Here is a 70,984-nt window from a genome sequence, read left to right as displayed (position 1 = left end):
AAATGGAGCAGCTAAGTGTAAAAAGAAACTTAAAGCATGTAAAGTCAAAACGTTTTCCTCAACACTACGAGTGTATAATAATAATTTAAAAAAGATAAAAAACCATTAGGTTGCTGCATGGAATTGCCATCCATAGAACAATATCCCTGTGAAAGGGCCGAAATCAGGAACAACAGGCAGATTTAGAAAATGAGTCAGGGCCAGGGAAATAGTACAACAGAAATGTGATTCTTTTGAACTTGGTCACCCCGGGTTCAATTCCCAGCATCCCATAGTTTCCTCTGAACACTGCCAGGAGTGATTTCTGAGTTTTGAGTCAGGAGTAACCCCTGAAAGGAGCACCAATGCCTATGCCCACACACATGCTCCAATATTGTTCACACTTAAAAGACTTTCCCCTTTTGCACCAATCCCCTGATTGCCATTCTGAGCTATTTGTCTTCAGTAGGAGTCACCAGTTCTCTCATGTAATTGTGAGATAATGAGCAGTTGAGGCTACAAAGTTCAATGCCGGCCCGGAGAGATAGCACAGTAGTGCTTGCCTTGCAAGCAGCCAATCCAGAACCAAAGGTGGTTGGTTCGAATCCCGGTGTCCCATATGGTCCCCCGTGCCTGCCAGGAGCTATTTCTGAGCAGACAGCCAGGAGTAACCCCTGAGCGTTGCCGGGTGTGACCCAAAAACCAAAAAAAAATAAAAATAAAAATAAAAAAGTTCAATGCCATGTGCATAGACATCCTAAGCCAGAAAGTCTATACATTGTGTATAGTGCAGAAGGCTTTTTTTGACTTACAAGTAGGTAGGCCAAATTCCATCCTTAGCACTCTGCAGAGTTTCCTGAGCATAGCCAGGAGTGATTTTTTCATCACAGAGGCAGTACTAGGGGTCAGAGAGATAGCATGGATGTAAGGCATTTGCCTTGCATACAGAAGGATGGTGGTTCGAATCCTGGCATCCCATGTGGTCCCCCGTACCTGCCAGGAGCGATTTCTGAGCATAAAGCTAGGAGCAACCCCTGAGTGCTGCTGGGTGTGATCCAAAAATCAAATAAATAAATAAATAAATAAATAACAGAGGCAGGATTACAGCCTGTAGTCCTTGAAACACAAATGCGTGAACTCAAAACATCACACAAATTGAAAAATGTGTGTCCAGTGATTTCTGAGCACTTGGTATATGTTTGGAGGGATGGTCTAGGAAGCTGGGTGGGTTTACCATGTTGATTAAATAAAAGTCTATTCAATTGTGTGGCCTGAGAGATAGCACAGTGGTAAGGCATTTGCCTTGCATGCGACCAACCCTGAAGGACCCGGTTCGATTCCTGGCATCCTATAAGGTCCTCCAAACTTGCCAGGAGCGATTTCTGAGCACAGAGCTCAGTAACCCCTGAGCATCGCTGGGTGTGGCCCCCAAACCAATCAATTAATAATTAATAAACTTTTCTTTAAAGTCTACTTGTTATCTCTTTAGCCTTCCACTCTCCTTCTCTGTGCTATCTCTCCAGGCCCGTAATTTTTCTTTCTTTTTTTTTTTTAAGGCCACACCCATTTGATGCTAAGCGCTCAGAAATTGCCCCTGGCTTGGGGGGACCAGATGGGATGCCAGGGATCGAACCGCGGTCCTGATCCTTGGCTAGCGCTTGTAAGGCAGACACCTTACCTCTAGCGCCACCTCGCTGGCCCTGTAATTTTTCTTTTTTTTTTTTTTTTTTTTTTTTTTTGTGGTTTTTGGGTCACACCCGGCAGTGCTCAGGGGTTACTCCTGGCTCCATGCTCAGAAATTGCTCCTGGCAGGCACAGGGGACCATATGGGACGCTGGGATTCGAACCGATGACCTCTAGCATGAAAGGCAAACACTTTACCTCCATGCTATCTCTCCAGCCCCTGTAATTTTTCTTTTTAACAAAGAAAAATTTTAAGTAGAAAATATTTGCTGGGCCCGGAGAGATAGCATAGTGGCATTTGCCTTGCAAGCAGCCGATCCAGGACCTAAGGTGGTTGGTTCAAATCCCGGTGTCCCATATGGTCCCCCGTGCCTGCCAGGAGCTATTTCTGAACAGACAGCCAGGAGTAACCCCTGAGTAATGCCGGGTGTGGCCCCAAAACAAAAAAATAATAAAAAAAAAAAAGGAAAGAAAATATTTGCTCCTTAGATAGAAATAGAAAGTGAAAAGTTCTGATAACCCCACAACTGTCCCGTATTAGCAGCAAGCACCTACAAAGAATTCAGTCACGACAGTGCCCAAAACAATTGGAGTTTTTCACTTTTGGGGATGAGGCCCACACCCGGCACCACTCAGGAATTATTCCTCGTTCTGCACTCAGAAATCGCTCCTGGCAGGCTCAGGGGATCATAAGGGATACTGGGGATCAGGGATCAAACCCTATCCCGGGTCGCTGCATGCAAGGCAAATGCTCTCTACCGCTGTTATTGTTCCACCCAAATTTTTTACTTTAAAAAAATTTTTTTTTATTTTTGGGCCACACCCGTGATGCTTAGGGGTTACTCCTGGCTATGCGCTATAAATCACTTCTGGCTTGGGGGACCATATGAGATGCCAGGGGATCGAACCGCGGTCTGTCCTAGGTGAGCGAGGGCAAGGCAGACATCTTACCACTTGCGCCACCGCTCTGGCCCCTTTGGAGCTTTTAAATATGAATGTCAAGAAGAGAAATGCATGCAGGGGCTAGTGAGGTGGCGCTAGAGGTAAGGTGTCTGCCTTGCAAGCGCTAGCCAAGGAAGGACCATGGTTCGATCCCCCAGTGTCCCAAGCCAGGGGCAATTTCTGAGCACTAGGCAGGAGTAACCCCTGAGCATCAAATGGGTGTGGCCCAAAAAACCAAAATAAATAAATAAAAAGAAGAGAAATGCAGTTGACAACCACCTTGGCTTTTACAGAAGGCCATCATCTGACTGAACTTCACTGACTGCTGAAGATAACTACATATAACTTAAAAAAGGGGGGGGGGAAGCTGATGTAATGGCAATTGGACTTGGACACACCCCTTGGAAACCGCGCTGTAATGACAGTTGGAATAGAACACGCCCTGTCGTGCCAGATATTTAAAAAACTTGGACACTTGGGGGAGGAGCCCAGAGTAGTGACCAGAGCAGCTGGCTGGTCCATGGGGGTGGGATGGGGAGGAGATAAAGCATCTGCGAGAAGCTGCCTGCTTTGTATCTTAAACCTGGATTTCCAGACCTCTTCAGGCCCCCTGGCAGGTGAATTTCTTTTTTTTGGGGGGTAGGGGGTCACAGCCGATGACGCTCAGGGGTTACTCCTGGCTATGAACTCAGAAACCGTTCCTGGCTTGGGGGACCATATGGGACACCAGGGGATCGAACTGCAGTCTATCCTAGGTTAGTGAGTGCAAGGCAAATGCCCTACCGCTTGCGCCACAGTTCTGACCCCTGGCAAGTGAATTTTTATCTCTCTCAGAAAACCCTAGGGCAGCTGCAGACTTCAGGCCAGAATAAAGACACTTGGTTTCTCCTCTTTCCCTCCCAGGTCTCCTGGGAAGCTACAAATTGGCATTCCTGGGTGGGTATGAGGTTTCTCCGGGCAGCTGGGTCTCACAGACCCCTGAGAACCCTGCAGCACCTGGTCCTTGCAGCCTTGGGCCCTTGCAGCCATGCAGCCTTTGCAGCTTTGTGACTCATGGAGCCAAGCTAGCCAAGCAGCAAGCAGGCAGCCTGCAATATTTCGCAGGTCACATGCAAGGCAATGCCCTACCCACTGTTCTATCACTCCTGCCCCCACTCCTGAATATTTTTTATTTTGGGTCACACCTGGTATTGTTCAGTAGTGGCTCTGCACTCAGGAATCACTCTTGTGGTGCATGGGGAACCCTATGGGATGCTGAAGATCAAAACCAGGTTGACCACATGTAAGGCAAATGCCCTACTCCCTAGAAGCTAGCTCTGATCCCACCAGTAAGAATTTTCTCATGTAAAGCCTGAGGATTGAATTAGTCTTCCCACATTCCTTACAGATAAGGCCTCTCTGCAGTATGAACCCTTGTATAGAGAGATTTGAAGAGCCACTGAAGGCCTCCACACACACCTGCTATGTATAAGTGTGTGTATTTCCAGTCTGTTTTTGTTTTTTTTTTTTTTTTTTTTTTTTTGGTGCCAAAACCCGGGAATGAACCACACCAGTCTGCATTTTCTTATGCAGAGAAAACATTCAGAAATTTTTTATTTTTTGCTTTTTTAGGAGGGCACCCAGTGGTGCTCAGGGGTTACTCCTGGCTCTGTGCTCGAAATCTGCTCCTGGCAGGCTCAGGGGGACCATATGGAATGCCAGGGATCAAACCTGTGTCAATCTTGGGTCAGCTGCATGCAAGGCAAAAGCCCCAGCTGCTGTGCTATTGCTCCAGCCCACAACATTCAAACTAAACAAAGGCCTGCCCATATTGAGGACATATGTAAAGATTCTCATTTTAATTTTATTGTTTCTTAGGCTACACACTGGGGAGCTCAAAATTTACTCTTGTTCTGCACTCAGGAATTCCTCCTGGCTTGAAGGACCCTCTAGGATGACAAGGATTGAACCTAGGGCAGTGTAAGGTAAACACTATCTTTGCTATATTACCACTGAGCCCTTCAGATATAATTTTCATATATATGGAAAAGTTTGAGTAAGTGAAGATGTCCCCACTCACCATAGTTATGTCAGGGGTCTCTCCAGAGTAAATTTTGCTGATTACTAAGGCATGAGGGGGAAGCTAAGTCCTTCCCTTCTTCCTTAAATACATAAAGTTTCTATGGATATGATTATTCCAATACCTAGTAAGGCTTAAAGAATGACTGCAGCTCTTCCCACATTCCTTACATATATAGGGTTTCTCTCCAGAATAAATTCTTTTTTTTTTTTTGGTTTTTGGGTCACACCCGGCAGTGCTCAGGGGTTACTCCTGGCTGTCTGCTCAGAAATAGCTCCTGGCAGGCACTGGGGACCATATGGGACACCGGGATTCGAACCAACCACCTTTGGTCCTGGATCGGCTGCTTGCAAGGCAAACGCCGCTGTGCTATCTCTCCGGGCCCCTCCAGAATAAATTCTGCTGAATTGAATAAGGTAGGAGAACATAAAGGCCTTCCCAATAATTGCATGCCTAAGGTCTCTCTTCAGTATGAATGTTCTGGTCAGTAAGGTTTGAGTATCAACTAACGACCCCACATTTCTTACCTATCTAGGGTTTCTATCCAGCATTTATAATCCAGTGGCTACTAAACTGTGAAGACATAGTGAAAGCAATTCCACTCTTCTCACCTACCTATGATTTCTCTCCAGTATGAATTTTCTTGTGTTTTAAATAAGGTTTGATAAGAAAATGAAAGCCTTTGATTAAAACAATGAAGAAAATATGACATAAGATTGTGCATTTTCTTTCTTTCTTTCTTTTTTTTAGGACACACCAGATGCAAGAGTTTCACCTGGGTCTGTGCTCAGAAATTACTCCTGCCAGGCTCAGGGAACCATATGAATACCTGCGATAGAACAGCGTGTAAGGCAAAAGACCTTCCCACTGTATTATATCATTCTGGCCCCAATTATGCATTTTTTTATGCAGAGAAAATATTCATAGGGGCCGGGCGGTGGCGCTAAAGGAAGGTGCCTGCCTTGCCTGCGCTAACCTTGGACGGACCACGGTTCGATCCCCCGGTGTCCCATATGGTCCCCCAAGCCAGGAGCAACTTCTGAGCACATAGCCAGGAGTAACCCCTGAGCGTTACTGGGTGTGGCCCAAAAACCAAAAAAAAAAAAAAAAAAAAAAAAAAAAAAAAAAAAAAATATTCATAAATAAACAAGGCCTTCCCACCTTCCTTACATGACAGGATTCTCTCCAGTTTAAAATTTCTTTTACTTCTTTTTGGGAGGCACACACTATGTAGTGCTCAAAGGTTACACCTGGCTCTGCACTTTGTAGTCCCTGCTGGAGGGCTTGAGCAACCCTACAGGATTTGAGGGATAGAACCAGGACCAGTGGTGTGCAAGAACAAGGACAACCATACTGTATGGTTTCTCAGAGGCTCCAGATATAATTTTCATATCCATGAACAAGTTTGAACAGGAGTGAAGGCCTTCTCACACTCCTTACACACGTGACCTGTCTCTCCAGAATGAATTCTCTTCCTTACACACTTAACCTGTCTCTCCAGAATGAATTCTCTTATGTTTATAAAGGCTTGAAGGGAAAGGGAAAGTCTTCCCACACTCCTGACATGAATAAGGCTTCTCTCCAGTATGAATATTCATATGTACAATAAGGGTTGAGTATTGAGTGAAGGCCTTTCCACACTGCTCACACGAATAAGGCTTCTCTCCGGTATGAATATTCATGTGCCCAAAAAGATGGGAGGATCGAGAGAAGGCCTTCCCACATTCCTGACACGAATACGGCTTCTCTCCCGTGTGAATATTCATGTGCGAAGTAAGATGCGAGGATTGAGCGAAGGTCTTCCCACACTCCTGACATGAATAAGGCTTCTCGCCTATGTGGTTTTTCTTGTGCACAAAAAGGTTTGCGTAATTAGCAAAGGCCTTGCCACACTCCTGACATGAGTAAGGTTTCTCCCCTGTATGAATAGTCATGTGCCGACTAAGGTGTGAGGATTGAGCGAAGGCCTTCCCACACTCCTGACATGTATAAGGCTTCTTGCCAGTATGCACTCGCATGTGTCCAGTTAGGTATGAATAGCGCGCGAAGGCCTTCCCACACTCCTTACATGAATAAGGCTTCTCTCCTGTGTGAATACTCGTGTGCTCCATAAGGTGTGAGGATCGAAGGAAAGCCTTCCCACATTCCTGACATTTATACAGCTTCTCCCCAATATGAATTTTTTTGTGCACCAGAAGGCTTGAGGATTGACTGAAGGCCTTCCCACACTCCTGACATTTATAAGGCCTCTCTCCAGTATGAACTTTCTTGTGCATCGAAAGGCCTGAAGATTGAGCAAAAGCCTTCCCACAATCTTGACATGTATAAGGCTTCATTCCTGTATGAATGATGATGTGCTTTCTCAGGTTTGAGGAATGAGCGAAGGCTGTCCCACACTCTTGACATGAGTAAGGCTTCTCTCCTGTATGAACATTGATGTGAGCGGCCAACTTTGAGGCCTGCGTGAAGGCCTTACCACACTCCCTACATACGTGACGTTTCTTTTCTGTCTGCACTTTCTTCGGGTCACTCGGGCGTGCCAGCTGACCCACAGCATGTCCATCTTGCTGACCTTCAGAGGGATCCTGAGCAATGGGGGTACCTGAGGGCACATCACGGTGCCGAGCACACGGGAAGGGCCCCCTACATTGCTTACACTTGGATGGCTCCACTCCACGGGGAATGTGCTCATGAGTTTGTTGCCTTGAGGGCCTCAGAATAAATACTGCTGATTGCTTGGCCTTAGGTGGCCCCTCTGCTGTGGTCCTTGTCCAGGGACTGGGTGGAGCAGACTCAGAAGCACTGTGCCCATTGGTCTGGGGTTCCGCAGCAAGGATGTTCTCTTCACTCTGGTGTCTTCCAGAATAGACGCCCTCCGATCCCTCAATCCCATCAGGATGTGGGCAAAATGGTTTCCTCAAGCCTCTGTCCCACAGCACAGTATCTCCCTTGTCCCACCTGAGCTGGTTGCTTCCCTGTGGAACAGCAGAGGGTTAGTCCAATTCCTTCCAATGACTTCTCTCTCCCTTGACAATCTCCTGGTTCAAAACCAGGCCCCCAAGTGTGATTTCAACCACAAAAACCCAATTCTCAACATATAAGATATATTTCTGATAAAAGGTAGACATCTAGTAAAGAAATGTGCTTAGTAAGGTAATAGTCTGAGCAGAGGGGCTGAAAAGGTGATTTCTGGACCCTAAATGACAAACTACCAGGGCCTCAATGGATGGCTTTCACAAGAGGGGTTCCGTGTTCACTCTGGCATTTGCCACGCCCCCCCAATCATTCTGACATTTTCGTAGTTTTAGCACAGACCCATCGATAGGGAAAACTGTAGCCAAAAGAACGACAATTATCTGTTGCTTTCTATTTTCTTCCCTGTGTTTACTGGCTCTAATATTACCTGGACAGTCAGGGCTGATCCATGATTCTCTGAGCCCTGCAACCCCAGGATTTTTGTTTGTTTGTTTTTGTTTTGGGGCTACACTCGGTGTGCTCAGGGGTTATTCCTGACTCCATGCTCAAAATCACTCCTGGCTTGGGGGACCATATGGGATGCCGGAGGATAGAACCGAGGTCCATCCTAGGTTAGCCACGTGCAAGGCAAATGCCCTACTGCTGTGCCACTGCTCCAGCCCCCAACTATTTTTAGGATTTTTTTAAATGTATATCATGTTTTCTTTTCTTTTTGAATTTTGGGGTCACAACCAGCAATGCTCAGGGACTACTCCTAGCTCTGCACTTAAGTATCAGTCCTGGCCCAATTCAGGAAACCTATAGGATGCTAGGGATCCACTTGGAGTGCAAGGCAAGCACAGTGTTGCTGAACTAGCTATATAGCCTTGTTCCCCCCACCCCTTTTCTTTTTCTACTTTTTGGGCCATACCTGGTGGTGCTCAGGGTTTACTCCTGGCACTAAACTCAGGGATTATTCCTGAACTATGGTTCAACATTTGCTGCATGCAAGGTGAATATCTTACCTGCTATGCTATTGCTCTAGCTCATTATTTATTTATATATTTATTTTGGTTTTGGGGGCCACACCTAGTGATGCTCAGGGATTACTCCTGGCATGCTCAGGGACCATATGGGATGCCAGGAATGGAACCTGGGTCCATTCTGAGTTGGTTGCTTGCAAGACAAACACCTTGCTGCTGTGCTATAACTCCGGTCCTCTGTGTGTGTGTGTGTGTGTGTGTGTGTGTTGTGTGTTGTGTGTGTCTGTATATGTGTTTTGGGTCACACCTGCCAGCACTCAGGTATTACTCCTGGCTCTGCATTCAGAAATGTGGGGGGGGGGGGGTGGAGGACGGAGAGATAGCATGGAGGTAGGGCATTTGCCTTGCATGCAGAAGGACGGTGGTTCAAATCCCAGCATCCCATATGGTCCCCCAAGCCTGCCAGGAGCAATTTCTGAGCTAGAGCCAGGATTAACCCCTGAGCGCTGTCAGGTGTGACCCAAAAAACAAAAAAATAAAATAAAATAAAATAAAAAAGAAACGTGGTGTATGTGTGTGTTTTGGGTCACACATGGCATAACTCAGGTGTGACTCCTGGCTCTGCATTCAGAACTTGTTCCTGTCAGGCTCAGACCATATGAGATGCCGAGGATAGAACCAGAATCCATCCTGGGTTGGCAGCATGCAACACAAATGCCCTACCACTGTGCTATTGCTCTGGTCCCCCTTTTATTTTTACTTGTACAACAAGAAAATTTTATGGATCTGGAGAGGCCTAAGTTATGAGAATGTCTCTATTTCATCAATTCAGTGAACAGACACAGAAGTGTAAATTTATCCCTGTGCAGAACCGGAAGCAGCAATTCGAAATAACCATAAAACACATCCTCGTTTGGGGCTTGGTCAGAGCTCAGTATGGGGCCCGCGAGTGCATGGGTGAAGGCCAGGTGGAAACCCACATTAGGAATAGTCCTCCTAGACATCAATGAGTTCACTCTTTTCTTTTTCTAATATATTCTGGGGGTCCCCACCAGGCAGTGCTCATGTTTACTCTGGCTGTGTGCTCCTTGGTCAAACTTGCTAGGGCTCAGGGACCACAGGCAATGGCAAGAAAGAAACTCAGGTTTTCACTTCCCTGCATAGTGGGAAGAAATCTTCCCTGGAATAGGAATCCAGATGACAAATGAGCAAATTTAAACACTCGACCTAACATTTTTTTGTTGTTGGGTCACACCAAGCAGCACTCAGGGGTTACTACCAGCTCTGTGCTTAGAAATCATTTCTGGCAGCCCCGAGGTACCATATGGGGTGCCAGGGACCGAACCTGGGTCATCCCGGGTTGGCCACATGCAAGGCAAAGGCCTTATCACTGTGCTATCACTCTGGCACCTCAACTTAACATTTAATAAATCAAAAATCACAGTATTTCTCTCCACCAACTCCTTTTCCCCACAAATCACATAATTACTTTGGTCTGAAAAATACTTTGAATATCTTTATATTAGAGAACTAATTTCAGCATTCAGGTTCTTTCCACCCTGGGCTCTGCATCCTCCCAACAGAGCAGAGATGGGAAGACAAGGCTAAAAAGCCAGACCTCACTTGAAAATCCTATGTGCTTGCGGCACTGAGCTATCCTGCCACCACATAAAAATAGTGATTTGGAATTTGCAAATCTTACCAGCTCACTCCTATTTGAAGATCTCGTTCCAAAAGTAAGTTGAGGAAAGGCCAAATCTCGAACTGGTGGTATGCATTCTAAAATCAAAACAAACATGCAATGTAAGAATCTGTTGTGAGGGATCAGAGAAATAACATAGTGGTAGGGCTTTTGCCTTGCACACAACTGACCTGGGTTCAATCCCTGGCAAACCATATGGTCCCCTGAACCTGCCAGGAGCAATTTCTGATCCAGGAATAATCTCTGAGCACTGATGGGTATGCCTTCCCCTCAAAAAATAAAAGAATCTGTTGTGAGGCCAGAACAATAGCACAACAGGGAAGGCATTTGCCTTTCCATTTTTTTTCTGGTTTTTGGGCCACACCAGGTGGTGCCAGGGGTTAATTCTGGCTCTGCGCACAGAAATCACTCCAGGACAGCTCAAGAGACTATATGGGATGCTGAGAATCGAACCCAGGTTGGCCGCATTTAAGGCCAGTGCTCTACCCACTGTACTATTGCTTAAACCTAGATATTTGCCTTTCATGTGGTTGACCTGATTTCTTTTTCTTTTTTCTTTTTCTTTTTTTTTCTTTTTTTGATTTTTGGGTCATACCCAGCAGCGCCCAGAGATTACTCCTGTCTTTATGCTCAGAAATTGCTCCTGGCAGGCTCGGGACCATATGGGATGCTAGAATTCAAACCACCATCCTTCTGCATGCAAGACAAGAACCCTACCCCCATGTTATCTCTCTGGGCCCAGTCAACCTTATTTCAATACCTGGCATCCCATATGGTCCCTAACCTGACAGGAGAAAACCCTGAAGTATGGCCAGGTGCAAGAGCAAACAAACAAACAAACAAACAAAAGGTGGCCTCAAAAAAATGAGAGAAAAAAAATCACTTGAGGGGAATCTCAAAAATCTCAATAATGATCCAATGGCAAAGGCAACTGAGGAGACAAACAGAGCAGAGGAGCATGCAGCTACCTCTGAGAAAGGTACCGACTGGGGCTGTGCAGCACAGAAAATGGTGGGGGGTGGGGGTAAGGGCTCAGAATCTCAGGATCAGTCCTAAACACCCACAGACAGGGAACCAGAAAGAGCAAAGCCAAGACAGCAAAGCTACAGCTCATGGGGCTGGAGAGATAGCATGGAGTAAGGCGTTTGCCTTTCATGCAGAAGGTGGTTCAAAACCTGGCATCCCGTATGGTCCCCTGTGCCTGCCAGGGGCGATTTCTGAGCGTAGAGCTAGGAGTAACCCCTGAGCGCTGCCGGGTGTGACTCAAAAAAACAAAACAAAACAAAACAAAAATGCTACAGATCATTCTGGCACTCAGCATCAAGGGCACTGAACAGGACTGGGAGAGGCCCCACACCCCTGATATGAGCTCCAGATCTTGTGCCCAGCACCCACATTTCTCACCTGTTCCTGATACTGCATATCCACTACACGTCTGAGCCCAGGAAGGCGTTCTTACCACACTCACCTGCAAACACACCTCTCAGGGCTCCTCCTTCCAACCAGGAGATCAGCGCAGGCTTCACCCTGCAATGCCCTGCCCCAGAGGGAAGATTCATGATTAGAGATAGGGAAGGGGATAGCACGCATGCATGGGTTTGGATCCCTAATGAAAGTGGCCAAATCATGGAAGAGATGAAGGATAGTATTTCTGCTCTCCATATACACCTATATAACATTAGTTACTGACCAGGTTTCAATGAAAGGGTGCAACAGAAGGTGTCGGATAATATATGGGGTGAGCAATCGTATATTTCTGAGCTCACACAGGGCCAACAGGCATTGATCATGGCACCCTCGGTAGTTCCCTGAGCTGATCCAGAGGTGAGCACTGAGTGCAGAGCCAGGAGTAACTGTAAACACTGCCAAGGATGGCAAGACCCAAAAGTATCTTAAATTGCTGGGGCTGGAGCAATAATAGAGTGGATAGGTCATCTGCCTTGCATACAACTGATCCCTAGATTCCCATATGGTTCTTCAAGCCTGCTAGAAGTAATTCTTCAGCGTAGTACCAGGAGAAAGGCCCTGAGGATCACAGGATATGGTTCCCCAAATAAACCTAAAATTTGGGGGCTGGATTAACAGCATAGCCAGGGCTATACCTGGCACAGGGCAGACTAGGTTCCATTCTTGGTGTCCCAGAAGGTTCCCCAAGGATGCCGGAGTAATTTATGAGCACATAGCCAGGAATAACCTTGAGTGCCTCTAGGAATGACCCCAAAATAAATAACAACAACAACAACAACAAATCTAAGGGCTGGAGTGATAGTACAGTGGGGAGGGTACTTCTTTTGCACCCATGGATTGATACCCAACAGCACCAGAACCTGCCAAGGTAACTCCTGAGTGCAGAGGCAGATGTCAGCCCTAGTTCTGCTGGGTATAGTCCCAAAAGAAACAGAAACAGGAGTGAGAGTAACATCACAGTGGTAGGGCATTTGCCTTTCACGTGGCCAACCCAGGAAGGACCCAGGTTCAATTCTTGGCATCCCATATGGTCCTCAGAGCCTGCCAGGAGCAATTTATGAGTGCCTCTGGGTATGGCCCAAAAACAAAAAAGAAAAAACAGAAAAGAAAAAACACAGTTAAAGTATGCCCCAGGACACAGCACAGTGAATGGAAAATGTGTTTTGCATGCTGGAGCCTCAGTTTCAATCCCCCAAACTACAATATCCCCCTAGAAGATGGAGAAAATCCTCCAAGAAATTGGAAAGTGCTGATGCCGTGTGACCCTTAACAGATCATTAACAAAACTTAGGTCACACTTGTTCACATTCACATTGGACTTATTGGGTTTGGGACAAGAGTACAGAGGAGAGAACCTCACCTTGTACAGGGCTGATTCAGGTTTAATCACCAGCACCCTAAGTGATCTGCAAATAATGCCAGGAATAGTCTCTAAGCACAATCAACTAGTAACTTCTGAGCACTCCCATGTGTGGCCAAGAGCTTCCCCAAACCTACAAAAATTAAATGACTTGTATTTAGGAAAATTTGGGGATGCACCCACAGTGGTCAGGGTGACTCCTATCTCTGTGCTCAGGGATGATTTCTGGAGCTTAGAGAATCAATGTGGAGCCGGGATCAAACCTGGTTCATACTGGCCAAGGCAAACACTCAACACACTGTACTATCTCTCAAGACTGAATGATATTTAAAACTGTTTTGTTTTTTTTTTTTGTTTTTTTTTTGTTTTTTTTTTTGGTTTTTGGGCCACACCCTGTGACGCTTAGGGGTTACTCCTGGCTATGCGCTCAGAAGTTGCTCCTGGCTTCTTGGGGACCATATGGGACACCAGGGGATCGAACCGCGGTCCGTCCTAGGCTAGCGCAGGCAAGGTAGGCACCTTACCTCCAGCGCCACCGCCCGGCCCCGATATTTAAAACTGTAAAGTTGGATTCATCTAAGAAATAGTCAGGGGCTGGGAGTTAGAACAAGGGGAAGGGCTTGACCTTGAGAATCTGCAAAGTTAAGTTCCCTATTGAACCCAGATTCCTGGCCTATACATGATTTCCCTACTCCCTCAATGGTGTGTCCCACACAGGCAACCCCAGAGCGACTCTCACCTATGGCCTGCAGATGCTTGTACGTCTCCAGCATCACATCTCTGTAGAGCTTTCTCTGAGAGTTGTCCAGGCATGGCCATTCCTCCGGGGAAAAGCTCACGGCCACTTCAGAGAAGGTCACTGCATCCTGAGACAGCACACATAAAAAGAGATCAGGGGGGGCCGGGCGGTGGTGCTAGAAGTAAGGTGCCTGCCTTGCCTGCGCTAGCCTAGGACGGACCGCGGTTCGATCCCCCGGCGTCCCATATGGTCCCCCAAGCCAGGAGCAACTTCTGAGCGCATAGCCAGGAGTAACCCCTGAGTGTCACCGGGTGTGGCCCAAAAACCAAAAAAAAAAAAAAAAAAAAAAAAAAAGAGATCAGGGACCAGGCTAACCCCAACCCTGTGAGTGAGGAGGGACCTTCCAGGGTCTTAAAGGGACTCAGGTCTTCTCTTTCCACTCAGGAGGAACCAGCCTCAAAGTCAATATCTCACGGGCACCCCTGAGTGACAGGAACTAGAAATCCCCTTGGTTCAGACAATATAAGAAGTGAAGTCTGTTCTAGAAGGTTCTTGGACAGAGTAGCCTGGACCAATGCCTAGAATTACTAGGTCCATTGAGCCCTGCCAGGAGTAACTCAGGAGCAAAGAGGCACAAAGAGTTAAGAAGCACTCTGGGTATGACCCCAAATGCTAAACACACACTGGCCCAACCCTGCTCTCAAAGCCATCTCTGTCCTTGGTTCTAGGGAGAGAAGGAAGGAAAATTCAAGGTCCAGTGAGTGACTCAAAGCCATATGCTTCTCCATATCAGCACTCATGTTTCACCACAAACAAGTCCCTCCTTGAGCTGGTAAAAATGACCTGACTTTTAACCCCTATGCCATCTTGAAAGATCCTTTGTTTATTTTTTCCCTCTCAGGGTCACAAAGCCAGGGACTGCAGACTGGCAGACTTTGAAAGTGCAACTGGTTTACTTGGAGAAATGTGGCTTCGGAGAGGAGGCGAGACTCTGAAAAGTGAAGGACAATAAGAGCTGAACTGCATGTCTTTGAGCAACAGCAACAGTGACAGGGAGGGAGCAAATAGGGCCAAACTGGGGTCAATCCTAGGCACATACTACAGTCACCTGAGATTGCCAGGAGTAAATCCTGAGCCAAGAATAGACCTGAGCACCTCCAAAGTTGCAAAAAATCTAATACAAATAAAACAGTCTCAGATAGTTCAGGAAAAGCAACAACAACAAAATAACAAAAACAAATTAAAACCCACAGGGAAATGCACATGAGAAAGGACCCATCAGAGTTCTTTCTGGTAATGTAGAAAATTCTTCACCCAAAGTTCAGTGTTAGGGACCCCAGGCGAAGTGTACTTGAGCCACATGGAGGGTCCTGAGTGAAGACAAAGAGACAAGGGCTTGGGTATTGTTCTGCACATGGGAGCAGCAGGAAAATACAAAAGATCTTTGTGCTAAACCTACAGAAATGCTGGGGGGGGGGGGCACTTGACTTGCACTTGGCTACATCAGATAGAATCCTGGATACCCCATTGGGCTTTGAGCTCAGCAGGAGGGACTTCTGAGTGCAGGCCCATATAATCCCCTTTTGGATGTGGTGCCAGAAATTAAAAATCAAAGCAATTTTCCCGGAATGAGGCAGGAATGATGCTTCAGCAGCATCAGGGTCCATATTACCAGGAACTCAATCCTAGATCCTAGCACCCAACAGGGTCTGAGACCTGTCAGGTGTGACCTAAGAGCACTGAGTCAGGAGAAAGGCCCGAGCAGCACTGGATGTGGCTCACCAACCAAACACAATAAACTAGGACAAAAGTGGCCCCAAATAACAGTCCAGCGCCCCGAACAGGAGATACAATATGACTCTGGGGCCTACACAGTCCTGTCCCTCCATTTTTTTCTGAGCTAACACTCCTACCTGGGAAAAGGACTTCAGACTGTGGGTCCCCATCTTCTCCCACCTGGATTCTTCTTAAACAGCAACAAGGCCCTCTGCAGGAAGCTCTGGAGGAAAGTCACAGCCATGAGCACCAGAGATGAGCACAACCCCTTGCCCTTACAGGAAGTGCCTGCATGAAGCCAGAAACGCCGATGGGCCACACACCTGGGCAGCAGCTGAGACCCACATTGGGAGACTCAGGTAGAGGCTCCTTCCTATCCTGGGGATATAGTAGTGGATTGGGATTCAGGCTTTGAGGATGTCAAGAGTTTTGGCCTGGCTCTATAGGGGTGGGGTGGGGGGAAAACTGCTGCCCTGAAGTCCAGAGTTCGATCACCAGCATCCCATGTGGTCCTCTATGCCTGCCAGGAGTTATTTCTGAGCAAAGAGCAAAGTAACCCCAACTGTATAGCTGGGATTGGCCAAAAAAAAAATAAATACATACAGAAAACCAAAAAACTTTATCTTCTTGGTTTAGAAGCAAACTGGCAGGGAAAGGAACACACAGGGCAAATGGAGTCTTGAGATGCTCCAAAAGGCAGAGCTGAGATTAAAGACCTGAGGCCACTGCAGGCCCAGAAAAGGGTGGGTCCTCCCCCCCTCCCTGAGAGGCTTCAGCAAGAACCTCTGTTCTGCCAAAAAAGGTATACCAAAGGCCATTAACTACCCCGATTCTGCCCATGGCAACCAACCTAGCAACAGGACTCTCTCCCAGGTAGAAAGCCCCAGCATGGAAGATTGGGAGAAACCCTAGAAAAGCCAAATTGGAACAAAGGACATGTGTTGCCTGGGGAAAATCCAGGCCAGACTTCCCTTTCCTTTCCTTTCTTTTCCTGAAAAGCACAAATCCTCATCTCCCAGGCGCTTCCTGGGAGGCGGAGATGAAGAGAGCAAAAGGGACAGATTTCCCTCTAGGGTACCGCCTCTTCCCCCCAATTGACAGGAGCTCCCCGGGACCCCACCGGCATCAGCTTGGTCGGCTCTTTTCGGTTCTTTCTAAGACTTCCAGCATGACATTGTTCAGGGCCTTGTTCTCCTCCATCACCGGCTTCCCCTTCCCACCCTGCATGTTGTTCATTTTGGGGTGTCGGGCATAGAACCCCGTTCACCCATGTGCAAAGAAAGACAAGCGCCCTGGGCTGCCCGATCCCGGCCCGACTCGCCTCTGGTCTCGGTCTCTTCGGTCCATCGAGACAATCCTGGTTCATCCCCAGGAATCAAAGCAACGAGACCCAGCTGTCATCCCTGGGGCTGTCACCCCGAACCTCCCCGGGGCGCCCCCGCCGCTCACCTTGGCCGAGATCCTGGAGCTCTAGGGTGCTCAGAGCGGCCCCTGGATGGCTGGAGAGAAAAATCGTCACCCCAGACGCCCCTGGATCCGCCGGGACACCCCCGATCAGCTCTCAGATCTGCAGCGATGGCGGTTGATGGACCCAAACTAGGTAAAGGACCTGCAGGGGAAAAAAAAGCCGCGGGTTCTGTGACGTCACTGAGACGTTTCGCAGGCATCTTAAAGGGCCAGGCTCCAATTCTGAACCAGGCCTGGAAGGCGAATTTTTTGCTTCTTCTTTTTTTTGGTTTTTGGTTTTTGGGCCACACCCGGCAGTGCTCAGGGGTTACTCCTGGCTGTCTGCTCAGAAATAGCTCCTGGCAGGCACGGGGGACCATATGGGACACCGGGATTCGAACCAACCACCTTTGGTCCTGGATCGGCTGCTTGCAAAACACCGCTGTGCTATCTCTCCGGGCCCTTTTTGCTTCTTCTTGACTTGATCCAAAGCTTTGCGGTGTCAGTTCGGGGAGAGATGAAGAGTGGAGGCTGAACAGATGAAATGGCAATAGAGATTTTGCTTTTAATTTTTTTTTGTTTTTCATTTATTTGTTGGTTTTCATTTATTTTGTTTTTATTATTTTATTGGTTTGGGGGTCACCAAACACTAAACACCCAGTCACCCTCAGAGGTTACTCCTGCTCTGCGCTCAGAAATTATTCCTGACAGGTTGGGGTACCATATGGGATACCAGGAATCGAATCTAGGTTGGCTGGGTGCAAAGTAAACGCTGTGCTAACATTCAGGTCCCATTTGGGGGGGGGGCTACAACCAGGGGTGCTCAGAAGTTATTCCTGGCTTTGAGCTCAGGAGTTATTCCTTTTGATGGACAGTGTACTCGATGGGATGTATTCAGTGTACTCAGGGATCGAACCTTGTTCACTTTCTTTTTTTTTTTTTTTTTGGTTTTTGGGCCACACCCGTTTGATGCTCAGGGGTTACTCCTGGCTATACGCTCAGAAATCGCTCCTGGCTTGGGGGGACCATATGGGACGCCAGGGGAACGAACCGCGGTCTGTCCTATGCTAGCGCTTGCAAGGCAGACACCTTACCTCTAGCGCCACCTTCCTGGCCCCTGTTCAGTCACTTTCAAGGCTAACTTCAGGCCCTCTGTGCTATTGATACCCCCACAAGAAATTCTCCGAGTGAGCCTGCCAGCAGTGATTTAAGGAGCCTTGGGGTCGAAGAGATAGCATGGAGGTAGTGTGTTTGCCTTGCAAGCAGAAGGACGGTGGTTCGAGTCCCAGCATCCCATATGGTCCCCCGAGCCTGCCAGGAGTAGCCCCTGAGCGCTGCCGGGTGTGAGCCAAAAATAAAAATAAAAACAAAAACAAAACAAAACAAAACAAAAAGAGTGCAGAGCCTGGACAAATACCTGAAAAACATTGGGTGTGTCCTAAAAACTCAGAAGACTGCATATCCCAGGATCACACACAATAGTACTGTGGGGAGGGTATTTACCTTGGAAGTGGCTCACCCAGTTTTTTTCTTTTTTTTTTTTTTTTTTTTGGTTTTTGGTTTTTGGGCCACACCCGGGGATGCTCAGGGGTTACTCCTTGCTGTCTGCTCAGAAATAGCTCCAGGCAGGCACAGGGGACCATATGGGACACCGGGATTCGAACCAACCGCCTTTGGTCCTGGATTGGCTGCTTGCAAGGCAAACGCCGCTGTGCTATCTCTCCGGGCCCATCACCCAGTTTTGATCCTCAGCATCTTATATGTTAAGGCACGTTGCCAGGAACAATTCCTCTGTGATGAGCCTGGAGTAATTCCTGAGTACTCAACCAACAAAGAATCATAAACTCCACAGTCCATCTGAACTACCCTCAGCCCTGCCTACCAAACAAAAACCAAGCCCTCAGAAATCAAAGGACACTCTTTTTTTTTTTTTTTTTTATGTGAGTGATGTTTTGTGTTCATGGATTTGTGTTTCCAGGGCCACCTGAAGAAGTGCTCAGTGCTCTAAAATCACACCCAACTGGGCTCAGAGAATCTTTTGGGATGCTAAGGATGGGACTTGACTCAGCTAGTTGCAAAGCAAAAGCCTTCCACACTGTAGGAAGTTTCCTTTTTTGTTGCTTTGTTTTATGTTTAGAGATGTATTGGACTAACTCTCTGTTGCTCCACAGGGAAGCAGCTGCAAATTCAACGCAATGTACACAGACATCCTGGATTAGAAACGTCATATGGGGGTGATAGCACACAGGGGCCTGAGAGATAGTATACACAGTATACTTTGCCTTGTATACAGCAGACCTGGGTTCTTTCTCCAGCATCCCACATCATCCCCTGATCCTGCCAGGATTGTTCCTAAGCATTGCTAGATATGGCACAAAAACAAAATTAAAAAATTTCTCTCACCTTCCTTGCTTTTTTCCCTCCCTCCCTCTCTCCCTCCTTCCCGCTTCCTCCCTCCCTCCCTTCCTCTTCCTTCTTTCCTTCTCTTTCTTTCCTCTTCTTTTTTTTTTTTTTTTTGGTTTTTGGGCCACACCCGGTGACGCTCAGGGGTTACTCCTGGCTATGCGCTCAGAAGTCGCTCCTGGCTTGGGGGACCATATGGGACGCCGGGGGATCGAACCGAGGTCCGTCCTAGGCTAGCGCAGGTAAGGCAGGCACCTTACCTTTAGCGCCACCGCCCGGCTTTCTTTCCTCTTCTACCTCCCTCCCTCCCTCCCTTTCTTATTTTCTTCCTTTTTTTTCTTTCTTTCCATTTTCAGAGCATATTTCTATTTTTGCACTCAGGGATCACTCCTGTTATACTCAGGGGATGGTGGACAAAGAAAAAAAAAAAGAAAAATGAGAAGAGAGGAAAAAAAGGGAAAAAAAGAAAAAAATATTTCTTGGAACTGAGCAATAACACAGCAGTTTGTTTGCCTTACACAGAGCAACCCGGGGGTTTAATCCTTGGCATCCTATAAGGTCCCCTGAGCCTGCCAGCAGCGGTTTCTGAGCACTGATGGGTGTGACCCCAAATCCTCCTCTAATAAAAAATTCTCACTGGTAATTCTTTTTATCTTGAAGCTATGAGTAACCCCAAGTACCGCTGGATGTAGTCCAAAACAACAACAAATATAACCTGGAGACCCGCAGGATTTTGCACCACCTAATCAAGAAGCAGCCAAACAACAACAACAACAACAACAACAACAACAACAACAACAACAACAACAACTAGGGGCTGAGTCGTAGCGTCGCGGTAGGACGTTTGTCTTGCACACCAGGACGGACAAGGTTTCGATCCCTGGCATCCTATCTGGTTGCCTGAACCAGGAGTAACTTCTGAGAGCAGAGCAGGGAGTAACCCTGAGTGCCACTAAATGTGGCAAAAAAAAAAAAAAGAAGGAAGGAAGGAAGGAAGAAGGAAGGAAGGAAGGAAGGAAGGAAGGAAGGAAGGAAGGAAGGAAGGAAGGAAGGAAGGAAGGAAGGAAGGAGGAAGGAAGGAAGAAAGAAAGAAGAAATAGAAAAGAAAGAATAAGAAAGAAATAAAGAAAGAAGAAAGAAAGAAAGAAAGAAAGAAAGAAAGAAAGAAAGAAAGAAAGAAGGAAGGAAGGAAGGAAGGAAGGGAAGGAAGGAAGGAAGGAAGGAAGGAAGGAAGGAAGAAAGAGAGAGAGAAAGAAAGACAGAACGAAAAGAAAGAAAAAGAAAGAAAGAAAGAAAGAAAGAGAGAGAGAGAGAAAGAAAGAAAGAAAGAAGAAAGAAAGAAAGAAAGAAAGAAAGAAAGAAAGAAAGAAAGAAAGAAAAGAAAGAAAGAAAGAAAGAAAGAAAGAAAGAAGAAGAAAGAAAGAAAGAAAGAAAGAAAAGAAAAGAAAGAAAAGAAAGAAGAAAGAAAGAAAGAAAGAAAGAAAGAAAGAAAGAAAGAAAGAAAGAAAGAAAGAAAGAAAGAAAAGAAAGAAAGCACCCCAGCGCTCCAGGGTCTGGGCCAGGTGAGCAGCGGGGGCGCCCCGGGGAGGTTAGGGGTGGCGGCTCCCGAGATGGGACGAACCTAGCTCGGGACATTTGATCTCGCAGCTTTGATTCCTCTGGGTGAACCAGGATCTTCTGCATGGACAGGAGACCGAGAAAGAGGCGAGTCGGGGCGGGGGCTCGGGCAGCCCGAGGACGCTTAACTTGCACGTGGATCACCGGGGATTGATGCCCAACACCCCGAATTGAACAGGTGCGGGGTCTGAAGGGGAAGCGGGTAAGTAGGAAGACCGCGGGCTTGGATCTCTCTCATGCAGGATGTTTCAGAAACGACAGAGAAAAGCACTGACTCGCCGGGCGGTGGCGCTAAAGGTAAGGTGCCTGCCTTGCCTGCGCTAGCCTTGGACGGACCGCGGTTCGATCCCCCGGTGTCCCATATGGTCCCCCAAGCCAGGAGCAACTTCTGAGCACATAGCCAGGAGTAACCCCTGAGCGTTACCGGGTGTGCCCCCCCCCCCCAAAAAAAAACCAAAAAAAAAAGAAAAGCACTGACTCATCTGATGCCAGTTGGGGAGTAGGGGGTTGGCTCATGTGAATTGGGGGGAAGAGGCACAGCCCTGGAAGGAGAACCCTGCAACCCTCATTGTTCCCTGAACTCTAAGGAAGTCTGAGCGCAGAGCCAAGAGCATCGCAGAATGTGGCTCAAAAACCAGAGAGACACAAAAAGAGAGAGACAGGAGAGTGTTTGTTCTCTACTATAGAGAGAGCTTTGGTTTATCCAAAGGCAGAATTCGCCCCAATACACATTCCAGAGTGAAAGCTTGAAAGTCCCCAGGTCTAGGGGAGAGGCTGCCACCATGGCCCCAGGCAACAGGTGTCCTTTGTTCCAAGTTGGCATTTCTAGGGTGTAACCCCATTTTTCCTGTGTAACTTGATCTTACCTGCAAAACCCCTCCCATTCTCGGGAGGGGTCTTGGGAAGGTTAGATAAGGCTTTGACAGGAAGGGAAAAAGAGAATTTGCCAGCATGGAGGGTGGAGGAGACATGGCTGAAAGAAGTTAAGACGCAGGGCAAGCTAAGAATGGCATGTGCTTAAATAGGTTTATGATATAGGCTACACACGTGATGGCCAGGGCAAATAAAGATGTTATCTCTCTGGAAGCCTGCCTGTGAGTGAGTTCTACACCCGCCACTCTCCTGGACCCAAATACCCATCGGCTGAAGGGGATTGCAGGGCCACGTGGCCTGGGATGGCAAAGAAAGGTCCCTCCATCCATCTACCACCATCCTAACCCATCTTAAGGACTGTAAGACTACATCTAGCGCCCTAAACTTGGATGTAAACCCTGGACCCAAGAAAACAGCGATCATGGTGAGATTCCTGTCAAGGGTCCCTCGACAACCAGGGTTTGAATCAGAGTATTCCTTGACAACCAAAGTTGAGCCAGAAAAATCATGATTAATTAAGACATCTATACAATGAAATAATTGAACTGTTACGGCTTGTGATTTCTTTTGTTTGTTTTGTTTTTGTTTTTTTTTTGTTTGTTTGTTTTTGGGCCACACCTGGCAGTGCTCAGGGGTTACTCCTGGCTGTCTGCTCAGAAATAGCTCCTGGCAGGCACGGGGGACCATATGGGACACTGGGATTGGAACCAACCACCTTTGGTCCTGGATCGGCTGCTTGCAAGGCAAACACCGCTGTGCTATCTCTCCGGGCCCACGGCTTGTGATTTCTATATTAACTGCTTGAAGATTTTTTTTTGGTTTTTCAGGCCACACCCATTTGATGCTCAGGGGTTACTCCTGGCTAAGCACTCAGAAATTGCCCTTGGCTTGGAGGGACCATATGGGACGCCAGGGGATCGAACCGCAGTCCTTCCTTGGCTAGTGCTTGCAAGGCAGACACCTTACCTCTAGCCCCACCTCACCAGCCCCAACTGCTTGAAGATTTGACCCAGGATCCTTGTCAAGAATCCCTTAGTTGGATGAGGTGGAACCTCAACTAGCTGAAAAAAACTCCCTTTTGCATCTTACATTATTGAAGGAGGTCTCTGACTCTCAGCACAATTTTTAGTGTTCACTCAGGCCTTAATAGCTGCACCATCTGAAGTCATGTCCCCTGGTAGGGGCTAATGTGGAGTCAGAGTGGGAACAGGGTGGTGTAAATTATCTGTGCTGTCAACTCCTTTGTTGGGTATTTGTGAATCTAAGAACAGTCCCCAGAATGAGAAATTACTTCCCGTCCCCTTGTCCCCTTTCGGGGGGAGACCTTGGTAATATTTATCCGCAGCAAATAATAATCCACACAGACAAGAAGGATAGGGTGTAAAAGATTGGGCAAAGAGAGAGAGAGAGAGCGAGAGAATCCTCTTGCAGCCTGCAAACAGCTTTCGCAAAAGGACCCCTCTCCCCTGTCCATCAAGCTATTTATTGCCAACTCCACAGCGCCCCCACCTGGAAGGGCTAGGTGGGGCAATAGTCACAGAACAATCCTAAGGAAATATTTTTATATACAACAATTCCAAGAATAATCTTATGGAAACTTTTTCATATACTACAGGGTGGGACAGGGTATGGAGGTCCCAAAGGTCAAGGTGTGGTCTCTGGTAAGGTTGTGGACTTCTTTATGAGCCACACCTGGCTCTGTGCTCTGAAATCACTTCTGGTGGGCTCAGGGGGCCATATGGGATGCCGGGGATTGAACTCCATGCAAGGCAAGTGTCCTACCCTGTATTATCCTTGTGGCCCTTGAACTTATTTTTGTTTGTTTTCAGGACACACCATGCAGCACTCAGGGGTTACTCCTGGCTTTGTACTCAGAAATTTCTCCTGGAAGACTTAGGGGGACCATATGGGATGCTGGGGATCAAACCCAGGCCTGTCGGCTGCATGCAAAGAAAACATCCTACCACTGTGTTATCGCTACGGTCCCTAGACTCTATTTTTTTCTTTTCTTTTTTTTATTTTTTTGAGGGAGGGAGGGAGAAAGAGAGAAGGGAGGGAGGGAGGGAGGAAGGGAGGGATGCATCCTCAAATTCTCCCAAATACAACTCTTAATTTTTGTGAGTTTGGGAAGCTCTTGGCCACACATGGGAGTGCTCAGAGCTTACTCTATCTACTGAGTTTAGGGAATACTCCTAAGTTGATCACTTGGGGTGCTAGTGATCAAACATGAATCAGCCTTGGGTAAGGTGAGAGCCTCTCCTCTGTACTCATGTCCCAATCCCCAATGAGTCCAACTTGAATGTGAACAAATGTGACTTAAGTTTGATTCACGACTGGACTCTTTCATTGACACCTGCTTTCATCTGTGCGGCAACCAAGGTTCATATTGGAGAGCAGAGATTCTATTCATCTGTTCAGTGATTCAGCCTCTTTCACTAGGGACCCAGACTCATACACAGAAGTGCTGTCCTCTTCATTGTCTCTAACCCAAGATTCACCTCCTTGGGGCAGGGCATTGCTGGGTGAAGCCTTCGCTGATTTCCTGGTTGGAAGCAGGAGCCCAGCTGAGGCTGTAGTGAAGTGTGTGTGCAGATGAATATGGAAGAGCCCCCGGCTCTTGCCCTGGGGTGTGTATGTAGCATCATGTGCACATGTGAAATGTGTGTGTTGAGCTGTGTGTGTCAGGTTCCTATATCAGGGGTGCGGGGCCTCTCCCACTCCCATTCACTATGCTGATACTATGTTAGAATACATCTTGTTTTATCTAAAACAAAGATCATCCCCATTTTCTCTGTATCTGTTTGTTTACAACTTGGTTTTACTCAAAAATAGAGATTTTGTTATTGTTGTTGTTGTTGTTTTTGGGGCCACACCCGGCGTTGCTCAGGGGTTACTCCTGGCTGTCTGCTCAGAAATACCTCCTGGCAGGTATGGGGGACCATAAGGGACACTGGGAATCGAACCAACTACCTTTGGTCCTGGATTGGCTGCTTGCAAGGCAAACGCCGCTGTGCTATCTCTCCGGGCCCGAGATTGTTTTATAGTCTCAAACAATCCTGGATGGGACTGGCTCAGGATAGGTGGGACAAATGGGACTGTTCGTCCCCCAACCCCATCCTGGGCTAATCTCTGTACTCAATACAACCTGCCGGCAAATACAAATGTATGTCAAAACAAGCAAACAAACAAAACCCACTGAAAACAAACAGAAAATACCTCAATGTGTCCCGTGCATAGGACAGCATAGACCAGCCCTGGTTTACTCCCCAGCATCCCATAGGATCCCAGCTCCAGCAGAACCCCTGAACATTGCCAATGTGGCCCCAAAACATTACAAAAGACCCACGATCAAGAAATTCCTCCCAAACATCAATGGCATCACTTTCCTTTTATATTTTTCCATATTCTTTGGGGGTCCCCACCAGGCAGTGCTCATATTTACTTCGGCTGTGTGCTCCCTGATCTACGTGTTGGGGCTCGGGGATCCACATACAGGGTGAAAATGAAACCCAGGTTTCCATCCCCATGAAAAATGGCAAGAGACCTTCCCACTGGAATACAGATTCAGCTGACAATGAGTGTGTTTAAACATTTGAACTAACATTTTATGAAATCAAAACCACAGTATTCCTTTCCTCCAAAGACCTTTTCCCCAAATCACAGAATTTCTTTGGTCTGAAAAAATACTATTCATATCATTAATTTAGAAAACTTATTGAATTGTCTCTAGCACTCAGGTGAGACCAACAGGTAACTGCTCCCAGCACTGGGCTCTAGATCCACCCAGCAGTGCAGAGATCATAAGTGGAGTGACAGGGTTGGAACCCAGTGCCCACTTTACAAATCCCATGTGTTTGTGGCACTGAGCGATTCCAACACCACAATAAAAATATTGTTCAATTCCTGGCATCCCATATACTCCACAATGCACTTCCAGGAGTAATTTCTAATTGTAGGAACTCTGAAAGTCACTGGGTTGCTCCTAAAAGAAAAAGAATTTCTTTGTATTCTCAAGAATAGGGCCAGATCCATGGTATAGCGGGGAGGGTGTTTACTGTGCAAACAGTGGATGCAGTATCAATAACCACCATTGCATATGGTTCCGTGAGCACACCATGATTAACTGCAGAAGCATAGGTACAGGGGTGACAAGCAAGTACCACCACCAAGGGAGCCTCAAAAGATCAAAGAGAAAAAAAAAAAACGTTCCTGGGGATCTCAAAAATTCTGGTAATGGGCCCGGAGAGATAGCACAGAGGCATTTGCCTTGCAAGCTTCCGATCCAGGACCAAAGGTGGTTGGTTCCAATCCCGGTGTCCCATATGGTCCCCCGTGCCTGCCAGGAGCTATTTCTGAGCAGATAGCCAGGAGTAACCCCTGAGCACCGCCGGATGTGGCCCAAAAAAAAAAAAAAATTCTGGTAATGATCCAATGGCAATGGCAAGCCTGAGACAAACTGGGCCGAGGGGCATCCAGCTGTCTGAGAAGGGAGCCCCACCATGCGGCTGTGCAGCCCCCTGAGAATAGACAGAAGGTAAAGGCTCAATATCTCAGGATCACTTCTAAATGCCCACAGAAAGGAAACCATAAAGAGTAAAGCCAAGACAGATATTCTGGGCTGTAGCATAAAGGAAGTGAACCTGGAACAGGAGAAGGCCCATACCCCTGATCCAGGAGCCTGACACACACTGCTCAGCACTCACATTTCACATTTCAGAATGCTCCACATCCATCCTAGGCCATGAGCCCAGAGGGCTTTTTCATACTCACTTACAAGCATGCTTCTCTTCAACCTCTCCAGGGCTGCTCCTTCCAATCCGGATATCAGCACAGACTTTACCCCACAATGCCCTGCTCCAGAGGGATGATTCATGGATTAGAGACCAGGAAGGGGACAGCATGTATGAATATGGGTCCCAAATGAAAGTGGCTGAATCATGAAAAATGTCAAACAGAATCTCTGCTCTCCATATACACTTTGGCTATCACAACGATAAGACAAGGTTTAAATACAAGAGGCAAATTGAGGGAGTCTGGATAATACAGCATGGGTGTAATAGTTACCACACAGGGCTCACACATACCGACATGCATGAATCTTGGCACCCTCTGTATTTCCCAGAGCTGCTCTAGAGGTGAGCGCTGAACAGAGCCAGGAGTAACCACGAACACTGCCAAAGGTGACAAGGGTCTGGAGCAGAGTGATAATACAGTGATTCGGGTGTTTGTCTTGCATTGCAGCCAACTAGGTTTGATCCCCAGCATCCAATAGGGTCTCCAAAGATAGCTAGGAGTAATTTGTGAGCATAATACCAGGAGTAACCCTGAGTGTCACTGGGTGTGGCCTAAAAATGACTTATTTGGGAGAATTTGGGGATGCACCCCACAGCAGTTATGGCTGACTCCTAGCTTTGTGCTCAGGGATGAACCCTGGAGGCTTAGAGGATCAGAGTGGTGCTGAGATAAAACCTGTTTCACAGGACCAGAGAGATAGCATGGAGGTAAGGCGTTTGCCCTTCATGCAGGAGGTCATCGGTTCGAATCTCGGTGCCCCATATGGTCCCCCGTGCCTGCCAGGAGCAATTTCTGAGCCTGGAGCCAGGAATAACCCCTAAGCACTGCTGGGTGTGACCCAAAAACCACACACACACACACACACACAAAAAAAACAACCTGTTTCACATTGGTCAAAGTAAACACCAACACACTGTAATATCTCTTAGGACTGTGAAATGATAATTAAAAATTATAAAGTGGGACTCATCTAAAAAAATAGAGTGGGGAGATGGTAAAAAAAAAAAAGAGTAGGAGATGATTGACCTTTGAGATCTACAAAGTCACGTCCCCTGTTGAACCTAGAAAGCTGGCTGAGCCACCAGAGTGGCTCTGACCTATGGCTTGCAGTTGTAGAGTTTCCTCTAGTGAGAAGCTCACACCCACATTAGGGAAGGTCAACTAGGACACACAGGTCAGGTCTCAGCCTCATCCTGAGCTTGGGGTTGAGGAAGGGAACTCCCAGGGTCCAAAGAGACTTGGGTCTTCTCATCTCTCTACTCAGGAGCAACCAGTCTCAAAGTCAATCTCTCAATGGGCACCTATTGGGGAAAGGCAAAAGAAGACCTCTAGGATCATCCCAACAAAAAAGATGCAAACACTGTTCTAGAAGGTTCTTGGAGATAGTGTCATGCACACAAACATACCTGAGCCAATGCACAGTATCATTAGGTCCATTGAGCACTGTTAGGAGTAAATCCCAAGCAGAGACACAGAATGAGCTAAAAAGCTCTCTGGCTATTGTCCATAAAGCTCAATACACACCAGTTCAATCTGTTTCCAAAGCCCATCTTTGTACAGAGAAAGAAGAAAAATGTAAAGTCCATCAAGTGAGTCAAACCAGTACTTGTCCAAATCAGTACTCCAGATTTAACCTCCTTGAGCAGGTAAAATGACCTAACTGCCTATTCCATGGCTCTTGAAAGACGCTTTATTCAGGTTTCCCTTGTAGAGCCACAAAACCAAGGGTACTATATGCAAGGAGCTTTGAAAGTGCAACTGTTTTACTGAGGAGAAATGTGTTTGCAGAGACTAGGCAAGTCTGTGCACAGTGAAGAACAAAAGAGGGAAACTGTATGTCCTGGGGCCAGAGTAACAGTGCCAGGGAGGGCACAGACAGAGCCAACCTGGGGTGAATCCAAGTCACACACTAGGGTGCCCTGATATTACCAGGAATAAATCCTCTGAGCAACATCAAGAATAAGCCCTGGGGCCCAGAGAGATAGCACAGCGGTGTTTGCCTTGCAAGCAGCCCATCCAGGACCTAAGGTGGTTGGTTCGAATCCCGGTGTCCCATATGGTCCCCCGTGCCTGCCAGGAGCTATTTCTGAGCAGACAGCCAGGAGCAACCCCTGAGCAACGCCGGGTGTGGCCCAAAAGCCAGAGAGAGAGAGAGAGAGAGAGAGAGAGAGAGAGAGAGAGAGAGAGAGAGAGAGAGAGAGAGAGAGAGAGAGAGAGAGAGAGAGAGAGAGAGAGAGAGGAGAGAGAGACTCGGGGACGCCCCCTCCTGCCTGGCCAGTGGAGTAGGTCTGGGGGTGCCCTCCCTGGAACGAAGATTAACTCATAGATGGGGGACATGAGCACTGCTCAGCTCCCTAGCGCTGGATCCTCTTTGATCCTAACCCAGGTCAGCACACCTGAACCCCGAATCCATCCAGCACTCGCCCCTTTGTGAGGGAGGGAGCACGTACAGAAAGTCCCCAAATAGCGTGTTGTGCAGCCAAATCGTCCTCATGTCCCCAGCGCTTCCTCAGGACCATGAGGTGACCCCTGTCTGGCTCTGGGAGCTTCTCCCCTCACAGGTCTCGGGGACTGGGGGTACGATGGGGCCATGGGGGCATGTCTGCCCTGCATGATACAGCGTCCCATGTTGCACCCTCACTCGGGCTAGACTGAAGAGTCCCCTAGCCCCCTGGGGGTGGCCCAGATCGCCCTGCCAGGAACCCCACAGGAGGGCGGGGGGGTGTCCTTGGTCTGCACAGGGCCTGCCTGGGTCGGTCCCCATGTGGTGGGGGCCTGCCTCTAGTGACCCCTGAGCCTGAGCCCCCTGGGGGACCCCTAGACATTAAACTATAGAAAACCCCCAATGTTTTGGAGCAGGTGCCATCGTAGGGGGGAAAAGCAACATGGTCGCCTCTTTTTGGGTCTCTGACAGGATTCAACTTTTCGCTTCAGTCAGGCCTGTCTCTAGGGCTGTCACCCTGAACTTCCCTGGGGTGCCCCACCGCTCACTTGGGGGAGATCCTGGAGCTGTGGGGCTCTCAGAGCGGCCTCTGGGCAGCAGGAGAGAAATTCAGCCCTCTAGGCCCTCTCAGAGACGCCCCAAGACTGCAGGCTTCATCAGTGTGGGCAGCTGCTGTATGCTTCCCGCGCTTTTGACTCAGAGCCTGGGAGAGAAAAGCCATTGGTGGCGTGACGTAACGTGATGGCGTCAAGCTACTGCCTGTCTGGGTGCTAAAGGCTCCAGCTCCAGCTAGTTACCAGTTGAATTTTGCCTTTTGGACTGGGAATGTCAGGGATCAATCCCACGTTGGCCCTGTGCAAGGCAAATGCCTACCCACTGTGCTATTGCTCTGGTTCCTGAAAGATAATTCTTTTTGTTTTGTGCTCAGTGGAGCTCAGAAATTACTCCTGGGGGACATATGGAATGCCAGAATCAAATCCAGTTCTGCTGCATAGGAGGCAAAAGCGTTCCCTGTTGTACTGTCATTCAGGCCCCTGGATGAAGTTTCTGACCCAGGGTGTATGTGTACTTTGCATTGAGTTTGTAGCTGGAGCATCAACTCTTCATGCTGGTTACATGAGTGACCTGGAGACTCCTACAAAAGACATGTAGCTCAGAATGGGGCTCAGGGATTGGTGGTCAAGTGTCTTCTGAATGATATTTCAACTTGTGTGTGGGCAGAGCCAATGGTGCTCTCTATTTCTTCCTTTCTCTGTGCTCAGGAGTTGTTTCTTGCTGTGCTTGTTGGATAGAGCAATCTTGCGGACAGGAAGTTAACAGTGAGCAGCATCAGGAAAGAAAAGTGCTGGGGCTGGAGAGATAACACAGCAGTGGGGCATTTGCCTTGCATGCTGCTGATCCAGGACGAACCCGGGTTTGTTATCCCATACGGTTCCCCAAGTCTGTCAGGAGTGGTTTCTGAGTGCAGATCTAGAATAACCCTTGAATGCTGCTGGATGTGGCCCCCAAACCAAAAAATAAATAAATAAAATAAAAATTAAAAAAGAAAGGAAAGTGCCTAAATCCCCTATATGGCCGCATTTAGTAGATTAGTTGTAGACTAATTAAATTATTCAATAATTAAGCCAGTAGGGCAAGTGGCTAGGGCAAATTCCTTGGAAGCAGTTGACACGGGTTCTATTCCCAGCAGTCCATATGGCCCCTGAACACCATCAGAAGTGATGCCCCAGGGGCCGGGTAGGTGGCGCTGGAGGTAAGGTGTCTGCCTTGCAAGCGCTAGCCAAGGAAGGACCGCGGTTCGATCCCCCGGCGTCCCATATGGTCCCCCCAAGCCAGGGGCGATTTCTGAGCACATAGCCAGGAGTAACCCCTGAGCATCAAACGGGTGTGGCCCAAAAAAAACCAAAAAAAAAAAAAAAGAAGTGATGCCCGAGCAGAAGACCAAACAAGAGTTTGTTGAGTGAAATGAACCCAAAGAAGGAAGACAAAGGATGATCTCGTTTATCTGGCATAGAAAATCGCTGGATGAAGGGGGCCGGGCGGTGGCGCTAAAGGTAAGGTGCCTGCCTTGCCTGCGCTAGCCTTGGACGGACCGCGTTTCGATCCCCCGGTGTCCCATATGGTCCCCCGAGCCAGGAGCAACTTCTGAGCGCATAGCCAGGAGTAACCCCTGAGCGTTACCGGGTGTGGCCCAAAAAAACAAAAAAAAAAAAAGAAAAAAAGAAAATCGCTGGATGAGGACATTTAATGTAGTCAAAGGGGATGCTGAGCTCACCCTTTACCCCAGAGCTTCAGAAGTAGGAAAGAAAAGGAAAGAAATCGAGAAGAATGGATGATGTTGAGAAAGAGAAGTCATGAGGAAGCAGGAGTTGGGGGCTGCTGTTATCCTGGTGACATGGGAAAGGGGTCTAGCTTTATGTCCAAAGCACACACCCAACAACACTAAGAACATGACATCTCAGCTAAGCTGCAGCCACTGAACTCTGCCATGTTCCTGCCAATGTGGTTGGCAGGCATTGCTGGGGTGGGGTGGAGTGGGGCATGAGGAAGTATGTAGCATTGATGATGGGAGCTGACTCCGGCATATGATCGGTGTTTAAATATAATATAATATAACTCAATGATCATTTTAAACCACTAAAAAAATGAAAATAAAATGAATGCAGTGATTTGACATTTCCTTCCTAATTACAACTAAAGGTAACACCTCCCCAAGATGTTAGGAGTGTGGGGGCTGGCACAAGTTCCCACCATTTCGAAAAGATTTGATCCCAGATGCTTCTTTCCGTGTGTCAGAAGGACTTTCCTAAAATAACTAACCTGTATGTATTTGTGAATGTAATAAAAATCTGAGTCTGGGCCCGGAGAGATAGCACAGTGGTGTTTGCCTTGCAAGCAGCCGATCCAGGACCAAAGGTGGTTGGTTCCAATCCCGGTGTCCCATATGGTCCCCTGTGCCTGCCAGGAGCTATTTCTGAGCAGACAGCCAGGAGTAACCCCTGAGCACCACCGGGTGTGACCCAAAAACAAACAAACAAAAAAATCTGAGTCTGCCAGAGTGATTTCTGAGGGCAGAGCCAGGAGTAACCTCTGAGCGGTGCTGTGTATGGCCCAAACTTCACTCTCCAAATGTAGCAAAGAGTGCACTGGTAGTGGCCAGTGTGATAACATAGCTGTTATCAAGGTGTTTTGCCTTGCACAATGCTGTCCAGGGACTAAGCCGGGTTCGATCCTGGAGCCAGTGAAGAGCAATTTCTGAGCGCAGAGCCAGGAGTAACTCCTGAGTGTGTTAGGGTGTTGCACAAAAAGCTACAAAATAAAAACAGTTCACTGGTAGAAATGAGCCTCAGCACCCCTAAATTCCCAGTGGTACCCCTTGGGAGTGTACACTATTGAACAGAGCCACGAGAAAGACCTCATCAGTGAAAACTGTGCCTCACTAGACAGTACATTATTTTTATAAGTGAGGACTTCATGTGTAAAGGAGGGTGTGAGGATCCATTGATGACCTTTCCTCATTTCTTCCACACCAATGAATCCTTGCATTGAGCTGTCTCATCTAAAAAGGAACAATTGAGAAATGGGGAGTTTGCCATTTTTTTCCCCCATTCAAAGGCTTGGATGCAGTGTTCAGAGCAATAGTATAGCGTAGAGGGAACTTGTCAGGCAGAAAGCCAAATCGATCTTAATTATTTGTTTATTTGGCTTTTTTTTTTTTTTTTTTTGGTCACACCTGTTAGTGCTCCAGGATTACTCCGGGCTCTGCTCTCAGAAATCGCTCCTGGGAAGCTCAGGAGACCATATGGGATGCTGGGGATCAAACCTAGTTCTGTCCCGTTTCTGCCACATGCAAAGAATATGCCCTACCACTGTGCTATTGCTCTGGCCCCTGTTAGTTTGTTTTTATGCCAGAAATCACTCTTGGCAGGCTCTGGGGATATTAGGTGATAGGGATAGAACCCAGGGGTCAGCTTTGTGCAAGGCAAACACCCTACCACTGTGCTCCAGCCCACAAACCTGGTATAATCCCTGGCAACCCACAGGGTCCCCAGAGCAACACCAGATAAAGGGGCAACCTCTGAATACTGCACAGGTTGACCACAAAACAAAAAAAATCATGTGTGCTGCTCAGCACATAGACCCCCCTGAAACCAGTGTTCCAGAAACGAGACCAGATTGGAGCAGACACACAGACATAGTGCCTTGACCAGCCAGTCCCATTCCATGGGCTATTTTTATTTCCATCCTATTGGCCCATCATCTCTCAGTCAGATGCTTTCTTTTGGGCCAGAGAGAGAGCACAGTGGTAAGGCATTTGCTTTGCCTACAGACAACCCAGGATGGACCCAGGTTCAATCCCCAGCAGCCCATATGATCCCACAAGCCTGATAGGAGCTATTTCTGAGCACAGAGCCAGGAGTAACCTAGTGCCTAGGGTAGGGGGGCCCGGACCTGGGTCACCCGACCCCCCTCTCCCCCTTTCCTCCGGATCTCCAGGTGGGTTTCTGGGAGGAGCTGATGGGGCACCCTGGGTTTTCCCCACTCCCAGGCCGGCTCCAGGGGTTGGCTTAGGGGGTGGCGTTTGATCTGGGGGGTGGCAGATAACTGCTCAGCTATACTCAGGCTGTCACTGGCAATTTCATACCAATTTCACACCAGGGGTGTGGCCAAAAACAATAGAACTCCCCTATGATCAGTGAGTGTTAAACAAGTGTTGAAGGCTTTTTCCATTCAGAACATGTGCTGGACTTCATACCAGTGTGAATTCTCCCATGACTGATCTGAGCACTGAGAGACCTCCCCACATTTCTTACATGCTAAGGATCAGTATATATATATATATATATATATATATATATATATATATATATATATATATATATATATATTTTTGATTTTTGGGCCACACCCAACAATACTCAGGAGTTACCCTGGCTCTGTGCTCAGAAATCACTCCTGGGGCCGGGTAGGTGGCGCTGGAGGTAAGGTGTCTGCCTTGCAAGCGCTAGCCAAGGAAGGACCGCGGTTCGATCCCCCGGCGTCCCATATGGTCCCCCCAAGCCAGGGGCGATTTCTGAGCACATAGCCAGGAGTAACCCCTGAGCGTCAAACGGGTGTGGCCCAAAAACCAAAAAAAAAAAAAAAAAAAGAAACCTTCTCTCTGGGGCCGGGCGGTGGCGCTAAAGGTAAGGTGCCTGCCTTGCCAACGCTAGCCTTGGACGGACCGCGGTTCGATCCCCCGGTGTCCCATATGGTCCCCCAAGCCAGGAGCAACTTCTGAGCGCATAGCCAGGAGTAACCCCTGAGCGTTACTGGGTGTGGCCCAAAAACCAAAAAAAAAAAAAAAAAAAAAAAAAAAAAGAAATCACTCCTGAGCTCGGGGGACCATATGGGATGCCAGGAATCAAACCTGGGTATGTCTTGGGTCAGCCGTATGCAAAGCAAATGCACTACCACTATGCTATCTCTTTGGCCCCAGTACATTTTTTATACACACCTGGCAATGCTTAGGAGTTACTCTTGTCTTCACATTCAGGAATCATTCCTAGTGGTGCATGAGGGAGGGAGCATATATGATGCTGCACATCAAGGTCCCTTGGCCACATGCAAGTCAAATGCCCCACTAACTGGAGTCTAGCTCTGACCCCACCAGTGTGAATGTTTTTATGTACAGTCAAGCTTGAGAGTTGAACTATGTTGTTCTCCTGTTCCTTACATGTCAAATATAAATTTTCTTTACATCGGAAGAGTTGAGGATCAAGTGAAGGCCTTCCTTTATTCCTTACATATATAAGGCTTCTCTGCTGTAGAATTGTGTAGTCTAAGAGTTTGAGGAGGAAGTGAAGGCCTTCACACATTTCATACACGTAAAAGATCTTACTGCAGAGTGGTAATTTTGACCTATATACAAAAGCTTAAAGATCAGCTTTCTTACAAGTATGACATCCTATGTTGATAAAGTTGTGAAGAGAACTTGAAGGTTTTCACACATGCAAAAGCTACAAGGTGCAAGAGCCATAAGGACCTGGGGACCTGGCTGCGAGTGGGATGAGGAATCTACCCAGAGACGCCAGAATGTAGCCACCTGGACCTCAATCCAAGCAGCCCCAAATAATAAGAGGGGAGAGAGAAGAGAGAATCCTTTTATTCCCAGCCTCAAGTCTGCCACTGGGGTTGGGGGCTCTGAGATTGGTAATTTACAGGCCAGAGAGGGGTAGGGGAGGCCTGCAGGTCTGGGTTCAAGAGAGGCAAAGCAGACAGCATCTTGCTGATGTTTTATCTCAAGCCCATGTGGGCCTACAGGCTCTGCTCCTGGAACCACCTCCCTCCCCAAACTGCCTTTTTAATACTTCGGGGAAAGTTGTCAGTTACAGGAGGGTATGTCCCAGTCCAGATGCCATTCTGGGGAGTGTCATGACCCCTTAAAAGTTACATTGACTAATCCCCTTAAATATATCAACAATTAGGGCCCAGAGAGATAGCACAGTGGCGTTTGCCTTGCAAGCAGCTGATCCAGGACCAAAGGTGGTTGGTTCGAATCCCAGTGTCCCATATGGTCCCCCGTGACTGCCAGGAGCTATTTCTGAGCAGACAGCCAGGAGTATATCAACAATTAAACATGTCTTTGTCCAGTATGAAATATCATATGTGTAATAATGTGAAGATTTAGTGAAGGCTGTCCTCTCGTTATTTTGCTTTTGGGTTACTCCCGGCAGCACTCAAGGTCTACTCCTGGCTCTACACTCAGGAATCGCCACCGGCAGGCTCAGGGGACCTTATGGGATGTCGGGTTTGCATGCAAGGCAAACGCCCCACCATTGTGCTATCTCTCTGGGCCCTGTCCACTCAACTTTTATAGTTTCATTCATTTTCTTTTTGTTTTGAGACTATACCTGATGGCAATCAAGTGATACGACTCTGTTCATTACTCCTGGCAGACTTGAGGGATAATTTGGGATGCTGAAGATTGTGCCCAGGTTGACTGCCTTACTCACTGTGTCATTACTCACTCGGCCCTGAACACACATTTTCATATGCAGAAAAAAAAACATTCAGAAGCAAACAAGGCCTCCCCAAACTCATTACATATGACAGAATTCTCTCAAGTTAAAACATCTTTTATTTTTCTTTTCCTTTTTTGGCCCACACGCTGTGTTACTCTAAGGTTACACCTGTCTCAGGAATCCCTCCTGGTGGGCTTAGGCAACCCTACAGGATGTGAGGGATTGAATCTTGGACAGTGCCATGCAAGGCCAACACAAAACATGCTGTATGATCTCTCAGATCTGCCAGATAGCCATTTTTAAATATGAAACTGTTTAAACAGGTCTTTCCGTATTCCTTACCTTCTGTGTCTCTCCAGAATGACTATGTTTATGAAGGCATAAACGGGGAAGAGAAAAACCTTCTCACCCACCTAACAGGAATAATCTTTTTCTCCTGTATGAATATTTATTCACAAGTGTTGAGGATTGAATGAAGGCCTTCCCATACTCCTGAGATAAATGAGACTTCTCTCCAGTATGAATATTCAATCAGGTGTGAGGATTGAGTGACAGCCTTCCCCCACTGCTAACACAACTAAAGTTCTATCCAGTAAGAATTTTCTTGCGGGGCCGGAGAGATTGCATGGAGGTAAGGCGTTTACCCTTCATGCAGGAGGTTATCGGTTCGAATCCCGGCGCCCCATATGGTCCCCCGTGCCTGGCAGGAGCAATTTCTGAGCCTGGAGCCAGGAATAACCCCTGAGCACTGCCGGGTGTGACCCAAAAACCACACACACACACACAAAAAAGAATTTTCTTGCATACAAAAATATTTGAGAATAAAGCGAGGGCCATCTAACAAGACACACATAAATAAGGCCTCCATATTTTGTGAATTGCCTTGTATCTACAAAGGCTTGAAGATTGAGTAAATGCCTTCCCACACTAACATGTATGTCTTTTCGCCTGTATCAATATTCAAGTGACTAGTAAGGTCTGATTATCAGACATGTAACATTTGTTACATGAACAAGGCTTCTCTCCTATATAAAATTTGTGCATAGTAAGGTGTGGATTGAGTGAAGGCCTTCCCACACTACTGACATATATAAGACTTCTCTCTAGCATGAATATTCAAGTGGCTAGTAAGGGTGGAATATCGAGTGAAAGCCTTTCCACACTCCTGACATGTAAAAGGCTTCTCTCCTACATGAGTTTTCTTGTGCACAAAAAGGCTTGAGGGTTGAGTGAAGGCCTTCCCACACTCCTGACATGAATAAGGTTTCTTTCCAGTATGAATATTCAAATGACTACTAAGGGTTGAATATCGAGTGAAGGCCTTCCCACACTGCTGACATGTATATGGCTTTTCACCTGTATGAGTTTTCTTATGACCAAAAAGAGTTGAAGACTGAGTGAAAGCCTTCCCGCACTGCTGACAAACATAAGGCTTCTCTCCAGTATGAATATTCAAGTGGCTAGTAAGGTTTGAATATCGAGTAAAAGACTTCCCACATTCCTGACATAAATAAGGCTTCTCCCCAGTATGAATATTCATGTGCCTAGTAAGTAGGTAGGGTTGAGTGAAGGCCTTCCCACACTCCTGACACATATAAGGTTTCTCACCAGTATGAATATTCATGTGTCTCGTAAGTCTTGAAGGGTGAGCAAAGGCCTTCCCACACTCTTGACATGTATAAGGCTTCTCTCCTGTGTGAATTTTCTTGTGTACAGTAAGGGATGAGGGGTAAGTGACAGCACTGCCACTCTCCAAAAATGTATGACCTTTCTTTTGTGTCCCAACTATCTTAGGGTCTCTCTGCTGTGAAAATTGATGCACAGCGTGTCCACCTTGCTGACAGTCAGATTGATTCTGTGCACTGGTGGTGTCAAAGGGCACATCAAGGTGCAGAGCACATGGGGATGCCTCCCCACAATGCTTACCCTTGATGCGTTCCACTAAATGGCATCTATGCTTGTGAGTCGCTTGCTGTGAGGGGCTTGCTGCTGGCTCAGACCAGAGTGGCCCAACTGCAGGTATCTGTTTGCAGAGAGGGTGCAAGGCAGACCTTGGGGCGCTGCACCCACTGGTTGGTGGTCCCTCAGTGAGGATGCTCTCTTCATTCTGCCCGTAACCAGAACATATGCTTCCTGAGTCATCATTTTCATCATAATGCAGGCAAGAAGGTTCACTCCAGACTAAGTCCCGCAGCACAGGCTCATCCCCATCCCACCAGGGCTGGTGGCTTCCCTGTGGAAGAGCAGAAGGTTAGTCCAATGACTTCCATCTTCTTTGACAATCTCCTTATTTAAATCCAGGCCCCAAGTGTGATTTCAACCACAAAAACTCAATTCTTCACATGTGTGGATGTCTCCTGAGATAGACAGTCATCACTAAAAATGTGCTTCGTTGGGTGATAGCCTGAGTAGAGAGGGTCAATAAAGGTGATTTCCTGACCCTAAATGGGCAGTTACCGGGTGTTCACATGTAGGTCCTCTTGGTGGGAGTTCTGTGTTCAGTCCGGCATCTGCTCTAACCCAGAAGTTATTCTTGACATTTTTGCAATAGCTACTGCAAACCCGTTGTTAGGAAAAAGAGTAGCGAACAGATCAGCATATATCTGTTCTGTTTTCCATTTTCTTCCATGTTTACTGCCTCAAACATTAAATACTATATTTCAAGGCAAGACAGGGCTGAGCACAGAGGCTGTGAGTCTCTTTACCTCATGCTGGCTTTTTCTTTGTGTGTGTGTGTGGGGTCACACCTGGAGGTGCTCAGGGGTTATTCCTCACTCTGCACTCAGAAAGTCGCTCCTGGCAGGCTCAGGGGGCTGTATGGGATACCAGGAATTGAACTGGGGTCTGTCTGAGGTTGGCTGTGTACAAGGCAAATGCCCTACTGCTGTGCTATTGCTCCAGCCCCAACTTCACGGTCTTTTCTCTTATGTGATATCTTCTTTTCTACTCTTTTTTTTGTTTGTTTGTTTGTTTTGGGGGCCACACCCGGAGGTGCTCAAGGGTTACTCCTGGCTGTCTGCTCAGAAATAGCTCCTGGCAGGCACAGGGGACCATATGGGACACCGGGATTCGAACCAACCACCTTTGGTCCTGGATCGGCTGCTTGCAAGGCAAACACCGCTGTGCTATCTCTCTGGGCCCTCTTTTCTACGTTTATAGGTCACACCCAGCAATGTTCAGGGGTTACTCCTGGCTCTGCCCTCAGTGATCAGTCCTGTGCTGTTCAAGGTACCTATGGGATGCCAGGGATCCAACTGGGTGGGCTGGGTGTAAGGCGTGCACTGTTTGCTGTACTAGTTCCCTGGCCTTGTCTTTTCTCTTTTTTTTTTTTTTTCTTTTTTTGATTTTTGGGGTATACTCAGTAGTACTCAGAGATTATTCCTGGATCTGAGTTCAGGGTTCATTCCTGGCAGTGCTGGCAGAGAACGAGAGAGTGAACCTTGGTCAGCTGCATACGAGGCAAACACCCTATCCGCTGTGTTATCAATTGGCCTATTTTTTTTTTTTTTTACTAGTAGGATGGGAAAACTTTACAGATATGGAGTGGCCTGAGTTGTGAAAATAGTCTTTAGTTTACCAATACAGTGAAAAGATACGGAAGTGTAAATATATCCCTCAGCAGAAGCTGAAGCACCAATTTGAAACAAACATAAAACATTATTTTCCTAGGGCTGGAGCAGTGATAGGGAGCTATAAGGTTCTGCCTTGCCAGCGCTAGCCTAGCAAGCCAGCATCCCATATGATCCTCCAAGCCAGGAGTGATTTCTGATCGTATAGCCAGGAGTAACCCCTAAGCGTCCTGGGTGTCTCCCCCCAAAAATAAAAACACATCTTCCTTTGGGGCTTGGTTAAGGCTCAGTGTGGGGCCTGTGAAGTGAAACACACAAGTGAAGGCCAGGAGGGATCTCCTACAAAATGGAAATGAAATGGTCAAAATATGCTACTGAAATTCCTCAGTAGGGCCAGAGAAATAGGATTACAGAGAGGGGACACGAATTGCAGTAGGCTACCCAGTTCAAGCCCTGGCATCCTATAGGGTCCTGTGTCAGAGAATCCCTACACACCACCAGGTGTGGCCCAAAATCCCACTATGGACATATTCTTCCCAAGCATCAATGAGTTCACTTTACTTTTTTCTTTTTGGTTTTTGGGCCACACCCGGCGGTGCTCAGGGGTTACTCCTGGCTGTCTGCTCAGAAATAGCTCCTGGCAGGCACGGGGGACCATATGGGACACCGGGATTCAAACCAACCACCTTTGGTCCTGGATCGGCTGCTTGCAAGGCAAATGCCGCTGTGCTATCTCTCCGGGCCCCCACTTTACTTTTTTATTTTTTTATATACGGTTGGGTCCCTAGAGGCAGCACTCATGTTTACTCTGGCTGTGTGTGCCCTGATCATACGTGGTAGGGTTCATGACTATACATACATTGACCAGGTTTCCATCTCAACATAGTTGGAAGAAACCTTCCACTGGAATACAAATCCAGTGACAAATGAGCTCAATCTAACATTTTATCAAATTAAAATCATAGTATTTCTTCCTCCCCAAAACATTTTCTCCGCTAATCACAGGACTCCTTTGGTCTAAAAAACACTACTAATATCTTTAGGTTAGAAAACATGAAAGGATTGAAGCAAGAGCGCATCAGGTAGGGCTTCTGCCTTGCAGACAGCCAACCCAGGTTCAATTCCCGGCATCCCATATTGTACTCCAGCCTGCCAGAAATGATTTCTAAGTGCAGAGCCAGGAGCACCCTTGAGCGCTCCTGGATCTGCCCCCACCTCAAAAATAAACGTATTAAATTGACTTTACTACTCAATGAGACTAACAGGCGACTTCTTCCTGCACTGGGCCCTGGATCCTCATAGCGGCTAACCATAAGGCTGGAATTCAGGGTCCCACTTTACAAATCTTATGTGCTTGTGGCATTGAGCTATCCCTCCACCACAATTAAAATATTGATTTGGGGGGTTGGAGAGATTGCACAGCGGTACGGTATTTGCCTTGCACACAGCCGATCCAGGATAGACAGTGGTTCAAATCCTGGCATCCCATGTGGCAGCCCTGTGCCTGCCAGGAGTGATTTCTGAGCGCAGAGCCAGGAGTAACCCCTGAGCCCTGCCAAATGTCACCCAAAAACAAAACAAAAACAAAAATTTGATTTGGAATTGCAGATCTTACCATCTCATTCCTATTTGGAGATCCTGTACCAAAAGTATATTGCTGAAAGGCCAAATTCTGAACTGGTAGTCTGCATTCTAAAATTAAACCAAATATGCAATGTAAGAATCTGTTGAGAGGCCATAGCAACATACCTGGGAGGGCATTTGCCTTCCACTTGGCTGACATAGTTCGATCCCTGGCATCCCATATGGTCCCCCTAGCCTGTAAGGAGTAACCTTTGAGCACAGCCAGGTGCAAAAAAGGTGCAAAAAAGCAAACAAACAAAAAATTAGTTGAATGATGGCCAGAGCAATAGCACAGTGGGCTGAGTGTTGCCTTGCACTTGGCTGATCCTGGTTTGATTCCCAGCATCTCATGTGGTCCCCTGAGCCTTCCAGGAGTAATTTCTGAGCACAGAACCAGAAGTATAATTTGAACACTCCCAGGTGTGTCCCTAAAACCAAACAACAACTATTTGAATATAACCTGTTTGAATAGGCAACATAGTAACTATATGTTGTTTTTAGGTACTAAATCAGATTACAGAAAAGAGAAGATAGGTTAAGAGGACCACAATGAGGGGCTTGGTAAAGTCCATATTAGCATTTTTTGGGGGGGTGTTTTGGGCCACACCCGTTTGACACTCAGGGGTTACTCCTGGCTATGCGCTCAGAAATCGCTCCTGGCTTGGGGGGACCATATGGGACTCGGGGGAATCAAACCGCTTGCAAGGCAGACACCTTACCTCTAGCACCACCTCTCCGCCCCCCCCCCACATTAGCATTCAGCTGGGTTCACTCATCAATGGTTTAAACATACAAAAAAATTATTACTGAGTGGGCAAAAAAGAAAGCACAGCAGGAAAGGTATTTGCCTTGCATGTGGCTGACCCGAGTTCAATTCCTGGCATCCCATATACTCCACAAAGCACTGCCAGGAATAATTTCTGAGTGTAAAGGTAAGAGTAATCCCTGAAAATCACTGGTTTGCTCCTAAAAGAAAATCAAACAAAAACAAAAAATCTTAGAATTGGGCCAGATCCATAAGATAGCAGGAAGGGTATTTACTTTGCAAACAGTGGACCCAAGACAGATCACCAGCATCACATATAATCTTCTGAGTGCACCAGGATTGGTTGCAGAAGCACAGGCCCCAGACCAAGACCATTAAAGCAGACTCAAAAAAATAGAGAAAACAGAATCTGTTCTGGGGGAATCTCAAAAACCCTGGCAATGGTCCAATGGAAAAGAAAAACATGGAGACAGACTGGGCAGAAAAGCATTCAGCTGCCCCAGAGAGGGGCACTCCAACTTGGAGTTGTGAAGCCCTACAGCACAGACAGGGGATGAAGGCTCAGAATTTCAGGATCTGTTCCAAAGGCCCAGACAGGGAACTAGAAAGAGCAAAGCCATGCCAAAAACAGCAAAGCTCCAAGTATTCTGGGCCTCAGCATCAAGGGCAGTTAATGAGAGTGGCAGAAGCCCCCACACTTCTGATCCAGGAGCCAAACACACACTGTTCAGTGCTCACATTTCACATGTACCCACAATATCCCAGACTTATCCCAGGGTATGAGTCTGAGGGGCTCTTCCCACATTCACCTGCAAACACGCCTCTCTGCAGTCTCCCTGGGGCTCCTTCTTCTAACCAGGAGATCAGCGCTGGTTTCACTCCACAATGTCCTGCCCCAGAGGAATGATTCATGAGTTAGATATAGGGAAGGGCACCATGTCTAATCCCAGGACTGAGTCTGTGTCTCTAAGAAAATGGATCATATTATAGGCCACAGAGATAGGTAAGTTGTTAAGGCACTGGCCTCACGTGCTGTAGACCCAGATTTGATTTCCCACACCCCACAGAGTCTCCTGAGCATCACCAGGAGAGATTGATTCCTGTGTGCAGAGTCAGGAATAAGCCCTGAACACACTTATGTGTAGCCCCAAAACAAAACAAGAACAAAAAGTGGTCAAATTACTGAAGAGATTAAAAAGCAAAGTTCCATTTTACCATATTTTCCGGCGTATAAACAACTTTTTTTTTTTTATGACAACTTTTGAAACAAAAAAAGTCAACCGAAAATCAGGGGTCGTCTTATACGTTTAGTATATCCCAAAAAATGTTTCAATATGCCGCTAAACGAAAATTGTCTGAATATTGCCACAAAACGAATTTTCTTTTTTTTTTTTTGTTTTTTGGTTTTTGTTTTTTGGGCCACACCCGGTGGTGCTCAGGGGTTACTTCTGGCTGTCTGCTCAGAAATAGCTCCTGGCAGGCACGGGGGACCATATGGGACACCGGGATTCAAACCAACCACCTTTTTTTTTTTTTTTTTTTTTTTTTTTTGGTTTTTGGGCCACACCCGGTAACGCTCAGGGGTTACTCCTTGCTATGTGCTCAGAAGTCGCTCCTGGCTTGGGGGACCATATGGGACACCGGGGGATCAAACCGAGGTCCGTCCAAGGCTAGCGCAGGCAAGGCAGGCACCTTACCTTTAGCGCCACCGCCCGGCCCCGCAACCACCTTTGGTCCTGGATTGGCTGCTTGCAAGGCAAACACCGCTGTGCTATCTCTCCGGCCCCACAAAACGAATTTTCCAACTCAATCCTGCACCAATCACTGCAAGGCTGCTCAGACTGCCTCTCTAACTCAGCCAATCCAAGCAGGCTTTTGATGCATCCAAATTAGACAATGTTCTGTGCCCGAATCTACACTATAAAAAGCCTGCTCAGATTGGCCAGAGTCAGAGAGGAAATCTATTACAGTAGAACCTTTGAACCTTTTCTTGTTGTGATTGGCTCACTGTGGTACATAGAGTTGCAGCACAGGAACATTCTGTCTGATACAGCGAATATAGGCCTAAACCTATGTTTTAACTGCAAAATTAGGGGGTCGTCTTATACGCCCAGTCGTCTTATACACCGGAAAATACGATAGTTATTGTTTGGGGGGCAACACCTAATGATGCTCAGGAATTACTCCTGGCTCTGCAAGCTCCTGGCAGTGTCTGAGGAAATCATATGAGATGCAAAGGATTAAACCCAGATTGTCCACATGCAAAGTGAGGAGGTCACATGTAAAGCAGGTGCCCTTTTTGCTGTACTATGGATCTGACCAGACAATCTCCGTTTTCACTGTTTCAGAGATTGGTTTTCTAAGAGATAAAACCCAGTATTAAATATAAGAGTCCAGGGCCAGAACAATAGCACAGCGGGTAGAAAGTTTGCCTTGCATGTGACCAATTAAGGTTCGATCCCTGGCATTCTATTTGGTTCCCCAAGCACCGCCAGCACAGAGCCTGGAGTAGACCCTGAACACCCCAGCTGTGGCCCCAAAACAAAACAAAACAAAACAGGGACCCAGATAATGAGATGCAGCAATAGAACAGCGGTAGCCTTGCAGAAGGCCGACATGCCACCATATATAGTTTCCCAAGTCCTTTCAGCATAATATCTGGGCACAGAGCCAGAAGAAGGCCCTGAGCACTGCCAAGGGTGGGTCCCACAATTAAAAAACATTATTTTAAAGGGGTGCCACAGTGACAGTCCTATACTCAAGGTGTCAAACTTTGTGGCTATCAGATTCACATCACCCCCAGCCTGATCCTGGGATGTCCTACAGGAAGACCCATACAGGTAGCCCCAAGGTGGCTCTCACCTATGGCCCGCAGGTGCTCGTAGGTCTCTAGCATCACATCTCTGTAAAGATTCCTCTGAGAGGCGTCCAGGAATGGCCACTCTTCTGGGGAGAAGCTCACAGCCACGTCAGAGAAGGTCACCACATCCTAAGCAGCAAACACAAGAGGTGGGGGGTAAGGGCCCAGTACCACCCCTGGCCCTGGGGAGAGGACAAGACACCCCCCAAGCAGGGTTCTAGAGGGACTCAGGGCCTCTCCCTTCTGCCCGCTAGGAGGAACCAACCTCTTAGCCCTTCTCTTCACTCCAAGGGAAGAACGCTGGAAATCACTCTAAGGAGCCAAATCAGCCAACATGACATTCTTGGAGGTGCCAGATTTGCACACAGATAACCCAGGGCCAATCCCCAGCCACTTTGAGCAATGCCAGCAGTAATACCTGAGCACAGAGCCAGAAAGCTGCTAAAGCAAGTCTGGGTATGGGATAAGCACACCATTCCCCTAGATTTGAGGAAGGAAGAGCAAAATTCAGTGAGTGACTTCAAACCGTGCTTGTCCAAATCAGGGTTCATATCCACCCCAAAGGCCTACCAAAGCAGGTTGCTTCCCAATCAGTATGCCTTCTGGAAAGATCTTTTGTTCTTGTTTTCATCATAGAGCAGACACAGCGAAAACCCAGGAGACTGGGTGGAGGTGAGACACTCAAGAGAGAACAAAAAGGGGCCGGGCGGTGGCGCTAAAGGTAAGGTGCCTGCCTTCCCTGCGCTAGCCTTGGACGGACCGTGGTTCGATCCCCCGGTGTCCCATATGGTCCCCCAAGCCAGGAGCAACTTCTGAGCGCATAGCCAGGAGTAACCCCTGAGCGTTACCGGGTGTGGCCCAAAAACAAAAAAAAAAAAAAAAAAAAAAGAGAGAACAAAAAAAAAAAAAAAAGAAAAGAAAAATACCTGTCCTGGGGCACTTACTATCTGTAGGGCATTTGTCTTGCACATTGCCAACCCAAATTTGATCCCCAGCACCTCTAAACCCCACTGATTCTGCCAGGAGTTATTCTAGAGCTCAGAAACAGGAGTGAACCCCTGCCCTGGGGCCAGAGTGATAGTACAGTGGGGAAGGCACAAGTCTTACAAGCAGCTGACCAAGGCAGTTGGATTCAAGGCATTCCATAAGGTACCCCCCCCCCCAGGCCCTGTCAGGTGTGATTCCTGAGTGTGGAGCCAGGAGTTAGCACTGGTCATGCCAGGAGTGGCCCCAAATCAGTAATTTTAAAATACTAACAGAGGGGCCGGAGTGGTGGCACAAGCGATAGGGTGTTTGCCTTGCACACGCTAACCTAAGACTAACTGCATTTTGATCCCCAGCATCCCATATGGTCCCCCAAGCCAGGAGTGATTTCTGAGCACAAGAGCCAGGAGTAACCTCTGGGGTGTGGCCCAAAAAAAGCAAAAAGCAAAAACACATTAAAAAAAACAAACAAAAAACCCCAGAGAAACACATGCCTGGGGAAGGACACCACTGATGAGGTAAAGGAAAGCAAAAATGATTCACAGCCTGGAGTACAAAAGCCCTGGTGTAGGGTGTGGGTTGTACTAGTCCAAAAGGAAGGTTAAGAAGTGAAGACCATAGGAAGACATGGGTGTGGGTACCTTGTGACAACTGTGGAGCTGCCAGTCAAGTTAAAAAAATAATCTTGAGAGGGACAGAGCCAAAGCACATAGGAGAAGGCATTTTGCCTTGCAATACAGCTGACCCAAATTCAATACATCATCCTGACAACCTGCTATAAGTGATTACTTTCTGGGTTTTTCATTTTGGTTTTGGGCCACATATAGCAAGGGTACTCCTGACTCTGCACTCAAAAATCACTCCTGGCTGGCTTGGAGGGTCATATGGGAGACCAGGGATAGATCCTAGGTCAGGGCCCGGAGAGATAGCACAGCGGTGTTTGCCTTGCAAGCAACCGATTCAGGACCTAAGGTGGTTGATTCGAATCCCTGTGTCATATGGTTCCCCGTGCCTGCCAGGAGCTATTTCTGAGCAGACAGCCAGGAGTAACCCCTGAGCACCGCCGGGTGTGGCCCAAAAACCAAAAAAAAAAAAAAAAAAAAAAGATCCTAGGTCAGCCACATGCAAGTAAATGTCCTCCCCACTGTGCTATTGCTTCCGGCCCAACAGTGGTTTTATTTTCCAGGTATCAGGCAAGTAGAAGTCTTACAGATTCAAACCATATGGGAGAAATTTCAGGAGGATAACGCAAGGAGTGAGTTCTGAGCTCAGAGATAAGAGTAACAATGAAAAAAAAAAAAAAAAAGAAGAGGAGTAACAATGAGTACCAGGTATGATCAAAAGATAACAAAACAGAAAAAAAAATTTAGGGTGGGGCCAGAATGACAGCACAGCAGGTAGGGCATGTACCTTTCATGCTACTGATCTAAATTCAATCCCTGGCATTCCATATGGTTCCCAAGCCTACCAGAAGTGATTTCTGAGCTTAGAGCCAGGAGTAAACCCTTAGTGCAGGGTGTGGTCACCAAAACAAGAACAAAACCAAAACAAACAATAAACAAAAAATTCTAGGGGCCCGAGAAATAGACCAGTGGATAAAGAACTTGCCTTACACATAGCCAATCCAGGTCGATCCTTGGCAGCCAATAGTGTCCCAAGCCCTGCCAAGAGTGATGCCCGAGCGCAGAGCTAGAAGCCTGCCCTGAATGTCTCCTGGTGTCCCCCAAAACAAACACCCCCTCCCACCCCACAGAGCTGCGATAAACCTGAAATCCTGAGACCAATTAGTCAAATACCTCACCAGTATCAAGGTCTCAGTCTTGTATTGGTTTTATTGGCAGTTGGGGGGACAAACTCAGTCCCAAACACTGGAAACAGCCTGATTCAGAAATGGGGTAACCTCAAATGCTGTGGACTTATTTTATCGATTTATTTTTGTTTAGGGGCCACAGCAACAGAACTCACACTACTCAGGGCTGACTCTTGGCAAAGTGCAGAGGACTTTTTGAGGGTGCCAAAGATCAAACTCAGCAGGTCAGTTACATGCAAAGTAAGTGCCTTCCGCACTGTATGTCTCTTTAGCCCTGGGTGACTATGTATTCCTGTCTCCCACCATCGCTTTCTGAGCCCAGAGTTAGTCCCTACCTGGGGACAGGATGCCACATGGTGCATCCTCATCTTCTTGCCTCGAATAATTCCAAAGAGCAGCAGCAAAGCCCTGGAGAAAAGTCACAGTTGTGAGTACCACAGACAGCACAACCCCCTCCCCTGACCAGAAGTATATGTACTAGGGCTGGAAACAAACTGACAGGGCCACACCTCCAGGTATCAGCATCAACCCACATGGGGAGATGCAGCCAGAGGCTTCTTCCTCTCCTGAGGATGCAGAAGCGGGTAGGTATTGGGCTGTGAGGTGGACAGGAGTGCTGGCCTTGCTCTACAGGAAGGAAATTGCCTTTCTGAGCCAGGCATCCTCCCTAGGCCCCACAGAGCCCCTGCAAACCCAGGACAGAGGCTGACTCTGGGGCAGAAGCCCCCTCACACTAGCGCCCGCTTGCAAGCTGGCAGCAGCACCACCCAGCATTCAGGCTGGATGTAGTTCTGCCACAGGGACTCAGTGAGGACAAGCCCTCTGCTGCTCTCCTGCCTGGCCAGTGGGGATATGTTCCTCTAGGGGAACAGGGTCATCTCAGGGCTCAGGTATACACGAGTATCACCCCGGTTAAGTCCTGCTGGCCCATGGCTCCCCTTATTCCTCCTTTACACTAATCCCGGGGGCCAGAGAGATAGCATGAGGTAGGGCATTTGCCTTGCATGCAGAAGGACGGTGGTTCGAATCCTGGCATCCCATATGGTCCCCTGAGCCTGTCAGGAGCGATTTCTGAGCGTAGAGCCAGGAGTAACCTCTGAGCATTGCCAGGTGTGACCCAAAAACCACATATAAATAAATAAATATATATATAATAACCCCAATTAGCACATCTGAACCTCTTTTGTGGGAGAACATTTGTGGAAAGTGCCCAAACAGAATGCTATACAGCAAAATTAACCTAACATCCACAGTGCTTACTAATGATGTGACCTGTGCCTGGCAGTTGTAACTTTTAAAAGTCCATATAACTATTACGGGGACAATGGTGATAGTACAATGGAAGGGCTTTTGCCCTGCATGAGGCAGACGCAAGTTTGATGCCTGGGCACCATTACATTCTGGTGAGACCAAACAGGAGTTGATCCCTGAGTGAGCTCAGAGCAGAGTAAACCCTGCTGAGCATCTCTGGTGTGGCCCAACTCTCCCCCACCCCTCAAGTAATTATTTTTGCCTAATACCACCCAAAAAAAAAAAAAAAAAAAAAAGCTTTCCCAAAGTACTCACCTAAACAGCCCGAGTTCACCCAGTCACAGGAGAAATGGAGAGTGGAGGTACTCTGCAATTTGACAAGTGGTAAAAATCTTTATCTAGAACCACCACCAAAAAAAAAAAAAAAAAAAAGATCCAAATTCAGCATCAGAGTACATTTGCTTTGCAAGCAGTTCACCTGAACTTGATCCCTGGTACCCTATGGGTCTCTCTCGAGCCTGACAGGAGTGATCCCTGGGTGCGGCATCACTGAGGGTGATCCCTGACGGTGTGGTCTCCAAATAAAAATAAGTTTAAAAACAATCCCAGTGTTTCTAGGGCCAGAGCAATATACTGGACAGATGGTGCGGTGCTACTGCCTTGGAGCATGGCCACCAGTGAGTGATTCCTGAGTGCTGAGACAGCATGGCAGGGTGTGGACCAAAATAAAGGGGAAAAAAATCCGTCTGTTGGAAATCCCACCCATCAACAAGCCACGCCCCAGGTGACCCCGCCCCTCGTAGCAGCCAATGAACGTGAGGAACGGCGACGCGCTCTTTTCCCATTGGTGGAAGAGGCCCCGCCCTCTCTGTCAATCAGGTGGTTCAATTGTAGCTCCGGGACCTGCAGTCGGTCACGTGGGTGGTTAGGCCCTCCGGGACCATCGGGGGACGATCGAGACGCGAGCGGCCCCGCCACTCACCAGGCGGCCACGGGAGGCGCTGAGACCAGTCGGCCCTCGCGGTCCCCCTTCACCCGGGGCGCCACTCTCCGTCCGTTTCCCCACTGGAGCAACGGCGGCTGGAAGCCGGTTTGACGGTTGGACAGAAAAATGGCGCCCGGTGACGTCATTCTACTTCCGCCAGGGACCTTAAAGGGCCAGCTCCGGGTCAGGGCAGGTCATCTGTGACAGCTAAGGTGGATGTGTGCCAGGAAGTCTTTAGCAACACCAGTATGCCCCCCTCCCCCAAAAAAAGACAGTTTCATCAGTTTCTTACAGCTATCTTTGTACTTGGTAGGGTGCTGAGGATTAAATGAGGGGGCTCGCATAACAGATTTGTGTTACCTACTTATTGAATCACAATCAACTTTCTGGATTTTCATAAAATGAAACTGAAGGCTGGTAATGTGATCATACATGGGCCATACAGACATGACATAAATATGAGGTGATCCTCATATTTAAAAATTAAGTTCTTGAATTATTGGGCACACCCACAGCTCTACAATTGAAGGCAAATACTGAACATTTTTGTGTTTGTGTGTTTTTTCAGTGCCAGCACCAAACGCAAGGATCACCCAGATGTAAGGGAAATGCTCTGCAATGAGCTACATCCATGTGGTTTTGTTGTTTGTTTTTTGTAATTCATAAATGGAGCCAGATATTACAGGCAGGAAGATTCTTGCTTTGGGAGCTGCCCACCAAGGTTCTATTCTCAGCACTGCATATGGTCCCCTAAGCATTACCAGAAGTGATACTTATGTTCTGAGACAGCTTGAACTCTGCATATTGTACTAAGCTGGAAAAACTTATTTATTTTTGGTTTGGGGCCACACCCAGCAGCAACCAGTGGTTACTCCTGGCTCTGCTCTCAGAAATCTCTCCAGGCAGGCTTGGCAGCCCTACCACTGTGCTATCACTCCAACCCCATGTTATTTATACTTAAATAAAACAAAAACGAAATCAACACTCTGGAGATGGATTATAAATACAGCCAGCCTGGGTTTGATTTGTGGCTTATCATATGGTCCCCCAACTTGGCTAGGAGTGAACCCTGAGCACAGAGCACAGAGTGAGCCCTGAGCACTGCTGGGCATGACACCAACTCCTCAAAAAAAATTTTTTTTTGGAGGGGGGGTCCACACCCGGCAGTGCTCAGGGATTACTCCTGGCTCCACACTCAGAAATCACTCATGGCAGGCACAGGGGACCATATGGGATGCCGGGATTTGAACCAATGACCTTCTGCATGAAATGCCTTACTCCATGCTATCCCTCCAGACCCCTCAAAATTTTTTTTAAACAGAAAATATAAATGTTTTTTTCTACTGAGGTTGTAAAAAAAATGCTTAAATAAAATGCCGTTTTTTGTTTTGTTTTTTTGGGGGGCACCACCCGGCAGCACTCAGGAGTGACTCCTCGCTCTCTGCTCAGAAATCGCTCCTGGCCGGCTGGGGGGACCTAGAGGATGCCGGGATTCGAACCACGGTTGGTCCTGAGTTGGCTGCTGTCAAGGCAAATGCCCTACCGCTGTGCTATCTCTCCAATTCCTAAATAAAATGCATTTATACTAAGGTTGAGAAAACTGAAATTAGGAAAATATCTAAAGGCAACAGAGATCGCCTCTTTCTTCACACAGGATGCTCAGGTTGAATGTTGGTGATAGGATCAAAAGGGGACAAGGCGGGCCCGGAGAGATAGCACAGCGGTGCTTGCCTTGCAAGCAGCCGATCCAGAACCTAAGGTGGTTGGTTCAAATCCCGGTGTCCCATATGGTGCCCTGTGCATGCCAGGAGCTATTTCTGAGCAGACAGCCAGGAGTAACCCCTGAACACCGCCAGGTGTGACCCAAAAACCAAAAAAAAAAAAAAAAAAAGGGGGGGGGGGACAAGGCAGAATGAGATTAGAGATATGGCCTTAAACAAAAAGCATTACTGGGGGGTTGGAGCTATAGCACAATGGTAAGACTGACCTGGGTTCGATCCACAGCAACTCATATGGTCCCCAGAGCCTGCCAGGAGTGATTTCTGAGTGCAGAGCCAGGAGTAACTCCTGAGCATTGCCAAATGTGGCCTAAAAACTAAAACTAAAAAGGCATTACAACACAAGGCCAGAGAGATAGGTCTGTCTCTCTATCCCTGGCACACAGACAACCTGGGTTTTGTCCCTGGTATCCCATATGGTCCCCCAAGCCACACACACACACACACACACACACACACAAACACACACGAGTGCGCGTGGGCACACACACACACACACACACACACACACACACACAAAATGACCAGGGCCAGACCCACAACTGCTAATGTGGCTAAGACCCTTTTGTCCCTGGTATCCCATATGGTCCCCCAAGCCACACACACATACACACAAAATGACCAGGGCCAGACCCACAACTGCTAATGTGGCTAAGACCCTTTGTCCCTGGTATCCCATATGGTCCCCCAAGCCACACACACACACACACACACACACACAAAACACACACACACACACACACACACACACACACACAAAAAATGACCAGGGCCAGACCCACTACTGCTAATGTGGCTAAGACCCAAGGCTGAAAAGCAAAATGCTGACACTTGTAAGAAACACCAAGATTGGGCCCGGAGAGATAGCACAGCGGCATTTGCCTTGCAAGCAGCCGATCCAGGACCAAAGGTGGTTGGTTCGAATCCCGGTCCCCCGTGCCTGCCAGGAGCTATTTCTTTTTTTTTTTTTTGGTTTTTGGGCCACACCCAGTAACGCTCAGGGGTTACTCCTAGCTATGCACTCAGAAGTTGCTCCTGGCTTGGGGGACCATATGGGACACCGGGGGATCGAACCGCGGTCCGTCCAAGGCTAGCGTAGTCAAGGCAGGCACCTTACCTTTAGCGCCACCGCCCGGCCCCAGCCAGGAGCTATTTCTGAGCAGACAGCCAGGAGTGACCCCTGAGCACCGCCGGGTGTGGCCCAAAAACCAAAAAAAAAAGAAACACCAAGATTTAGGTGCAGGACTCTCCCACTGATATCTTCACGATGACTTGTGTGACTCACCCTAGATGTTTTCTCCTGTTTAGTCAGCTGAAAGGCTGAATTCTGACTCAGCATTCAGCTTGTGAGCTTGCTGCTGAGAGGGGCTCGGAGAAAACACTGCTGCTCACTTGGCCCAGGGTAGCCAAATAGCGGGGTCCTTCTCTGGAGTGGCAGCAACAGCACTTCCACAGAGACTGCATTGTCGCAGCCTCACACCCATACAGAAACGAAACGATTTACTCAGGTGGACTATTGTGACCTTGAGTTAATATCAGGGGATTGTATTATGAACTTCATAATTAGGTGTGAGGCCGTAGTGAAAACTTCCCACACCCATGAAACTTCCAGGGCTTCTAGAACTCTCATTACTGCTCACTGCTTAATGAATGCTCTGAGTAAATATCAAAGGTTTTCCACCATTCACCAGTGTGAATTACCCCATAACTATTAAGGTCTAAACACTGAGAAAAGAGCACCCTACATTCTTTACATGCTTACTAAGGTTTCTCTTCAGGATGCATTTTTGTTTATATTTTGGGGCCTCCCTAGAAATGCTCGGGCGTTACTATCAGCTCTGCATTCAGAAATCACTCCTGGAAGTAGGGCTAGAGCACAGCAGTAGGGCTTTTGCCTTGCACATGGATGACCCAGGAAGGACCCAAGTTCGATTCTGGCATCCCATATTGTCCTCCAAAGCTGCCACAAACGATTTCTGAGCAAAGAGCCACGAGTATCCCCTGAGTGTTCAGGTGTGGCCCCAAAGCAAAACAAAACAACAAAAAAGAAACTACTCATTGCAGTACATGGGGGACCATATGATCTCTCTCAAATACAATTTCCTCTATGTATAGTAAGCTGTGTGTACGTTCAAAGGTTTGAATACACAGCCAAAAATAAATTTCTGGGGCTGGAGAGGTGGTGCTAGAGGTAAGGTGTCTGCCTTACAAGTGCTAATCAAGGAAGGACCGAGGTTCAATTCCCTGGCATCCCCTATGGTCCCCCCAAGCCAAGGTCAATTTCTGAGCCCTTAGCCACGAGTAACCCCTGAGCATCTAATGGGCGTGGCCCAAAAAACCTAAAATAAATAAATAAATAAAATTAATTTCTTAGTGAGCCAAAGAGAAAGCAATGCAAATAGGATATTTGCCTAGAAAGTTTCTAACATGAGTTTAATTTCCATCTTCCCATAGATTCCCCAAAGCACCGCCAGGAATAATTCCTGAGTGAAGAGGAAGGATTTAGCTTGAGCATCATTAGTTTGGTGCCAAAAGAAAAACAAACAAAATTTTTTTTTGGATTTTCAAAAATCAGCTCAGAGCTATATTATGGCAGAAAAGTGTTTACCTTGCAAGTAGTAAACCCAGATTCAACCCCTGGCATATCATAAAGTCCAAAGCCCAGCAAGAGTGAATAAAGAAACATAGGGCCAAGAATAATCCTGAATAAAATCAATGAGTAGACTTCAAAATAAAAGGAGAATAAAAATTTACTAGGGAATCTCAAAAACTAATAATCCAAAGGCAAAGGCAAGCATGGAGTAAGAGAAGGCCGAGGGGCCTGAGAGGGACAGTCTGTCCTGGAGGCTATGCAGCCAGGCTGAGAACACAGTGCAGAGTGAAGGCACAGAATCTCTGTTCTAAAGCCCAGAGAAACTGAAAAGAACAAAGTCAAGACAACAAAGTTCCAGATCATTCTGAGACTCAGTATCAAGGATAGTGAACTGAAATGAGAGAAGCCCCCCACCAACACCACCAGTGCCTATCACCCATACTCATGAACATGACAGGAGTGACTCCTCAGCACAGAGGTGGGAGGAACCCCTGAATGCTGCCTAGCATGGCCCCAACATATACACATTCAAAATAAAGCTGAAGGTCTGAGCCAATGGACTGGGACAGAGTTGCTAGCTGTGTGTGGATCTGGCCTCACACTACGGGGGGGGGGGGGGGGGGGGACGGGGACGGGGGACTTCAGCCCTGAGCCCCACATCTTGCCTGATGGAGAGGGGCTGACTCTGGCAAAGAAGCCTATACACAGTGCCCCCTATACTCAGACTGGAAATGGCTCTGACACAGGGACTTGGGGGGGGGGGGGGGGCAAGCTCTCTGCTGCCCTCTGCCATATGGTTCCCTGAGCCCACTCCAAATGATCCCCGAGTGCAAAGCAGGAGTAAGCCCTGAATATAACCAGGTATGGTTCAAAAACAGCAAAAATTGAATATGGGGGGCCGGAGAGAAAGCATGGAGGTAAGGTGCTTGCCTTGCATGCAGAAGAACGGTGGTTCAAATCCCGGCATCCCATATGGTCCCCTTAGAGCCAGGAGTAATCCCTGAGCGCTGCTGGGTGTGACCCCCCCCCCCCAAAATTAAATATGGGGCCAGAGAGAAAATGCAGCCATAAGTTCCCAGGGTACTCCAGGTGTGTATCCTGTAGTGCCGACCTAGAAGGTCCTCAGCAGTGCATAGTATGCCTCACTACCAAGAAATGATTTTTACTCTGTGTATGGACATTGAGGAAAGTGAATCCAGTGAAAACTTTCCCACATTCCTTCCACACAAGTAGGTCCTCTGCAATCTCATATGGGCAAGAAGGTCTGAGAAATTTGGTGTTTTCCATTTTTGCCTCTTGCTCAGTGCTGGGGCTAAAGCTACATATAAGACAGTGAAGAAGGAACTAGATTGGCAAGAGGCCAACCTGGATCTGATCCTCGGCATCCCACAGGGTCCCTAGGACACCACTAGAGGTCATTCTAGAGCCAAGAGTCAAGAGTAACCTCTGAATATTGCAGGGGTTGGCCCCAATGTAAACAAAAAGAGGATTCACTGTAGCATTATGGTTGCTCACCTCACAGACCTTCTGGAACCAGTGGTCCAGATACTAGGCCCAGAGTTGGAGTAAAGAATGACAGACACTGGGGCCGGAGAGATAGCATGGAGGTAAGGCGTTTGCCTTTCATGCAGAAGGTCATCGGTTCAAATCCCGGCGTCCCATATGGTCCCCCGTGCCTGCCAGGAGCAATTTCTGAGCATGAAGCCAGGAGTAACCCCTGAGCACTGCCGGGTGTGACCCAAAAACCACAAAAAAAAAAAAAAAAAGAATGACAGACACTATGGCTTGACCTGACAGTCCTGTGCCCTAGGCTATTTTTGCTTCTTTATTCAATTCTCAATCACCATCCTGCTGGCTCCCATATCTTAGACCCCTTCTATTATCCTATAGGGGAAGTATAAAAGCTGGGAGACTGGCCTAGTTAAGGCCTGAGCAAAAATCCTGGTGCCAGACCCTTTCCTGTAGGTTGAAATAATGGAACCTCTAAAGCAACAGCAATTCCAGAGGCTGAACTTGTTTCACTCTGGGCTACTGTGACCCTGGAATTGATATCAGGGGATCACAAGTGAGAATGAAGCTCACAATTAAGTGTGAGGCTGTGGTGAAAGTTCCCCACATATATGTAGGGCCTCTATAACTGTGATCAAAAAGTGTTGGACAAGTGTTGAAGGCATTTCTCCATTCCAAACATGTGTGGGGTTTCACACCAGTGTGAATTCCTACATGGCTATTCAGGTCTGAACACTAAAGATAGGCCTCACCACATTGCTTACATGCTTAGGAAGTTTCCACTCCTGAATATTTTTTTTTTGTTTTTGTTTTTTTTGTGGTTTTTGGGTCACACCTGGCAGTGCTCAGGGGTTATTCCTGGCTCCATTCTCAGAAATTGCTCCTGGCAGGCACGGGGGACCATATGGGACACTGGGATTCGAACTGATGACCTTCTGCATGAAAGGCAAATGCCTTACCTCCATGCTATCTCTCCAGTCCCACTCCTGAATATTTTTTTTTTTTTTTTTTTTTTTTTTTTTTTTTTTTTTTTTTTGGGCCACACCCGGCAGTGTTCAGGGGCTACTCCTGGCTGTCTGCTCAGAAATAGCTCCTGGCAGGCACGGGGGACCATATGGGACACCGGGATTCGAACCAACCACCTTTGGTCCTGGATTGGCTGCTTGCAAGGCAAACACCGCTGTGCTATCTCTCCGGGCCCACTCCTGAATATTTTTATTTGGGGGCAACACCTGACAATGCTAAGGAGTTCCTCTTGGCTCTGCTCTTGGGAATCCCTCCTGGCTTCTTGCCTCTATGAATATTCATATGCCTACCAAGGTATGAGGATTGAGCAAAAGCTTTCCCACACTCCTGACATTTATAACGCTTCTCTCCAGTGTGAATATTCATGTGCGTAGAAAGGTGTGAGGAGCGAGTGAAGCCCTTCCCACACTTCCTACATGAAAAAGGTTTCTCTCCAGTGTGAATGTACATGTGCCTAGTAAGGTAGGCTGATTGACTGAAGGCTTTCCCACACTCCTGACATGAATAAGGCTTCTCCCCTGTATGAATATACATGTGTACAGTTAGCTGTGAGCATCGAGCAAAGACCTTCCCACACTCTGGACACGTATAACGCTTCTCTCCAGTATGAATATTCATGTGCCTCGTTAGGCGTGCCGTTAGAATAAAGGCCTTCCCACACACCTGACATACATGACGTTTCTCTCCAGAGTGAATACTCATGTGCTTAGTAAGGTATGCTGACTGAGTAAAGGCCTTTCCACATTCCTGACATGTATAAGGCTTCTCTCCTGTGTGGTTATTCATGTGAGCAGAAAGATGAGAGGACCGAGTGAAGCCCTTGCCACACTCCTGACAGGTATAAGGTTTCTCTGTAGTATGAATATACAAGTGGCTAGTCAGGCTTGAAGATTGAGTGAAGGCCTTCCCACACTCCTGACATCTATAAGGCTTCACTCCAGTATGAATATTCATGTGTACAGTCAGCTGGGAAGATTGAGTGAAAGCCTTCCCACACTCCTGACATCTATAAGGCTTCTCTCCAGTATGAATGCTCATGTGCCTACTAAGATTGGAGGATTGAGCAAAAGCTTTCCCACATTGCTGACACTGATACTGCTTCTCTCCTGTATGGACATTCATGTGCTTAGTGAGGGACGAGGATCGAATGAAGGCCTTGCCACACACTGAACATTTATGACGCCTCACTCCACTATGAATCTTTCTGTGCCTTCTAAGGTAGGCTGACTGAGTGAACGCCTTCCCACATGCCTGACATATATAAGGCTTCTTTCCTGTGTGAATATTCATATGTGCAGTAAGCTGTGAGTGTTTAGTGAAAGCCTTCCCGCACTCCTGACATGTATGAAGCTTTCGCTGTGTCTGGACTTCCTTAGGGTCACTCAGTTCTGACAGTTTTGTCAGAGCGTGTCCATCCTGCTGACAGTCTGAGACATCCTGCGCACTGGAAGTGTTCCAGGGTACATCATAGTGCAGTGCACACAGAAAGGACCCCCCACATTGCTTACACTTGGTCGGCTCCACTCCATGAAGAATGTTACTGTGAGACTGTTGCCAAGAGGGACTTGGAGCAAACACGGCTGTTTGCTTGGCCCAGGGTAGCCCCACCATAGTGGTTCTTTTCCAGGAACTGGGTGGAGCAGATTCAGGGGCGCTGTGTCCAGTGGTTGGTTTCTCGGCAGAGAGCACGCTCTTTTCACTCTGACCCACTTCTGAATAGATGTCTCCTGAGTCCTCACTCCCATCAGGGTGTGGGTAGAATGGTTCTCTCCAGACTGTGTCCCATAGTACAAGATCATTCTTGCCCCCCTGGGACTGGCTGTTTCCCTGTGGAAGAGGAGAGGGTTAGTCCAATTACTTCTCGCACTCTCTCTCTTCACAGTTATCTTTGTTTAAAACCAGGCCCCAAGTATGATTTCAACCACAAAACTCCAATTGTCCACATATGTCTGTGAAGAAAAGCAGCTATCCATTAAAGAATATGCTTAATTGGGCTGGAGAGATATCTTAGTGGTAGGACATTTGTCTAGCAGATGGCCAACCCTGAAGTGATCACCAGCATCCCATATGTCCCCTGAGCCCACAAGGAGTGATTTCTGAACGCAGAGCCAAGAGTAGCTAAAATCCGAATAACAAAATAATATGCTTAGTTAGGTAATAGTTTGAGCAGAGGGGTAGGAAAGGTGATTTCTGTTTTTTTTTTTTTTGTTTTTTTTTTGGTTTTTGGGCCACACCCTGTGACGCTCAGGGGTTACTCCTGGCTATGCGCTCAGAAGTTGCTCCTGGCTTCTTGGGGTACCATATGGGACGCCGGGGGATCGAACCGTGGTCCGTCCTAGGCTAGCGCAGGCAAGGCAGGCACCTTACCTCCAGCGCCACCGCCCAGCCCCGAAAGGTGATTTCTGGAACCTACATGACAAATTACCAGATTCCCAATGTAAGGCCCTCTTGGTGAGTGTTAAGTTGCACCTTTTTATTTTATTTTATTTTTTTGGGTCACATCCAGCAGTACTCAGGCATTACTTCTGGCTCTGCACTCAGAAATCACTCCTGGCAGGCTCAGGGGACCATATGGGATGCCGGGATTTGAATCACTGTCCATCCTGGATCAGCTGCATGCAAGGCAAATGCCCTACCGCTGTGCCATAGGACAGCACAAAAGGCAGGTGCAGTGCAGCATCCAGCCCAGGTTTCAATCCTCAACATCCCATAGGGTTCCTAAGCCAAAAGAAACCCCTGAATGTCACCAAATATGGCCCGAAAACAGATCAAAAGATCCACTATAGGCAGATTCCTCCCAAACATCAATGACTTTACTTTCCTTTTTAGTTTTTTTTCTTATTGGGCCACACCCGATGACACTCAGGGGTTACTCCTGGTTATGTGCTCAGAAATCACTCCTGGCTTGGGGGACCATATGGGTTTCTGGGGATCGAACCATGGTCTGGTCCATCCTAAGTTAGCGAGTACAAGGCCAAATACTTGTACAAGCACAAATGCCCTACCGCTTGTGCCACCGTTCCGACCCCTTTAATTTTTTTTAAATATATATGGCTTCTCCACCAGGCAGGCTCATGTTTACTATAGCTGTATGCTCCCTGATCATACATGGTGGGGTTTGGGAAGCAATATACAGTGGTGAGGATGAAACCAGGCTTTCATCCCCACAGATAGTGAGAAAACACCTTTCCACTGGAATATAGATCTAGCCAACAAATGATGAGTGTAAACGCTCAAGCTAACCTTTTTGAAATAAAAACCAAAGTTTTTCTTCTCTCCCTAGCCCCTTTACCTCACAAATCACAGAATGTCTTTGGTCAGAAAAATACTACTAATATCCTTAGATTAGTAAACTTATTGAATTGACTTTAAGTCTCAGGTGGGCTAATGGGAGACTTCTTCCCACATTAGGCTCTGAATCCTCCCAGCAGTGCAGAGACCACAGATGGGATGATGAAGCTGGAACCCAGGGCCCCACAATACAAACCCTATGTGTTTGCAGCACTAAGCTATCCTACCACCACATAAAAATATTGATTTGGAATCCAAATCTTACCGTATTACTCCAACGGGAAGATCCCATTCCAAAAGTAAACTGCGGAAAGGACAAGTCCTGAACTGGTGGTCTGCTTTCTAAAATCAAACCAAATATGCAATGTAAGTATCTGTTGAGAGGCTAGAGCATTAGCATGGTGAGGAGGGCATTTCCCTTAAGACCGCCAACCCTTATTTGATGCTTGATATTCCAGATGGTACCCGTTCTGGCATATGGCATGCCTGAGCACTGCTAGATATGGCCCCCAAACAAACAAACAAAAATAGTTGTGAGAAACCTGGTTAAATAAAAGAGTGACTATATGTTGTTTATAGGTAAAAGGAAACATGGGTTAGGAGATTGCAATGTGGAGCTTGGCAAAATCCACATTAATGTTGTACTGATCACCCTTGTGAATGATTTAATCAGACAGAAAAAAAATATTTCTGAGTGGACCAGAGAGAAAGTAGGCAAGGAAAGTATTTGCTTCACATGTGACTGGCAAAGTTCAATTCCTAGGGCCCGGAGAGATAGCACAGCGGCGTTTGCCTTGCAAGCAGCCGATCCAGGACCTAAGGTGGTTGGTTCGAATCCCGGTGTCCCATATGGTCCCCCGTGCCTGCCAGGAGCTATTTCTGAGCAGAAAGCCAGGAGTAACCCCTGAGCACCGCCGGGTGTGGCCCAAAAACCAAAACCGAAACAAAACAAAACAAAACAAAACAAAAGTTCAATTCCTGGCAACCCATATAGTCCCCAAAACATTGCCAGTAGTAATTTCTGAGTATGGAGGAAAGAGTAATCCCTGAAAATCACTAGGTTACTCCCAAAAGGAAAAATAAAGTTCTTAAATTCTCAAGCATTCAGGCCATATCAATAGTATAGGAAAAAGGGTGTTTACTTTGAAAACAGTGCACCCAGGTTTGATCACCGGCATCACAATTGATCCCTGAGCTCAGAAGTAGTAGTTGAAAAGCATGGGACCAGGAGGGACCCCTACACACAATCACCAAAGAGCCTCAAAAAAGGAGAGAAGGGCCGGAGATATTAGCACAGCAGTATGGCGTTTGCTTTGCACACAGATGATCCAGGAAGGATGGTGGGCTCGAATCCCGGCATGCCATATAGTCTCCACGCCTGCCGGGAGTGATCTCTGAGCACAGAGCCAGGCAAACCCTGAATGCCACTGGGTGTGACCCAAAAACCAAAGAGAGAGAGAGAGAGAGAGAGAGAGAGAGAGAGAGAGAGAGAGAGAGAGAGAGAGAGAGAGAGAGAGAGAGAGAGAGAGAGAGAAAGAGAGAGAGAGAGAGAGAGAGGAGAGAGAGAGAAGCATTCCTGGTGGATCTCAAAAATCAAGGTAATGGGGGACCGACAAGGTGGCGCTAGAGGTAAGGTGTCTGCCTTGCAAGTGCTAGCCAAGGAAAGGACCACAGTTTGATCCCCGGCATCCCATATGGTCCCCCCCAAGCCAGGGGCAATTTCTGAGCGCTTAGCCAGGAGTAACCCCTGAGCATCAAACGGGTGTGGCCCGAAAAACCAAAAAAAAAAAAAAAAAGTCAAGGTAATGGGGACCGAAGAGATAACATGGAGGTAAGGCATTTATTTGCCTTGCATGCAGAAAGACGATGGTTCAAATCTCGGCATTCCATATGGTCCCTGAGCCTGCCAGGGGTGATTTCTGAGTATAGAGCCAGGAGTAACCCCTGATCTCTGCCGGGTGTGACCCAAACACCAAAAAGAAAAAAAAAAATCAAGGTAATGATCCAATGGCAAGTATAGAAACAGAAGGGAAGGGAAGAGGGGCGTCCAGATGTGCCTGAGAAAGGCACTCCAACTGGGGCTGTGCAGCCAGGCTGAGAGCACAGATGGGGGATGAAGGCTCAGAAACTCAGAATCTGTTCTAAAGGCCCACAGACAGGAAACAAAAGGAGCAAAGCCAACTCCAGATCGTTTTGGGATTGAGCATAAAGGGCAGTAAATGGGAGTGAGAGAGGCCCCGCACCCCTGATCCAGCAGCCTGACTCCCTGTGCCCAGCACAAACATCTCACACATGCCCATGAAGCTCCACATCTGCCGCAAGGCCTGAGACTGAGGGGCTCATGCCATACTCACCTGTAAACATACCTCTCTTCGACCTCCCCAGGGCTCCTCCTTCCAACCAGGAGATCAGTGCTGGCTTCCCCCCACAATGCCCTGCCAGAGAGGGAGGATTTTGGGGTTAGAGATAGGGAAGGGGATAGCAACCACAACTGAGTCTTGGTCCCTAAGGAAAGTAGCCAAATCACAGAACAAAGAATAGAATCTCTGCTCTCCATATAAACATTGGCTATTATACAAGACCCAAAAATATCATAAAGTTTAGGGCTGGAGCTGGAGTGATATACTGTGGGTAGAGCATTTGCCTTGCACTCAGCCAACCCTGAGTTCGATTCCTGGATTCCCATATGGTCCCTGGAGCCAGCCAGAAGTAATTCCTGAGTTAGAACCAGGAGTAACTCCTGAGTGCCACTGGGTGTGACCCAAAAACTCTCCCCCAAAATGTGGGGGCTGGATGGGGCTGGAACAATAGCACAGCAGCAGCGGTGTTTGCCTTGCAAGCAGCCGATCCAGGACCAAAGGTGGTTGGTTCGAATCCCGGTGTCCCATATGGTCCCCCATGCCTGCCAGGAGCTGTTTCTGAGCAGACAGCCAGGAGTAACCTCTAAGCACTGCCGGGTGTGGCCCAAAAACCAAAACAAAAATAAACAAAAACAAACAAACAAACAAAAAAAACAATAGCACAGCAGGAAAAATGTTTGCTTTGCATGCAGTGAAGCAGGTATTTTTTGTGGTGGAGTGCAAGCAAATCCCAGCAGTACTCAGGAATTATTCAAAACTCCTGGCAGGCTATGTACTACATGGGATTCTGGAGATCAAGTCAGGGTTGGCCGTGTGCAAGGCAAACTTTTTTTTTGTTTGTTTTTGTTTGTTTTTTTTTTGGGCCACACCCGGCGATGCTCAGGGGTAATCCTGGCTGTCTGCTCAGAAATAGCTCCTGGCAGGCATGGGGGACCATATGGGACACCGGGATTCGAACCAACCACCTTAGGTCCTGGATCGGCTGCTTGCAAGGCAAACACCGCTGTGCTATCTCTCTGGGCCCAAGGCAAACTCTTGTACCCGCTGTGCTATCACATTAGTCCCAGACCGGGTTCTACCCCTGGTGTCCAAGTTGGTTCCCCAAGGATGCCAGGAGTAATTTGTGAGCACAAGGCCAAGAGTAACCTTTAAACGCCACAGGAAGTGACCCTAAAACAAAACAAAACAAACAAAAAAAATACTAAGAGTCTGGGGCTGGAGTGGTGGCGCAAGTGGTAGGGTGTTTGCCTTGCACGCACTAACCTAGGATGAACTATGGTTAGATCCCCTGACATCCCATATGGTTCCCCAAGCCAGGAGCGATTTCTAAGCGCATAGCCAGGTGTAACCCCTGAGCATCACTGGGTGTGGCCCAAAAACAAAAACAAAAAAACAAAAACTAAGGATCTGGAGTGATAGTACAGTGGGAAGGGCACTTGCCTTGCATAGGGGCACCCCTGGCTTGAACCCCAATACCACCAAGTACTACAGGGTTGACTCCTGAGTGCAGAGCCAGACAGCCCCACTTCTGCTGGGTATAACCCCAAAAGAACAAAACAGTCGAAGTGTATCCTGGGATATACCACAATAAACAGGAAAACATCTTTATATTCAGGAGCATCAGGTTTGATCCCCTGCAATATGCCATCCCCCAAGAGATCAGGAGGTGCTGATTCCATGCGGAATATAACAAATTGTGACCAAAACTTAAGTCACACTTGCTCACATTCACATTGGACTCATTGTGGGTTGGGATATTAATACAGAAGAGAGGACTTTACCTTGTACAAGGCTGATCCACATTTGATTGTTAGCTCCCCAAGTGATCCCTGGACAATTCCAGTAGTCCTTAAGAATAGTAGTTAGAGGGGCCAGAGAGATAGCATGGAGGTAAGGCGTTTGCCTTTCATGCAGGAGGTCATCAGTTCGAATCCCGGCGTCCCATATGGTTCCCCGTGCCTGCCAGGAGCAATTTCTGAGCATGGAGCCAGGAGTAACCCCTGAGCACTGCTGGGTGTGACCCAAAAACCACAAAAAAAAAAAAAAAAAAAAAAAAAAAAAGAATAGTAGTTAGAGCAAGCTCTGAGGACTCATGTGTGGCCAAGAGCTTCCCCAAAATTACAAAAATTGAATGACTTGTATTGGGAGAATTTGGGAATGCACCCCGCAGTGGTCAGAGATGACCTCTGGATGTTTAGAGCAAAAAGTGGAGCCAGGATCAAACCCGGTTCACCCTGGTCCAGAGAAAGACCTGACACCCTGTACTATCTCATTAGGACTATGAAATGATATTTAAAACTATAAAGTTGGACTGATCTAAGAAGTCAAGTCAGGGGCTAGGAGTGAGAACAATAGGGAGGGGCTTGACTTTGGGAGTCTGCAAAGTCACGTTCCCTGTTGAACTGGATACCTGACCGATTTATGGCCCCCAAACTACTGTGTCTGTCCCACCCAGCCCGACGGCTGCTCTCACCTACTGCCAACAGGTACTGGTAGGTCTCCAGCATCACGTCTCTGTAGAGCTTCCTCTGAAAGGTGTCCAGGCACGACCATTCCTCTGGAGAGAAGCTCACGGCCACATCGGGGAAGGACACCGCGTCCTGAACCAGCACACATAGGAGCAGGTCAGGGACTAGACTCACACATGACCAGCTAGGAGACAGCACAGTGGTAGGGCATTTGCCTTGCACACAGCCAACCCAGGACGGACCCTGGTTCAATTCCTGGCATCCCATATGGTCCCCCAAGCCTGCCAGGATCGATTATTTTTTTCTTTGGTTTTTGGGTCACACCCAACGGTGCTCAGGAGTTACTCCTGGCTCTGCGGTCAGAAGTCATTGCTAGCAGGCTCAGGGGACCTTATGGGATGCCAAGATTCAAACTGGGGTCTGTCTGTGTTGGCTGCATGCAAGGCAAACGCCTTACTGCTGTGCTATTGCACTGGCCCCCTAGGAGCAATTTCTGAGCACAGAGCCAGGAATAACCCCAGAGTGCTGTCAGGTATGAGCCAAAAATGAAAAAATATTTTAAAAAATGCTAAAAATGCACCAGTCCCACCTGTCCCCAAAGCCTGCCTCTGGGAACAAGGGACAAAAAGGTAATTTCAGAGTTCAGTGAGTGAATCAAACCTGTACTTGGCCTTATCAACACTCAGGATTCACTCCCGAACAAATCTCTCCTGGCAGTTAAAAATGACCCAACTTAGGAACCTATGTCTTGGGCCTGGAGAGATAGCACAGCGGCGTTTGCCTTGCAAGCAGCTGATCTAGGACCAAAGGTGGTTGGTTTGAATCCCGGTGTCCCATATGGTCCCCTGTGCTTGTTAGGAGCTATTTCTGAGCAGACAGCCAGGAGTAACCCCTGAGCACCGCCGGGTGTGGCCCAAAAACCAAAAAAAAAAAAAAAGGAACCTATGTCTTACAGAGAGAACTTTTGTTCCTGTTTCCCATTTGAACTACCATGCCATCGGACTGCAGACAAAGAAGCTTTGAAAGCGTGACTGGTTTACTGAGGAGAAATGTGGCTTTGGGAAAGAGGTGAGACGCTGCAGGGGGAAGGAGAAAAGAGCTAAACTGTATGTCCTGGGTCTGGAGAAACAAAAAGGGTGCAGAAAGGGCTAACTTGAGGTCAATTTGAGGTACACAAAAGAGTCACCTGATGTCTCCAGAAGTGACTCCTATGTAAACAGCTTATAAAAAACCATGAGCAGAGAGCTGGGGAGAGAGCACAGCGGTAGGGCATTTGCTTTGCACGCACACAGCTGATTTGAACAGATAGTGGTTGGAATCCCAGCCTCCCATATGGTCCCCCATGCCTGCCAGGAAGAATTTCTGAGTGCAGAGTCAGGAGTAATCTCTGAGCACAGCTGGGTATGACCCCCCCCCCCAAAAAAAAAAAAAAAAAAGGAAACTGAGCAGCGGCACTCTGGCACAAATTTTAAATCAAAACCATCAGGCATAGCACAGCGCAAGCACAAAGCAACAAAACTAAAACAAAAATAAAAAACAAAATAAAAACCAATAAGGAGGGGCTGGAGCAGTGGTACAAGCAGTAAGGCATTTGCCTTGCTCTTGCTAGCCTAAGACAGACTGTGGTGGGGGATTCAAAAAAAAAAAGACAGACTGTGGTTCAATCCCCTAGTGTCCCATATGGTCCCCCAAGCCAGGAATGATGTCTGAGCGCATAGCCAGAAAGGAGTAACCCCTGAAGGTGTGGTCCATAAAAACAAAAAAAGAAATAGAAAAGACCAATAAGGAAATGCACACGCAGGAAAAGACTCAGCAGCGTTCTTTCCAATGAAAGTTCGGGGTCCCTCAGCAATGTGTGTTAAGTTATACTGGCATAGAGGGTCTTTAGTAAAGACAGAAAGAAGACATGGGTGCAGCAGCAAAACACAAAAGACTTTGGGGCTCGGAGATAGCATGGAGGTAAGGCGTTTGCCTTGCATGCAGAAGGACGGTGGTTCGAATCCCAGCATCCTATATGGTCCCCCAAGCCTGCCAGGAGCGATTTCTCAGTGTATAACCAGGAGTAACCCCGTGACCCAAAACCCAAAAAAAGAAAAAAAGAAAAAAAAAGAAAGACTTTCTGCTTGACCAACAATGGGGTGCACATGCCTTGGATGGGGCTGTCACAGGCTGACTCCACAACACCCCATATAGTCCCCCCAAGCCCAGCAAGTATAATTTCAGGTATGGTGCCAAAAACTAGAAATAAGTCAAAGAGCTATTAGGTGAGGCGGTAATGATGATTCATGGCAGAAGTCCCAGGACCAAGGATTCCTTCCCCACCAACATCCAGGTCAATATTACCAGAAGTTAATCCCTGGAATCCAGCACCCAAATAGGGTCTTAGACCTGCCTGGGGTGACAAAGACCAGAGTCAGGAGTAAGGTCTGAGCATCACCTGATGTGGCCCTTAAACCTAAAGGGCCTGGAGAGATAGCGCAGCGGTGTTTGCCTTGCAGGACCAAAGGTGGTTGGTTCGAATCCCGGTGTCCCATATGGTCCCCCGTGCCTGCCAGGAGCTATTTCTAAGCAGACAGCCAGGAGTAACCCCTGAGCACCGCCAGGTATGGCCCAAAAACCAAAAAAAAAAAAAAAAAAAAAAAAAAAAAAAGACAATAAAAAAAGAACAAAAGTAGCCTCCATCTACAGAAACAAGCACCAGTCCCAGAAGTCACAACCTAGCCCCAGAATTCTTCCTGAAACATCTCTTGGCCCAAGGCTCTGTAGGATGCCCACTCCTGTCCATGTCCCCACACTTCTCTGAGACCACACTCGCCCCCTACCTGAGGACAGAATGGAAAATGGTCGGGACCCATCTTTTCTGGCTGGATTACTCCTAAACCGCAGCAGGAAGCCCTGGAAAAAAGTCATAGCTGTAAGCAACAAAGATAAGCACAACCCCCAGCCCTGATTAGAGGTGCCTGCACTAGGCCCAGAAACACCCTGAAGCGCCACACTCTGGACACCATTTCTGACCCACATGGGGAGATGTAGCCAGATGCTCCTTTCTCTCCTGGGGAGGGGGAGGGCTATTATGGGTACAGGAATGCTGGCCTCCTCCTACAGCCTTAAGCTCTGATCCTCTCTGCACCTCACACAATTCCTCCAAGCCCAGGACAGGGCCTTACTCTGGGGCAGGAGTGTCCTCTGCAAGGTGAAAAGCAGCACTGCCCCCTGTACTCCCCCCAGAAGTGCCCTGAGACAGGACTTGGCAGATATATCTTCTGCTGTCCTCTTGCCTGGCCAGTGGGGACATGGACCTGGGGATGACCTCCCTGGGATGAGAATTAACTCAGACATGATGGACACAGGCACCAACCAGCTCCTTTGTGCTGAATCCTACTTGATCCTAACCCTGATCAGCACACCTGAATCCAGAATCCAGTACTTGCTCCTTTGTGAAAGAACATGTGGAAAGCACCCAAGCAGAGTGCTGTACAGCAAAACTGTTCTAATATCCACAGCGTTTACTAAGGACTGTGATGTGACCTGTGTCTGACACTTGGGGCTTCTGGAATAAAATCTACTATTTACAATAAATATGTCCTGGGGGGGGAGAGAACAATAGTACAGTGGTGATTGTGTTTTCTCTGCAGGTGGCTGATCTAATTGTATACTTGGGCTCAACCTATGTGTATCTGAACCCCATTGGATCTGGCTCAACTTCCCCTTGCAAAAATACCTATTTTGGGGGCCGGAGTGGTGGTGTAAGTAGTAGGGTGTTTGCCTTGCATATACTAACCTAGAATGAACTGAGATTCAATCCCCACATTCCATATGGTCCTTCAAGCCAGGAGCGATTTCTGAGCGCAGTGCCAGGAATAAGGCCTGAGCATCACCGGGTGTGGTCCAAAAGCAAACAAACAAAACAAAAAACTATTTTGCATGAAATTCTTTCTTCTCAAAAAAAGTTAAAATAAAGACATTCCCTCTTCACAAATAAAACCCTTTCCCAATGTATTCATCCCAAAGCCTGGCATCACCAGGTCACAGAGGAATGGAGATTAGGAGATGCTCTGCAACTTAACATAAATAAAGATACTGTTGGGCCTGGAGAAATAGCACAGTGGCCTTTGCCTTGCAAGCAGCCGATCCAGGACCAAAGGTGGTTGGTTCAAATCCCAGTGTCCCATATGGTCCCATGTGCCTGCGAGGAGCTATTTCTGAGCAGACAGCCAGGAGTAACTCCTGAGCAACGCCGGGTGTGGCCCAAAAACTACACACACACACAAAAAAAGATACTGTTTATCTGGGAAAAAGAATTCAAAAGGTGGGGCCAGAGAGATAGCACAGCAATAGGGCATTTGCCTTGCATACAGCTGACGAGGGAGGGACCTGGTTCGATTTCTGGTATCCCATATGGTCCCTCAACCTGCCAGGAGTGATTTCTGAATACAGAGCCACTGAGTGTGGCCCAGAAATCAATCAATCAGTCAATAAATCATAAATAAATTTAAAAAAATAATTAAAAAAATAATTCAGGGGCCAGAGAGATAGCATGGAGGTAAGGCATTTGCCTTTCATGCAGAAGATCATCGGTTCGAATCCTGGTGTCCCATATGGTCCCCCGTGCTTGCCAGGAGCAATTTCTGAGTATGCAGCCAGGAGTTACCCCTGAGCATTGCTGGGTGTGACACAAAAACCACACACACACAAAAAAAGACCACAAAAATAGAGGAGCAGTGAGAGACCCTTGCCTTACTATTTCATAATAGTGGGCTGACTCTGGGGGCAGGAACTCCGAAAACTAGCACCTCTTGCAGGTCCACAGTAGCGTCACACCTTGAATTCAGCTCAGAAGTGGCTCTGCAACAGGGACTCAGGGAAGACAAATCCTCCAAATCCTCTGCTTGCCCTCCAGCCTGGCAAGTAGGACCTGGGACTGGGCATGCCATTCCAGGGACTAGGGGTCACCTCAGAGGTTGGGTAAATACAGGCACCACCCCAGATTTATCCCATTAGCTCGGGGCTCCCCTGTGTCCTGCCTTACTCTGATCCTGATCTGCACAAAAAACCAAGGCAGGGGCCAGAGAGATAGCCTGGAGGTAAGGCATTTATTTGCCTTGCATGCAGAAGGATGGTGGTTCGAGTCCCGGCATCCCATATGGTCCCTAGAGCTGCCAGGAGTGATTTCTGAGTGTAGAGCCAGGAGTAACCCCTGAGTGCTGCTGGGTGTGACCCAAAACCCAAACTGCACCCCCCCAAAAAAAAAAAAACCAAGGCAGCCAGTGTCCCTGCAAAGGTGCTGATTCTCTGTAGCTCGAATCATGCTCAAGAATCCCAGAGGACTTTGGAGTAATAGTACAGCAAGGAGGGTGTTTGTCTTGCAAGCATACATACTGGGTTTGATCTCTGCATTGCAATGGGTCCCCCCCAAAGCCCACCAGGAACGATTCATGAGCACAGAGCCAGGAGTCAGCCCCCAGCATTGACAGGTGAGAAACAAAACAAGCAAGCAATAAAGGGCATTCTGGACTCTGTCCTCCCTGCCCAACCAACATCAGATATTTTGGGGAAACTGAGGCTCCAACAGGATTCTGGGATAAGTTTTGAGCTCCAGCCCCACTGTGTCTGATGCCACCAATGTATCCTGTTAGATTGCACCTTATTTTACCCAAAACAAAGATCATCCCTGATTTCTTTGTATCTGTTTGTTTACAACTTGGTTTGATCCCAAAACAGAGATTGTGATGGACTGACTCAGAATAGCCTGAGTCAGGGGTCCTCAAACTTTTTAAAGAGGGGGCCAGTTCACTGTCCCTCAGACCATTGGAGGGTCTGACTATAGTAAAAACAAAACTTATGAACGAATTCTTATGCACACTGCATAGATCTTATTTTGCAATG

General features: G+C 47.6%; 3 protein-coding genes across 3 annotated transcripts; all 3 read right to left on the bottom strand.

Annotated features, from left to right (window-relative positions):
- Window positions 1–5,967: 5,967 nt before the first annotated feature.
- LOC126030070 (zinc finger protein 737-like) lies at window positions 5,968–15,906 on the bottom strand. Its single transcript, XM_049788270.1, has 6 exons — window positions 15,783–15,906; window positions 13,870–13,996; window positions 11,772–11,840; window positions 10,304–10,380; window positions 6,153–7,638; window positions 5,968–6,112 (listed from the first exon to the last, which is right to left on the bottom strand). The coding sequence occupies exons 1-6, from the start codon at window positions 15,813–15,815 to the stop codon at window positions 6,051–6,053; spliced, it is 1,854 nt and encodes a 617-aa protein (XP_049644227.1). The 5' UTR covers window positions 15,816–15,906; the 3' UTR covers window positions 5,968–6,050.
- Window positions 15,907–38,399: 22,493 nt separating this feature from the next.
- LOC126031192 (zinc finger protein 688-like) lies at window positions 38,400–49,443 on the bottom strand. The gene is made up of 5 exons (XM_049789479.1): window positions 49,404–49,443; window positions 48,173–48,245; window positions 45,046–45,172; window positions 42,993–43,073; window positions 38,400–38,458 (listed from the first exon to the last, which is right to left on the bottom strand). The coding sequence occupies exons 2-5, from the start codon at window positions 48,203–48,205 to the stop codon at window positions 38,427–38,429; spliced, it is 273 nt and encodes a 90-aa protein (XP_049645436.1). The 5' UTR covers window positions 48,206–48,245; window positions 49,404–49,443; the 3' UTR covers window positions 38,400–38,426.
- A 7,725-nt stretch (window positions 49,444–57,168) lies between these two features.
- Window positions 57,169–58,590, bottom strand: LOC126030069 (zinc finger protein OZF-like). Its single transcript, XM_049788269.1, has one exon. It carries the CDS (start codon window positions 58,588–58,590, stop codon window positions 57,169–57,171), a length of 1,422 nt encoding a protein of 473 aa, XP_049644226.1.
- Between the last annotated feature and the right edge of the window lie 12,394 nt (window positions 58,591–70,984).

The sequence above is a fragment of the Suncus etruscus genome, chromosome 15 (assembly GCF_024139225.1).
Source record: "Suncus etruscus isolate mSunEtr1 chromosome 15, mSunEtr1.pri.cur, whole genome shotgun sequence".
NCBI lineage: Eukaryota > Metazoa > Chordata > Mammalia > Eulipotyphla > Soricidae > Suncus > Suncus etruscus.
This window is presented reverse-complemented; position numbering and strand designations above follow the sequence as displayed.

Bases quoted from the DNA above. Each gene is read 5' to 3' on its own strand.
- LOC126030070 (XM_049788270.1), bottom strand. From the start codon at position 15,815: ATGGGGACCCACAGTCTGAAGTCCTTTTCCCAG. The intron at 11,841-13,869 runs GTGAGAGTCGCT...CCTCTGGGGCAG, and splicing joins CAAGCATCTGCAGGCCATAG to GGCATTGCAGGGTGAAGCCT. The intron at 10,381-11,771 runs GTGAGTGTGGTA...TTTTGATTTTAG, and splicing joins CCTGAGAGGTGTGTTTGCAG to AATGCATACCACCAGTTCGA.
- LOC126031192 (XM_049789479.1), bottom strand. From the start codon at position 48,205: ATGAGGATGCACCATGTGGCATCCTGTCCCCAG. The intron at 43,074-45,045 runs GTGAGAGCCACC...CCTCTGGGGCAG, and splicing joins CGAGCACCTGCGGGCCATAG to GACATTGTGGAGTGAAACCA. The intron at 38,459-42,992 runs GTGAATGTGGGA...GCTCTTCCACAG, and splicing joins GCAGAGAGGCGTGTTTGCAG to GGAAGCCACCAGCCCTGGTG.
- LOC126030069 (XM_049788269.1), bottom strand. From the start codon at position 58,590: ATGGTGGGGCTACCCTGGGCCAAGCAAACAGCCGTGTTTGCTCCAAGT.